Consider the following 67761-nt stretch of genomic DNA (forward strand, 5'->3'; position numbering starts at 1 on the left):
AAGAATGATAAACAGTAGCCCGCAAAATCATTTTTTAAAACTAAAATACCTCATAAGGACTTAAGGCCCTAAGTAATCAACTCAGAAGAGAAAATACTCTTCGTCTTCGACTTAGTATTTTGCCTGTAATTCGAATGAAGTTTCAAGATTGGTTATCATACAAGCTTCCATTATCTTATCTTCACATGTTGCACTATATTCCAGGTTTTGTCTGGTTATTACTTACATATTAATGCGCCAATGCATTCAATTAATATAATCATCAATTTTCCAATTAATTATATTATTATTGCTTGGACTGAAAGACACTGCCACAAATAATCAAAGCTGAAATTTATGGAAATTCTGTGCATATAGAGATATTTTGATGACTGCTGGTTACTGATGGTTCGTTTTTCACTTTTATATTATTGGACCCTGAACACAAATTTGAAAACTGGGCTAACAAAATGGGATAGAGAGGGAATGGCACAAAAACAAACACAGAATCAACAACCACTGATCATGCTCATACTCATTTATTCTGCCCTACACGTAGTATTTTTCTAGGAAGATAAAACCCGAGACAATATTACAACCACAAATCAGACTCATTTATTTAGTCCTATACCACTTAACTTCATAAACAAACCACGAGTATTTGCACAAGACATGATACAGAGCAAATTAAGCAGATTGAGATTGGAGCCAGTCTGGTATAGGTTGAAGAAAAATAGGGACTTTCTTCTTCACTGTGAGCCCATACGTCTCACTCATATCAATGTCACACACGGGTGAACCATCTTGAGGCAGATTCCAATCAAACCAGTGAAGAAGATTGGCCAGCATGTACTCAACTGAAGCAAGTCCGAATGCCATACCAGGACATATCCTTTTCCCAGAACCAAATGGGATGAATTCAAAGTCTTGTCCTTTGAAATCCATCTGATTCTTCTCAAATCTCTCTGGGATGAAATCTTCAGGATTTTCCCATATTTCTGGGTCCCTTTGGATTGCCCATATGTTCACAAATATCAGTGTTTTGGAAGGAATATCATAGCCTCCTAGTTTTGCATCACAGACTGTTTGTCGAGGGACCAAGAAAGGAGCCGATGGGTGTAATCTCAGAGCTTCTTTGATGACAAGTTTCAAGTACTTCATTTCGTTCACGTCACTTTCGTCCACTTTTGATTTGGAACCCACCACTTTTCTCACCTCTTGTTGCGCCTTCTTCATGATTCTTGGATTTCTCCACAGCTCTGCTAAAATCCACTCCAGCGTCGTTGATGTAGTCTCGTTCCCTCCTAAAAACATGTCCTGAAATTACATAAACAACCAAATGCAAAAAATTAATTCATCAGTTAAACTTATCTTCATGTTCATTAGCAGCTTCAAACACCTATATATATGTATATTAAATAACTTGACAGAAAATGGCTAAAAGAGATAAGCCTTAATGCCTTGTAACACTAAGCTCAGATATTTTGAGAGGGATCGATGAGAAAGAGACCGTTAGGATGGCTTTGAGGTCATTTTGGGCGGGCTCGAATTCAAGCTTATCGCTCCGTTGAAGTTGAAGAAGAATATCCACAAAGTCTTTCTTTTCATCGTCCTTCTTTATCACCTTCTTATGATCCTCAGTCACCTCATCAAAGAACCCATCCATGGCTTTAAACGTGTCTTTAAGCTCATGAATTTTCCCAGTGAGAACATCAACCCAACCCAACCAAGGAAAGAAATCTCCCACTACCAACTCTGCAAGATGAATCATCTCCTTCCTCGCAAGCGTCCCAAATCTCCCACTGCTCTCTGATATATCATACTTCTGTCCAATTATGCATCTGCATATTATGTTGTTGGTGGTGGCAGATATGAGGTCACTTATGTTCACAGAGCAATTAGTATCACTCGAAGAAGCTCTTCGTATCTCCTTCACCATTTCTGCAACTTCTTCTTCTCTTATGAACTGGAAAGATCGAACCCTTTTCAGGCTCAGCAGTTCAAGCACGCAAATCTTCCTTTTCTGTCTCCAGCTTTCGCCATAGGTGGCATAGGCGATATCTTTACATCCATAGAGTAAGGTTCTGGCAGATATGCTTTGAAACCTGCTGGCAAAAACTGCGTCTTGGTTCTTCATCAGTTCTCTGGCCAAATCTGCAGAAGAGACCAGTAAAGCAGGAATCCGACCGAGCTGTAACCACAAGAGAGGACCGTGTTTCAGAGAGAGGTCTCTGAAAGAACGATAAGGAAGAGTGCCTAACTGATGAATATGGCCGATAATTGGCAATTTCGGTGGAGATGGAGGCAGATTGGGTTTCTTTTTTGTTGGTCTTGTAAGTTTAATTAACACGAACAAGAAGGCGACGAAGCCTAGGAGATACAAGTTAAAAGTGGCATTCAGAAAAGCCATTGGTGATTATTCTAAGCATATATTGAGGGGTTTTGATGATGCTAATTTTGCAGAAGGATGAACGGGACAAGGGGTAAGTGAAGAATGCAGAATGCAAGTTCATGTATAAAAGATATATATTTATATGTGTGTGTGTATGTATGTATGCATATAGACACACACGTGGATAGAGACATATGCACGCATCTGTGTATATATTCAAGTCATTATCCATGTGGAGAAAAATCCAGGGCACCAAAATCGTGCAAATATCTCTAAAGTTTCTGTTCAAAATTGTGAGGAAAATATTAATTTTTTGGATAAATATAAAAATGAATATAGTATTATGATCTTTACAACACAATCGGAGACATGAATATGTTTGTATGGGAAAAAAAACAATGTGCGTCACATTTTATTTAGGTTTTCGCACGTCATATCACAAGAACAAACAGAAACGCCAACATATTACTACATAGGAAGCAAGTAGGGTTTTGGTTGAAGACAGAGTGGCATTGTCCTTCATTGCATGTGGAAGTTCAAATGGCTGAATTGAACTCGTCTTTGATGGCCGCAAGTGGAAGAAGGATTGTTTCAGCGAGACAACTTGGTGCCAAAACGGAGTACGAAGGTCCGATGCGATCCTGTTTTTGTAGTGCAAAGATGGAAGTTGCAGATAATAGTGTGAAGAAGAAAATGAAAATGCTTCTACTTGCTATTCTGGCAGTCTGATTTCAAGTTCATGTGAAGTTGCAGCTCAATAATTTTCTTGTAGTCTAATATCAAGAAAATTGAATGATGATGAACAAATTATTGCCGCATTTAATTTGCTTTTGATTTCTTTAGCCCAAAAACTCATAAATTACAAATCCATTCTCATCTCACAACTGATGGATTAGGACAAACTTCACCTCCACGCCAGCAAATTCTATCTATTTGTCTATTTCTTCGACCAACAATCTTCGCAAATTGGGAATAAGAAAACCTGATTTTCTCCTCTAATCTATTCTGTTTTTTTCCTTGCTAAAGACCATTCAGCCAATATACCCAGATTAAAAAAAATTTCTTTAACAAAATTAAAAAAGAAATAACTGTCATAATATTGACGAGATTTGAGAAGAAAGAGATGGGGGACGGTGTGGGTTGTTCAGCTTTGTTAATGGGGGGAGATATCTGGTTTATTACATGGCAAAAGTCAACAAATCACCAAGCCTGTCCGTCAATTTCTTTGACGGATGCTTGCAATCAGTTAACTTTAGACAAAATTGTACTATATTAAAAAGCTTTGCGATAAAATTGCATCATAAATAAGTTTAGAATGCTGTATGCACCTAAGAAAATAGATTAGGATGTTCGTTGCATCTTTATTATTTTTTTTTCCCAACGTAAACGTGGTTGCTTATAAATGGATCAGGATTCTCTCCACCCCATTATTTATCATGTCATTGCACAAACACACACACATATATATATTTTTACAGCTCATCATGTCACTATTGAAGGAGGCTCATCGATGTGAATAGAAATTAAAAAAATGGAGAATCAATATAAATATATATATGTATACATTTTGGCTGTGCTTTTTATTAAAGCGGGTTCATTTTGACGCCGCCACCCTGACTCTGTGGCTCAATGCTCGGCGGCTGATGCTCACCCGCCATCACAAAAAGCCAAACCTCAATCTCAGACGTTGGCGTCCTCAGCCACTAAACTCACAGACAGCAACATAAAGTCATAAACAGGGATGCTAGTTCTGCCCCGCGTTCAGTTCCTGACTTTCTGGTCTTTAGTCCCACCACGTGATCAAAAAGTCGATTCCTCCTGTCCACATTGTGCTTTGACCTAAGCGTGTTTATTTGGGTGTGTGTACAAATTTATATAATCGCGAGAGCATAAGATAGATGCTTATTAATGTCAGTTGTTCCATTGTTTTGCACTTCATCAATCAATGAAGGCAGGTTACATTTGAAACGAAGTGTGTTGTTCAAACGGTCGCGTCCCGTCTCAGCGGCTCGCGCATGTCATGGACCAATATATTTACTTGTCCTGCATTTGATTTTTCTAACTTTATGTATTCTTCTTGTCCCATTTGTAATATATTTTTAATATGTTTCATGAAAATTAAAAAAATTTAAGCACCTACAAAAATATATCTAATTGATAAAGAGTTCATTTATAATCTATAACGTCTCTCGCTAATGATATAATTATCTTTATAAGTACAAAAGATAAAAAAAATCCAGAGACAATATAGAAATTCGAATAAGCACACATACATAGGAACAGAACAAATAATTTAATACTATCTCTCTTTCAAGATCGGCAACTACACGCTAGTGTTTATGATGAAGTATTAAATTATTACACGCTTCGTCTCTTGTTATAAAAAAACAACTAATAAAATCATGCTATCCAAAATGTTAGTTAAATTTAGTTAAAATAAATAAACATATAAGATATATACATATTTTTTTAATTATACTCTTATTTATAAAAAAAAAAGTACATAAAAAATAATAAGTTAACATTTATTACAAATAGATAATAAGCAACATATATTTAATCAGGATAACAGTAAAAAGACAGGTTTAAAATTTCAGATAAAAAGAATTTATTTGTTACATTTAAGGATATCACTACAAAAAAAGAGAATATTGCTTATAAAAAGAGATGAGTAGTTTGAACCCATCAATGCTTGCAAATATGTTAAGAATAATAAAGAAAAAAAATACAGCCAACATTAAACAAAAGTGAAGATGGCGATCAATTTGCCTGGGTTTTCGCTGCGCATGGCTTATATGGAGATTCTCTTAATATTCATACTTTATGCTAATTCTGAATGAATCCAAATTACTTGTCGGCTCATCAATTTGATTCGAGATCAATTATAATACGGCTAATCATCTGACTTTAAAAGGGTGATTACTCCAATGACGTCCCGTATCCGTTCATAAGTGCATGTGAATGAGACGCGTCCCAATTTCCAACCCTGGGGCCCCCAAAGATTCTTTCTTTTTATTTTTTATTTTTGGAAAAACTGCAAAACATTATCTAATTATTTTAATCAATGAATAGAAATATTACGAATGATGAGCAGACCTGAACTATTTTAATTTGTAGGAGTTTCTCCCATGCATATCGGCAGCTCTTCTAATCAAAATGCACAGTCGCACAAGAATCAAGTGTCGAATTTTTTGTGATTTGAAATTAATTGTATGTACTATACTACAAATATAAAACCAAGCTGAAATACATTTACATAAAAATAAATTTTGTACATAATTTTATTTCGTCTTTTTTAGTCAACACAGGTTTTATCAGCACAAAATAATTCTTGCGCCGTCACAACACAAATAATAATAGTACAATGAGTAAAGAGCCTAGCTAGTTTTAGAGGATCAACCTAGATCAATAATTATTCTCATTGATCGATCATTATCTAGACGCAAAGAGATACTGACATTGACAGACAGTCGAGGACGCTTTTTTTTTTTTTTAAAGAAAAAATTGCAATAAGTTCCCTAAAATATCAAATTATTCTTAAGTCTTAGAAGGCCTTATTGTAATAAATTGTATTTGTTTAATGACCAAATTGTCTTTATTTTTAAAAAAAATTTACATTTACAACTGAAAGAGCAGTCGTTGACAATTTAAGGTGTAAAGATTAACAACTATTGCGGCAGGTATTCACAGTTCATGCGTTACATTTTGTGATGTGTTGAGAAAATATATTGTCAATACTTGTCACGATAGTTGTTAATCCTTACATCTTAAGTTTTTAATGATTGTTTTTTAGTTGTTAATACAAACTTAAAAAAAAAACAATTTAGTAATTAAACAAATAAAATTTATTACAATAAGATCTTTAGGAATTAGGAATTTAAGAATAATTTGATTATTTTAAGAGATCTTTTTGTATTTAATTCCTCTTAAATGGGACTTTATTGCAATTATCCCCTTTTTAAATAGGGAATCACATTATTCACATAAATAAACACAGGTTTTATCAACACAAAAAATAATAATAATAGTACAATGAGCAGCGGAGTCAATGTTGGGTGTAGCACAGGGGATAGTCTCACAATGTTGAATCCTTATTAACTCATATTTAGTAACCAATAATACTTTTAAAAAGATTGAAAAAAAAAACAAAAAGTCCAGAGTGAAAAGACTAGCTAATCAATACTCCTCTGGTCCTATTTGTAAGTCACTTCTAACATGTTTCACACAGACTAAGAAAAACCTTAAACTTCATTAACTCTAATTTAAAATTCAAAAATTTTCTGATTTTATCCCTATTTAATATATATTATGTCTCATATAAACAAAGTCAATATAATAATAAATGAAAGGTAAAATTGTACTTTCATACAAAAAATTTCTGTTAGCATCCTATAAATAGGATAAAAAATTATCTTTTTTTTTTGTCTTATAAATAGAACCAGAAAAGTGTATAATAACACACTCTTCCACTAAGAGAGTGTTTCGATTGAATTAAAACTATAATTTTAAAAGTACTAGTTCTCTCTTCTTCTTAAAGCCTCACTTATAATGTCTTTCTTTTATCGCTAGAAATTCCAAGTATGCTCTGCACTTGCCTGAGGTCCTAACGTGGCCCGTTAATGAGTTGAGAATGAGTGACTTGGTAATCACTAAGACTTTGATACCATTATCTTAATGTTCCTGTTAGTCTTGGAGTCTATAGATGACTTGATGATGGAGAGTTGCGGCGATGAGTGCTGTCAAACCTCCACCAATAGGTCACAGGTCCCTCCACAGACAGAAGTCTTTGAAGACTAGCTTTCTACTTCGGACCGTGATCATCATCATCATCATGGTGATGATGGACATCATCTCCTTCTTACCCTAGAGAATCTGAACAGTAAGGTTTTCCCAGAAGGCATCATGAACATATCCCCTAGCCATGAGCCTATCTATAAAGACCTTTTCTTCCCATAAACTGAATGAGTCCCAGAAGAGTTCCTGCATTATCAACTCTGGCTGCTGCTATCTTCTAGTAATCACTGAGACTAAAGATTCCTGACAGGGGGCTATGAATCCTCCAGACTGATGCCAGTGATGACTTGACAGCTCCCCAAAAGTCATCATTAGTATCAGTCTGGAGGATTCGTAGCCCCCTGTCAGGAGAGCCTCTGGTCAGCACTTATACCATAGTTCCTGAAAATCACTTTTATATGATCCTAAACACCCAAGCCATGCTGAGTATCCGGCTTATGATTGGCTCCTCTCATAAGTAGTGTTCACAAGCATTATTAACAAAATATTAATCTCTTCGGCAAGGAACCTCTCCATTATGCAGCCTCTCCATTTAGACTTCATTGATCCAATTCTGAATGAATCCAAATTACTTGTCGGCTCATCAATTTGATTCGAGATCAATTATAATACGGCTAATCATCTGACTTTAAAAGGGTGATTACTCCAATGACGTCCCGTATCCGTTCACAAGTGCATGTGAATGAGACGCGTCCCAATTCCCAACCCTGGGGCCCCTAAAGATTCTTTCTTTTTATTTTTTACTTTTGGAAAAATAGCAAAACATTATCTAATTATTTTAAGGGAAAATTGTAAAAAAAATCCTTCGAATATAAGAAATTTTAGATTGGGTCCTGGAATTTCGAAAATGACAGAAAGGGTCACTGACCCAATCTATCATTTGTGAAATTAAAACAAATTAACAATTTTGCCCCTGGCTAAGCAAAAGTGAGTAGTTATTCTCTAAACAAATATAGGTAACGCTTATACTATTCTAGTGATTACAAGATTAGTTGTAGTTAATAATAAGGTACCTGACTATGAAAAAGTGAGTAGTTATTCTCTACACGAATCTAGGTAATGCTTACATTGTTTTAGTAATTACAAAATTAGTTGCAGTTAATAACAAAGCACCTGTCTATGAAAAAGTCAGTAGTTATTCGCTACACGAATTTAGATAACGCCTAAACCCTTATAGTGATTCTTAAATCATTATAGTGAATGAATACAAATGAGGGCAAAGTTGTCAATTCCTCTTGATTTTACAAATGATAAATTGAGTCACTGATCCTTTTTGTCATTTTCGAAATTCCAGGACCTAATCTAGAATTTTCTATATTCTAAAGACTTTTTTTGAAATTTTTTCTTATTTTAATCAATGAATAGAAATATTACGAATGATGAGCAGACCTGAACTATTTTAATTTGTAGGAGTTTCTCCCATGCATATCGGCAGCTCTTCTAATCAAAATGCACAGTCGCACAAGAATCAAGTGTCGAATTTTTTGTGATTTGAAATTAATTGTATGTACTATACTACAAATATAAAACCAAGCTGAAATACATTTACATAAAAATAAATTTTGTACATAATTTTATTTCGTCTTTTTTAGTCAACACAGGTTTTATCAGCACAAAATAATTCTTGCGCCGTCACAACACAAATAATAATAGTACAATGAGCAAAGAGCCTAGCTAGTTTTAGAGGATCAACCTAAATCAATAATTATTCTCATTGATCGATCATTATCTAGAAGCAAAGAGATACTCACATTGACAGACAGTCAAGGACGCATTTTTTTTATTAAAAAAATTGCAATAAGATCCATAAAATATCAATTTATTCTTAAGTCTCTGAAGGCCTTATTGTAATAAATTGTATTTGTTTAATGACTAAATTGTCTTTATTTTTAAAAAATTTACATTTACAACTGAAAGAGTAGTCGTTGACAACTTAAGATGTAAAAATTAACAACTATCGCGGTAGGTATTGACAATTCATGCGTTACATTTTGTAATTTGTTGAGAAAATATGTTGTTAATACTTGTCACGATAGTTGTTAATCCTTACATATTAAATTGTTAATGATTTTTTTTCAGTTGTCAATACAAATTTTAAAAAAAGGCAATTTAATAATTAAACAAATAAAATTTATTACAATAAGGTCTTTAGGAACTTAAGAATAATTTGATGATTTTAAAAGATCTTTTTGTATTTAATTCCTCTTAAGTGGGACTTTATTGCAGTTATCCCTTTTTTTAATAGGGAATCGCTTTATTAACATAAATAAACACAGGTTTTATCAACACAAAAAATAATAATAAAAGTACAATGAGTAGCGGAGTAGGTGTTGGGTGTAGCACAGGGGATACTCTCACAATGTTGAATCCTTATTAACTTGTACTATTTCCTGTCCTTAATATAAGATCTTGTTTGATTTTTACTTTAGTCCGAAATATAAGGCTCCAATCCACTTTATCTTTTATATTTATATATTTTTTTCCAAAGTAACCCTTGTCAATACATTTGATTAACAAGGATATTTTAGGAAAGACAACACCTATTTAGGACAAATAACTAACTCAACTTACTTCCTTAATCTCCTCAAATTAGTCAACTAGTTCTTATAATTAGGACCAGAGGTAGTATTTAGTAACCAATAATACTTTTAAAAAAATTGAAAAAAAACAAAAAGTCCAGAGTAAAAAGACTGACTAATCAATACTCCTCTGATTCCATTTGTAAGTCACTTCCAACATATTTCATACAGACTAAGAAAAACCTTAAACTTCATTAATTTTAATTTAAAATTAAAAATTTTTCTAATTTTATCCCTATTTACTATGTATTATGTCTCATATAAACAAAGTCAATATAATAATAAATGAAAGGTAAAATTGTATTTCTATACAAAAAATTTCTATTAATACCCTATAAATAAGATAAAAAAATTGTCTTTTCTCTTTGCCTTATAAATAAGATCAGAAAAGTATATAATAACACACTCTTCCACTAAGAGAGTGTTTGGATTGAATTAAAACTAGGATTTTAAAAATACTTTTACTTTACACGAAGTAAATATGTAAAGAATTTTGATTCGTTTTACGAAAAAATCTTTTTAAAATCACTTTTATATGATCCTAAACACCCCAAGCCATGCTGAGTATCCGGCTTATGATTGGCTCCTCTCATAAGTAGTGTTCACAAGCATTATTAACAAAATATTAATCTCTTCGGCAAGGAACCTCTCCATTATGCAGCCTCTCCATTTAGCCTCCATTTAAAAAAAAACGTTGCGTTCAACAACCAGGCACTTGAGCGATAATGAAACACACTAAAAGATGCAACCTCCTGTGGCAATAAGATATTCCCTCTTTGATCACCAACTAAAGGTAACTATGCAGGCATTACTATGGTTGCAAGAAACATCGAAGACAGTTCACTTTGAAAATTAAATGTCCTATTTAGAATGCTGTAGATAAAGCAACAGAGATAGAGGGGGTCTAATTTGTGAAGGAAAGGAACACATTAAAGCATTTTAAAGGGTAAGAAATAAAATAAGTGGGCATGGAAAAATGGAACATTTCCCTCTCTCTTCTCTCTACGACGAGCCAGATCTGGGCGATGGTGGGTGACAGTGAACAAGGCCATGGGTGGTGAAGACTTAGAAGAGCATAACAGGTGAAGAGAATCATAGAAGAGCATAATGGATAAAGAGAATCATGGTAGGGAATCACGAATTATCACCAACAACAATGAGATGTGTGAAAGAAGAGAGCACCGCCATGGAAGAATAAGGAACTGAAGGGACTGAAACGATAAACGCTCAATTGGATTGGAAAAGACTGTAAATTCTTTTTTTGAAAAAAAAAATTGCAAAACGACACCATTTTATCTAAGTGGAGGCTAAATGGAAAGGCTGCGTAATAGAGAGGTTATGCGCCGTAATCCCTTGCGTAGCTTTAGCGGCATTTTTAAAGCAATAAATGCATTCGGCCCATGACACACTACTACAAAAAATACATTTAACGGCGGTTAAAATAAGCTTTTTACGGCGGTTTTGAGACCGACGTCTATGCCATCGACGTAAAATGTAGAGGATTTCACGGCGGTTATATAAATAACCGCCGTGAAAATTTTTTATTCCTTTAAGCTACGTTTCATCCTACTGATCAGGAGGGAATGGGAGAACAAAGCCTCAAAGGAAATCTCTCGCCAGTTAAAAGCATTTTGATGGAGTAAATATAGATTCTTTCCTGCCTTCATAGCGTCACTTAGCTTTACCTTCAGCCACCAGATCGAAGCAACTAAGATCTAATAAAGGTAAAATCAAAGACTCAGATCTGATAAAATCAAAAACTCAGATCTGCTAAAAATCAGATCTCTTTAAACTCAGATTAAGCATCTTATTTTTAACTAAAGAAAATAATCATATCAAACCACAAAAACTGCAAAATCCACAGAAAGAATGGAGGTGAAAAACTCACAAATAAGAATGAAGAGGATGAGGCGATGGTGACGGCAACAGCAACAGCGACAGTGATGGAAGAACATGGCGGAAATGACAGAGGCAATGGATAAACTCCAACAAATATAGGAGGAGGGAGAAAATCGAGTGAGGGTGTGGTATGGGGGACTATGAGCTCTGACTCTGAAAAGTGAAAACTATCGCACGATGGATTTTAAAATTCTAATAGACTTTTAACGACGGTTTTTTAAATAACCGCTTTTAAAAGTCCGCCTACAATTACAGAAATGCTACCGTCATATTTTTTACAACGTTTTTGCTAATAACCGCCGTAAATTAGTGTCGTGAATACTCTTTTTTGTAGTAGTGACAGAACATCTTCCCTTTTCATACGACTCTGATTTCAAGCTCATTTCCCGCTGCGTACACGGTCTCTACTTTCCATATGGTTTTGATCTGAAAGTTGAAATAAAAGATCATGAAAAGAATTACTTCCAAAATATGAGAATACTTGTTCTTAGGAAAAAATAAAAAATAAAAAGCCATGAGCTGCATGAGGAATGCAAAGGGGAAGAGGAAAAGACAAAACATTGACGTACGAAACAGACAAAAACAGTGTATATATCAAAGCCACGACGCACCTCATTGAACCAATTCGACGTTCCGACTTGAACAAATGAATAAATGAGTATTGAGTCTATGACTGATCTAATTTAGCCAACCCATTAGCATACTTATTCGTTTTATGATAAACATGACGACCAACCAATTGGCAACGACATCTCATTTTATTTAACTAAAATGCCCTCGTCTATTTGATACTATTTTCCCAAGCAAGACTTACTCCACCTACAGTTATTTTTATAAATAAAAACTAAAATGATTTAAAATTATTAGTAAAAACAACTATTGCTTCATGGAAATTATAAAGTATTTCAGTTATTTGGAAATAAAATATAAGCTTCAGAGATTATTAAAAAAAAAAGATAAAGTAACTGTAATGATCACCCCCGATAAACACAGTAGAACATGAAAATTGTGCAAGATTTATTCAGATTAATGAAAATTATTAGAAAATTCATACGCAGATGTTCATATGTATATATTCATAGGAATGTATATGGGTCAGAAAGTTCCATATGCATCCCCCCCCCAACCCATAGGCCATGCTTATACCCAATATTTTTTCATAACCCCAATTGACGCCTCTGGCCCATTACCCATAATTTGCCTCGTAGCCCAAGCTCACCTTAAAATAAAACCCATTATAACAGTAACTTTAATGATTGGTTGAGATAATAACCGGCTTCATCTCCGTAAAAGGAAGAATATAAGTTTGAATATTGGGAAGTATTATTTGTTGGGAGAATTTTAACTTTAACACTCATGCTTGATAGAAATTAGCCTAAAATCTAAAGTGACTCGAGGAAACTCCAAATTAAAAAAAAAAAAAGCAGTAACTTTATTGATAAATAACTAAGAGTTAATATAATTTTTGATCTCTCAAGTTTGTCCTCATTTTTGGTTTTGGTTCTTCAAGTTTCAAATTATAAGTTTTGGTTCCTCTAGGGGCAAAATGGTCCAAATTTTTATTAGATTATAAGGACTAATGTTTTAAATAAAAAGAAACTTGAAGGACGAAAACTTATAGTTTGAAACTTGAGGAATTAAAATCAAAATAAAAGTAAATTTTAAGGATCAAAGTTTGTATTATTCCAATAGCTAAACATCTGTACAAGTATCCCACATCCAACTTTCACTACAATTCAATCATAAACCAAATCAAACATTTCTGGTGTAGTGGAAGAGCACAATCCAAACACAGAAACTTAGTAGCAAACTTTATTCAGAATAACTTGAAACCACGAATCCAAAACACCAATCACGAGCTTTGTTATCAAAATTAAGTTGCTATAAGGCATGGTGCGGTATTGGTTGGACAAAAATTGGTAGTTTCTTAACGACGGTAAGCCCAAATGTCTCTTTCATGTCCATGTCTTGATCAGCAAATTTACCAGATTCAGGAAGCTTCCAATCGAACCAACACAAAAGATTAGCTAACACGTACCCAAGTGATGCAAGCCCAAATGAAATTCCTGGGCATCCCCTCCTTCCAATACCAAAAGGAACAAATTCAAAGTCTTGACCTTTGAACTGTTGTGTATATGAGTGGGTGTGTCAAAAATAAAGTCCCATATTGCCCAAGAGAGAGGGAGCTCAAGTGTATAAATACTATCACACATTATTTGGTATTGCCCAAGAGAGGAGAAGGAGGGTTTTGCGTACACAACAACAGCCCACCAGGAGGGAAACACAGTTGAAAACTGGCGATTCCCCCCTGTGCGCGAATCAGAACAGTACCGGGCACTTTTTGTAAATCACTTTTGCAAAATTAAATTATGAAATGGTATTAAGAGAGCTTATCAGAAAATCCTTATTTTGACCATTTATTTTTGTAACAGCCGAAGGTTACTGAACGTTGGGAGTTTTCAAACCGTGATTTATCCTCCATTAATCCTTAAACCGTTTTCCATGGATTAATGACTGGTAACGTCTGGAAATTATCTCTTAAACGTACCAACATTCATAACCAAAGGAATAAACAGCGTTTATGGCTATAACGTTTGAAACTGAAATTTTATTACCGTGATCATGGTGCCCAATGTTCAAAAATCTGTGGCCTATATAAAGGAGGTCGAGGCAGAGTGTTCGGTGCACCGCTTGAGTTATTGAGCTCTCTCCCCTCCTCTGCTCTTATGCTCCCTTCTCCTCTTCTCTGTTTGATGGGTTATTGTTAGTTTCTGCTGTTCTGTCACCCTGTTTTCTGCAGGAAGGATTCGTTTAATCGTGAAGAGTGTCGCACTCACGTTTACCTACGGTGGCAAAATAACTCTTAAGGACAGTGTCTACTGGCACGACCCGGACCTAGCTGATACACACCTCCAGTTTCCTCTACAATCTTGAGAGTTACTATGGAGTCCCGTAATGATGCTGCTGCTGGGAACACTGACCCTACTGTCAACGTTGCCCATGCTTCTGTCTTCACTGCAGTGCCACTACCCAAGCCATTCCCAGATGTCTACAAGATTGATGTATTCGATGGAAAGTACTTTAGACGGTGGCAGGAATGTGTGTACACTGTCCTTGACATGCATGGAGTTGCCGCTGCTCTTACCCAGCCTGAACCCCCCACTAATGCTGACCAGGCCCAGAAGCATGCTTGGGAAAATGCCAACAAGGTTTGCCGACATACACTCATTAGCACTTTATCTAATGACTTGTTCGATGTCTACTATGTATACAAGGAGGCACATAAAACATGGGAGTCACTGATCGTGAAGTACACTGCTGAGGATGCTGGAAAGCAAAAGTTCGTGGTTGGGAACTTTTACAAATGGGAGATGGATGAAGAGAAGGATATAAAACTTCAAATCAATGAATACCATAAGCTACTGGAAGAGCTCCGAGCTGAGAAGATAAATTTACCAGATGAGTTCGTGGCCGGGGTCCTGATTGAGAAGCTACCAAACTCATGGAATGACTATAAGCAACAACTGAAGCATAAGCAGAAGCAACTTTCACTATCAGACATAATCACGCATATCATCATTAAGGACACAAACCGGAAGGCAATCCAAACAGCTAGAGGAAAGGAGTTGGCAACAAAGGCAAATTTGGTAGAAGCAAAGCTGCAGGACAAGAGGTACAACACTAAACCTAGAAATAAAAACTTTGATTACAAGCCTAATGATTCTAACCCCAAATTCAAGAAGAACGAAGATTGCTTTGTGTGTGGAAAGCCAGGTCACCACGCAGCTCAGTGCAGGAAAGGGCTGGTAAAAACAATAACCGTAAAGGTAGAAATCCTCCTAAGCCAAACGTAAATTTGGTGGAAGGAGATGACGATGAGATTATTGCTGTTGTCTTACAAGTCCTTGTGATCTTTGATGTGAGGAAGTGGGTGGTAGACTCAGGTGCTACCAAGCACATCTGTGCGAATAAGGACATGTTCACCTCCTTTGAAGAAGGAGAAGACCATATTTATCTGGCCGATTCTCGAACCACAAAAGTTCTGGGAAAAGGAAAAGTTGTCCTGAAACTCAAGTCTGGAAAGACCTTAGCACTGAATGAAGTTCTGTACGTGCTTGATGTTAGAGCTAACTTGATTTTTGTGGCTCTGTTAGGGAAAGCTGGGGTTAAGGTGTCATTCTAATCTGACAAGATCGCAATGACAAAGAATAATGTTCTTGTTGGGAAAGGCTATTGTAATCAAGGATTGTTTGTACTGAACATTGCTGAAATGAATGGAAATGCTTCTTCTACTTACTTGCCTGTGTTCTATGTTGATTCTTTTGATATGTGGCATGCTAGATTAGGACACATAAGTAAACCTTATATAAAAAGGCTTTATCATCTAGGACTAATATCAAGGATTAAAAATAATATTCTTAATAAATGTGAAGTGTGTGCAGAAACAAAACAAACTAAAAAATCACATTTTCCTACTCAAAGAGAAACCGAGTTGTTATCCTTAGTACACATTGATCTAGGTGATTTGAAACAAACTGAGACTAGAGGTGGTAAAAGATATTATGTAACTTTTATTGATGATTTTTCAAGGTATACAAAATTATATTTGTTAAGAAATAAAGACGAGGCTTTTGAAAAATTCTTGTCATATAAAGCTAAGGTAGAAAATCAATTAGACAGAAAAATTAAACGAGTTAGATCTGATAGAGGAGGAGAATTTTTACAATTAAATGAATTTTGTGAAAAAGAAGGAATTATTCATGAGGTAACTCCTCCATATTCCCCAGAATCTAATGGTGTTGCGGAAAGAAAAAATAGAACACTAAAAGAGATTATGAATGCTTTACTTGTAAGCTCTGCTGCACCATATAACCTTTGGGGAGAAGCCATTTTGTCTGCCTGTTTTCTACAAAAAAGAATACACCATAGGAAAACAAACAAAACTCCTTATGAATTATGGAAAGGCTTTGCACCTAGTCTTAATTACTTAAAAGTGTGGGGGTGCCTTGCAAAAGTGTTATTACCTGACCCTAAAAAGAGAAAAAATAGGTTCTAGAACTGCTGATTGTTTATTTATCGGGTATGCTCAGCAAAGTACCGCCTACCATTTTATGGTTTTAAAAGGTGATATTTTGGGTCAAAATACTATTATTGAAACTAAAGATGTAGAATTTTTGGAACATATTTTTCCTTTGAAAGCTGAGCGTATCCCTAGAATTGTTGAAAATTCTTTTGAGCAAAACTCAAATGAAAACGTAGTAGAAAGTTTATGGAGAAGTAAAAGGCAAAGAAAGGAAACCTCCTTTGGAGATGATTTCTACACTTATTAAGTACAAGATGAACCTAGAAATTTCCATGAAGCGACCTCTTCTCCAGACGCACCTTTTTGGAAAGAAGCAATTCAGGCTGAAATTGATTCTTTAAAACAAAATAAAACTTGGGTCTTAGTTGACTTGCCTCCAGGAGAAAAAGCAATTGGCTGTAAATGGGTTTTTTGGAAAAAAATATTTTCCTGATGGTTCTATCGATAAGTACAAAGCGAGGCTAGTAGCCAAAGGTTTTACACAAAAAGAAAACATTGATTACTTTGATACTTTTTCCCCAGTGACAAGAATTTCTTCTATAAGAATTCTTATTACTCTGGTTTCAATTTATAAACTCTATTCATCAAATGGATGTTAAAACAGCTTTTCTAAATGGTGATTTAGAAAAAGAGATTTACATGGTACAACCTGAAGGGTGCGTTGCTCCTGGGCAAGAAAACAAAGTATGTAAACTTGTGAAATCTTTGTATGGCCTAAAACAAGCACCTAAATAGTGGTATGAAAAATTAGATCAAGTCTTAACTAATGGCGGTTTCACTACTAACGAGGTAGAAAGGTGTGTTTATACCAAACTTATGAATAATGACTGTGTGATTATCTGCTTATATGTGGATGACATGCTAATCTTTGGTACTTGTCTAGATGTTGTGTTTGAAACTAAATGTTTTCTTGCTTCTAATTTTGATATGAAAGACCTGGGTGAAGCAAAAGTTATTTTGGGTGTTAAGATAACAAAAACTTAAAATGGCATTTTATTATCTCAAGAGCACTATGTTGAAAAAATTCTTAGACAATTTGGATGTGATGATGATCCGTTGAGTACTCCTTATGATTCTAGTGTGAGTTTGTTTAAAAATAAAGGAGAACCAGTTGCTCAATCTAAATATGCACAGATTATTGGGAGTCTGTTACATTTAGCAAACTTCACCAGGCCAGACATAGCATATGCTGTGTGTAGATTGAGCAGGTATACTCATTGTCCTAGCAATGAACACTGGGTGGCCTTAGTAAGAGTATTGAGATACTTAAAAGGTACATAAGTTATGGTATTCTCTATAGTGGATTTCCCACTGTATTAGAAAGATACAATGATACTAACTGGATCTCAGATTCAGAGGAGACCAAATCCACTAGTGGTTATATATTCACTTTTGGCGATGGTGCAATATCATGGAGGTCAGCCAAACAAACCATTCTATCTAAATCCTCGAGGGATTCAGAGCTAATCGCTATGGAGTTGGCTGGTACAGTGGCTGAGTGGTTGAAAAACTTCTTGGCTAATATCCCATTGGGAGAAAAACCACCACTATCAGTGTCTTTGCATTGCGATAACCAAGCCGCAATAGCTATAGTGAAAAACAAAACCTTCAATGGTAAAAGCAGATACATACGATTGAGACATAGTATTCTAAGGTAGCTGCTCAAAGATGGAGTAGTCTCAATCGATTTTGTGAGATCAGAAGTGAATCTGGCAGATCCATTTACGAAACCCCTGGGGAAGAAACAGATTATCAAAACATCGAGGGGAATGGGACTTAAGCCAACATGAAATTAACAACGATGGAAACCCAACCTTTGTGATTGGAGACCCCATGAAGAAGGTTCATATGGGAAAAACAAGTCGTCTGTTAGTTCTGTTAGCACTATTGTAAATTCATAGTCCCTTCCTATGATGTGAGAAAGTGCTAGAATGCATTTATTGGCGAGGCTGAGTGAAAACTCTTAATGATTTCATAATCCTACGGGATGGTGTGCTAATTGCAGGTACACTTGATGAAATCACCTCTACGAATGTGGAGTGGGGCCGCTCCCATGAGATCATGGCGAAATCTCTAGAGCATTCGTTAAGAACCGGGCACGCGCATGACCATCATAACGCACAAAATCGCCGTAAATAGTAGAAATTGCGGGGGTATAATCTGACTCTTGATACCTCTAGCGCATACCCAGAGCTGTTGGTTCATAGAAGCAGGATTCACTAACATCTCTATGTGCTAAGTATTATTGGTCTATATCTGGTTCATAGTCCGAAAGACATTAGACTCGAAATGGTTATATCCATGTGTAACTTAGTTGTACATGTTCCCTTTTGACACATGTGGGGGATTGTTGTGTATATGAGTAGGTGTGTCAAAAGTAAAGTCCCACATTGCCCAAGAGAGAGAGAGCTTAAGTGTATAAATACTATCACACATTATTGGGCTAGTGAATGGGCTAGAGGAGAAGGAGGGTCTCGTGCACACAACAATAGCCCACTAGGAGGGAAACGCAGGTGAAAACTGGCGATTCCCCCCCTGCGCGCGAATTAGAACAGTACCGGGCACCTTTTGTAAATCACTTTTGCAAAATTAAATTATGAAATGGTATTAAGAGAGCTTATCAGAAAATCCTTGTTTTGACCATTTATTTTTGTAATAACCGAAGGTTACTGAACATTGGGAGTTTTCAAACCGTGATTTATCCTCCATTAATCCTTAAACCGTTTTCCATGGATTAATGACTAGTAACGTCTAGAATTTATCTCTTAAACATACCAACGTTCATAACCGAAGGAATAAATAGCGTTTATGGCTATAACATCTGAAACTGAAATTTTATTACCGTGATCATGGTGCCCAACGTTCAAAAATCTGTGGCCTATATAAAGGAGGTCGAGGCAGAGTGTTCGGTGCACCCCTTGAGTTATCGAGCTCTCTCCCCTCCTCTAATCTTTTGCTCCCTTCTCCTCTTCTCTGTTTGCTGGGTTATTGTTAGTTTTTGCTGTTCTGTCACCCTGTTTTCTGCAGGAAGGGTTCGTTTAATCCTGGGGAGTGCCGCACTCACGTTTACCTACGGTGGCGGAATAACTTTTAAGGACAATGTCTACCGGGACAACTCGGACCTAGTTGATACACACCTCCAGTTTTCTTTACATGAGCTCGATTTGGTTGTTCTCAAATCTCTCCGGTTCAAACTCGTCTGGTCTTTCCCAGAATTCAGGATCTCTCTGAATTCCCGATGCATTCACAAATACAGTTGTTTTTGGAGGAATATAGTACCCTCCCAACGTCACACCCGAAGCTGTCTCTCTTGGAACCGAAAGTGCGACGGGAGAGTTTCTTTGAGTACACATTCCAAGTACTTATTTGTTTCACATCATTTTCTTCCACTTTTGACTTATTCCCCATCACTCTTCTCACCTCTTGCTGTGCTTTCTTCATTGCCCTTGGATTCTTCATGAGCTCTGCAAAGGCCCATTCCAGAGCTGTTGAAGTAGTGTCACTTCCTCCAACGAACAAATCCTGATTCAATTGTTAAATCAAAACATGTTTATGCTGTTCTGTAAACTAGCGTGAGAGGTTAACACACGTACACACAACACAAAGGTCGAGAATTTAATTAAGGGAAACAGAGAGAGATACGATTATCATGGCTTTGAGGTCAGATTGGGTAAGCTGGAAGTCCAGCAGATCATCTTGTTGAAGTTGGTGGAGAATATCAACAAAGTCTTTCTTTTCTGACTTGTGATCTTCATCTGATTCACTCCTTCCAGCCACTTTATGTTGAGCGAGCACATCATCGAAGAAAGCATCTAATTCTCTAAACGTAGCATTCAGCTTTGGAATCAATCCAGTAACAACATCCATCCATCACAACGAGGGGAAGAAGTTTCCGAAGCTGAAAGCTGCCATTTGAACCATCACTTTCCTCGCTACTTCCCCAAAGCTGCTTTTACCATCTGCTGCATCAAACTTCTGTCCAAGAAGACATCTGCTCACAATATTGTTTGAAGTTGCAATAATCATCTGAGACATATTCACGGACAAACTATCATTAAGCTGACCACATGCTTGACGAATCTTAGCCACCAAGTTCGCAGCTTCCTCCTCTCTGATGTACTGAAAGGATTGAACTCTTTTAAGGCTGAGAAGCTCAAGAAACACAGATTTTCCTCTTGAGCCCCCACTCTTCACCATAGGGTAAGAAACCCACATCTTTGCATCCATAGAGAAGTATTTTTGCAGCAGTGGTTTGAGGCCGATCGGAGAAAACGACGTCGTGGGATTTTGCTATTTCTCTGGCGAAGTGCGCGGAAGAAACCACCAGAGTTGGAGTTTGACCGAATCGAAGCAACATGAGAGGGCCATACTTGTTGGAGAGAGCTGTGAGGGAACGGTGAGGCAGAGTACCAAGCTGATGAAGATTGCCTATAAATGGCAATTTAGGTGGGGATGGAGGAAGATTGGGCTCATTTCTTGTGGTTCTATGTAGTTTGATAAGCACAGGGATGAGGATGATGAAGCAGAAGAGAGAGACGTACAAGGTTGGGTTTAGCTCAAATGGCAAATGTTTGAGAAGCGCCTGGAGTATCATCGTTCTTGTTCTTCCTTCGATGGCGTGGTAATGAAGGGAAAGGCCTATTTAACAAGCTTAGATAAACTGGAGAGCTTTTGACCCCCCCAAAAAAAAAAATGTAGAGGTAAGGCGATGGTGGGGGTGGGTGTGCGCGTTAGTATATGTTGTATACATGCTTTATTTTATTCTATTTCCGTCCGAAAGTGAAGATGGAGGAGTGCATAACAAATTAGAACTGGAACTAAAAGCAGAGCTAGCTATGTCTTGCAACTTGTTATTATTAATTATTTCCCTCTTATTAGTTTCAAACTTTCAACTTCAAGAAGAGTTGTACAAGTTTTAATTTAGGTTTGTTTTAATATTTAATACTGTCTCTATTCCTTAATATAAAAACTAGTTGACTAATTTGAGTAGATTAAAAAAACTATTTAAGTTACTTATTTGTAATAAATAGATGTTCTCTTTCCTAAAATATCATTGTTAATCAATTGTATTGGCTAAAACTACCATTATAATAAGGACCATCTTAAAAACAAATGAATAAATATGAGACAAAATATATGAGGATCAAAATAAAAGTCAAATGACCCATTATATTACGGATTGGAGGTAGTATGCTCTTTTAAATTTATTCTTAATTATTTATTCTCTCTCATATGCTACTTATACTCTTATTATGTTTTCTTATATATTCTCTTTCATTATTTTTTTTCTATTTGTTATAAAAACATATTTAAAAATAAAAGTATATTTTTTTATTTAGTAATTAGTAATTTAACTTTTTTTTGTTATATGAAAATTAGTTGTCTGAAATTTATAATAAAAACGAGAGCGAGTATTATTTATTAAAAAAATGGTTGCTTATAAATGCTACTCTACTATTCATCATGTCACAATCGAAGTCGGCTCGTTAATGTGAATAGAAATTAAAAAATGGAGAATCTCCGCTGAATGAGTTTCAATACTCTACTATTCATCACTACAGTAAAATCTAAACCATTTAAAATTAATTTTAATGGTCTAAATTTAAATTTTTCAACTAATAATTTTTGAATAAAAAATTTACTTTTAAAAAACTTATAATTAAGATATTATATTTATTTTTGAATTATGTATCTATTAAAAAATATTTTTTAAATAATAAAAATATTAAATATTAAATTTTAGCCGTTCATATTAAATTTAAATAATTGAGATTTGGTGAGTATTATAATATTAGTCTTGAATCTCCACATAATTAAAATATTATATTATATTATTATTTTTTGGCTGTGCTTTCTATTAAAGTGCGTACAATGGGTCCATTTTTAGCATGCCCGCTCTGACTCTGGGACTCAATGCTCGGTGTCTGATACTCATCCCAAACCTCAATCTCAGCCGTTGATGTCCTGAACCATGGCCATGATAATAACTTAAACCCACAAACTGCATGATGGAAATGGAAAAGGAGAGAATTATAATAGGGTCTCAAGTAAAAAAAGATAATTAAGAAAAGGTTCTAATAATAACAATCTACGTAACTTGTAATCACAAATTCACAAGTTTCATAATAAAAAATAATAATTTTTAAGGCTTGTTTTGTAATTATTTTTCTTCTTTATGACCTTATTGTATTTCTCCTATAAAAAAAAAGGACGGAGAGGAATGATTGAAGATTTTATAATATTTACAAATTATCAAAAAAATTAATAAATTAATGCTGTGATTTAAAGATTAAATATAGAGATTGTCAACTATTATGTCCTATAGTGCTATTTTATTTTAATTATGTATTATACCGTTTTTAATTATCAATTGAATAATATTAGATATTGAGTTTTTTTTAATTCTCTTTCTATTTATCTTGTTTCTCTTTCTTTTTCTTGCTATCTTTCTCCCTTCTTTCTCTCCTTTCCTCTCCCCCATCTTCATTGTTACTGTGTTTGTTATTAAAATTAGATCTGCTTCTAGGATAAAATTTTTTTTCCTTTTCGCGGGGACTAAGAGATTGGATTTAATCCTAAGAAGAATAGAATGTCTTATATCAATCAAAAGTTGGACTCTATCTAAACTGCTTATTTGGAAATAATACCTGCCCTAAGTTCAACGAGGCAAATGCATTAAAAGGGGAACAGCAAAAAGAGGGATGCTAGTTCTGCCCCTTTCTAGCTGACTTTCTAGTCTTTAGAAATTGTTCCTACCACGTGATCAAAAACTCAATTCCTCCTATCCACGATGCGCTACTGCTTTGACCTAGGCGGGTTTTTGTACTATTTCTAGTCCTAATTATAAAATCCTGTTTATAATTTATAAACGAGGTCTTATAATTAAAACTGGAGGTAGTATGTCTCGTCTGAATTGGCTAAAACGGCATGAAAACTTATTCAAGACGAGACTGGACAAAAACTTATTTGAAATCACATTCTATCCGAAACATAGTAATATGATGTAATGTAAGACATCTATATACGCATATACATTTTTTAATTTAAAATTTTTATTTGTGGGTGTATGTATATATATATATATTTTATAAGTCGACTTGGGTCTCAAGAGCTTATTAGAATCATAACACACATTCACGTTTAGAGGTACTTATAAATCACCCATAAGTAAAATTTGGACTCATAACTTTATGATGACTCTTCACTAACTAAACTAACTTTTATTAGTTATATATTTACACACACGGTCACGTCTTGCCTCAACGGCAGCGTGTGCCGTGTGTGTCATGGACCAATATATTTATTTGTTTTGTATTTGATTTTTTTAATGTTATATATTCTTCTTATTCCATTTATAAGATATTTTTAATATGTTTCATTAAAATTAAAAAAAATTTAAACACCTACGAAAATTTGTCCAGTTGATAAAGATAAAGAGTTTACTTCATAACCTGTAAATAACTCTATAAATATAAAAGATAAAAAACAAATCTGAGGACAAGATAGAAATTGGAATAAGGACAAATACATAGGAACAGACCAAATAGTTTAATATTATTTTTTAATTGAAAACCGGTAATTACGCACGAGAGTTAATGATGAATCATTAATTATTAAATTATTACTCCCTCCTTTTTTCATTATGAAAAATAACTGCTGATGTTCAAAATATTAATTAAATTTAATTAAAAATAATAAACTTGTAAGATATATGTTTTTATAACTATATTTTTTTTTGGTTGAGAAATAATGAGTGGACATTTATTACAAATGGATAGTAAGTATCATATATTTAATTAGAGTAAAAGTGAAATACAAGTTTAAAATTTTTTACAAAGAGTATTTGTTTTTTATATTTAAAAACATCATTATGAAAGAGAATATTTCATATAAAAAGGCATGGATTAGTCTGAACCCATCAATACTTGCAAATATATTAAGAATAATACAGCCAATATTGTTGGGGAAAAAAAATACGGCCAATATTAAATGCGGCGATCAATTTGTCTGGGTTTTCGCTTGTCGCACTCGCATGCAGCATATATGGGGATTCTCTCAATATTCATATTTTTTTTGCTAATTTTGAATGAATCCACATTACTTGGGGGCTCATCGATTTGATCAATTATAATACGGCCAACCATCTGCCTTTAAAAAAAGTCATTGGTTCAATGATGTCCCGTGTCCGTTCATAGGTGCATGCGAATGAGACGCGTCCCAATTTCGAACCCCGTGGCACTGCAGAGGCCACCAAAGATGATTTCTTTTTAACTTTTGTTGTTGTTGAAAAACTACAAAAGATTATCTAATCATTTTAATACTCCCTCCGTTCCATTTTATAAGATACAATTAACTAAATCACATTATTAAAAAAATTAGTTAAAATTAGTTAGGTGCTATAAATATATAAAGAGTGTAACATTTTTGCCAACAATACCCTCATTTATGTGGAAGAGAGATAATGTGTGGGAGAGAGGATGAATAAGAATTAAATACAATTATATGAGTAATATGAGTAATTAAATAGGGATAAAATAGGACATCAACACACAAAATTTGAGACAATCTATAAGTATCTCTTATAATAAGGAACATGATATATTTTATAATTATCTCTTATAATAAAGAACAGAGGAAGTCCCATTTTACTCTGTAGGAATTTCTTTCATGCATGTCGGCAGCTCTTCTAATCAAAATGCAGGCTCTGTGTGGTTTGAAATTAATTATATATCGTACACTAAAAATATGCAACCAAGCTAAAATACATTTACATAAAAAATCAACTTTATACATAATTTTATTTCGTCATTTTTAGTCAACACACTCCACACGAATAGCTAATTATAGAAGATCAACCTAAATCAATAATTAGTCTCATTCAGCGATCATTATCTGTAACCAAAGAGATCCTGACACTGACATGGGCATAAGCACCCGTTTCTTTATAGGGCATCGCATTATTGATATAAATTAACACATATTTCTAAAAAAAGAAAAAATTCTGGCCTGATGCCAAGAGTTAGTTTAATGCAAATAATAAAATAAGATAGAATAGTTTAAATGATATTTACAAATCAATATTAATATAGCTGGGTAGATTAATTAATGGGTTAATAGCAGTCCCTAAAAGTTAATTTCGTCTTGATTTTAGCCTATAAAATTTGAAATAGGTGGTTTTGATCTTTGAAATTTAATTTGATTTTGATTTTGATTCCTAAAATTTCAAGCAAGTAATTTTGATTCTTGAAATAAGAATATAAACAAAAATTAAATTAAATTTTAGGGCCCAATATCACTAGTTTTAAATTTCAAGAAGCAAAACCAAAATTTAATCAAATTTTAGAAAATAAAACTATAGATTTTAAATTTTAGGAACTAAAATCAAAATAAGATCAAATTTTATAAGACTAAATATGATGTTAACCCTTAATTAATATATTTTTCCCATTTTCATTTTGTGTGTGGTTTAATTTATTTTTGAATGATATGATATTTGTATTTTAATTTAGTTCATTTTAGAATTTTATTTTGGAATGTTATTTAAAATTTTTAAAATATCTTAAAAATAATCCTTCAAGTCTTCAACTTCGTTTAATGGTTCATATCAATCATGTCCCCATGTTTACGTTCAGCAGTCACAGAAAAGAAGACAAAGATAAATGCACAGGGCAAGAACGAAAGCAGGGGTAAAAATATCTGTCGCTTCCATATTTCTGATTGATTACAGAGATGGATAAGACTGAACCAGAAAAAGACACGCGTACAGCGAAAAATGCTCACGAATTCTCCCTCTTCTTACTTTTAAATTGGGTTTAGGTGCTTTTTTATCCTCACGGTTTTCATTTGAAGATTTTGCCGAAGCAATATTGTCTTACTTGTTGGTAAGGTTTATTTTGACTGTTATTTAGTTGATCTAATTATATTAAGATGGCATTGACACGTAAAATATAGTGCCACGTAATATTCCATCAGTAATATGCCACATCAACGTCATCATCTTCACTCCTTCGTCACCCCGGCACTCCCAGCCACCTCTTTCTGAAACCTTCCCTTCACTCCTCCTTCATCATGACTCATAACACTCATAATATTTTTTTTATGTAAGATTCGAAACTCACAACTATGTATTTAAAAAAAAAATACTTAAGTGATGTGTTTGCTGCGTACCATGATAAAATGCATTACCAGTTGAAGCATCAAGTTTTCTCATTTAAAATAAGATACTACTTGCAATCTTTAATATAAAAGCTAGTTTGATACTACCTCCAGTCCTAATTATAAGAGCCAGTTGACTAATTTGAGGAGATTAAGAAAATAAGTTGAGTTAGTTATTAGTTCTAAATAGGTGTTGTTTTTCCTAAAATATCCTTGCTAATCAAGTGTATTGACTAGAACTATAATTATTAGAAGGACTATCTTAGAAAAATTTGAGTAAATATAAGAGACAAAGTGAATTGGAGTCTTATATTTATAACCAAAATAAAAGTAAAACATGGTCTTATATTAAGAACTGGATGTAGTACTAAATATAAGATCCCAATTCATTTTGTCTTTAATATTTATCTATTTTTGCTCTCAAGTAATCCTTATAATAGTTGTATGTGTTAAGGAGTTACTATTAATTTGTAATTTAGATACACATGATTAATAAGGATAATGTTAGGAAGATAAACAACTAACTTAATTTTCTTAATTTTTCTGAATTGATCAATTTATTAGGTCTTATATTAAGTATATAAGGTATTATTAGAATTTTATTGGAGCTCCATAAATCTTATCCCAAGAGAGCAAAAGGTTGGAGGACCCATCACCAAGGCACTTGGGAATACATATAAGCCCCACCAACACACCCAAACTTTCCATGACCATCCATTTCCAATATAGAAAATGAATAAGCAAACCTTCTCAGACCGTAAATGTGAAGTGGGCATAGTCACTAACCAAAATCATCTTTTGCCATCAATCAATTTTACCAAAAATGTTGATGACCTTCTCAACATCAACAACTAATAGTTGCTTACACTATTCCGGTCTTAAATATAAGACTTATTTTGTAGTGTAAATTACACTACAAAATGATTATCATATTTAAGATCGGAGGGAGTACTTAGGAATTCACGTTGCTAATGGGAGTTGGCGAATTCAATCCTACATGTAACATTTGGGGGGGGGGAAAAAGTTGCTCTTTCATGCCACAACCGCCAATTCCATCTGGTCCTTCAATTTTATAATGATATAATCAATCTGAGAATGATGGGCGTTTTGATCGAACTCAACCACCAATCAATCCGCAACCCTTTTTTTTTTTGTAAGGGTAATCAATCTACTACTTTTTTTGTTTTTTAAGTTGAAACAAGGGCATCCCAAATCATATTAAACTTAAGATTAATTTCTTTCGAATCTAAAGTGGTTAAAAAATAGCTCTCACAATAAACACGTTTCTCGATATTTAAATTTGTATGCATCTTTTTATGAGGATAAGGCCCCGCCTCTTCAACCAAGGTCAATCCACTACTTTTTAATTATTCAACAACAGTACAACTGCAGAATCACAGTCTCAATGTCGCACAACCAAACTCCAACCATACATATCTTGTCTATTTTACAGCGCAACAAAAAACACACTCAAACATAATGGAGCATTCGTCAAGCTTTTAACCAGGACACACACACACGATGGTTTCTGATTTAACAACAGGGAATTGGTTTGTGATAACTCTTCTGATAAGTGTGCTTCTGAAGATTTGAACTTATGTTCTTTTTTTACAGGCGAGGCTGCTGCCATCTCAGCCAACAATTGTTGGTTCAATCTACTATTATTTTCGGTTCTAAATATAAGAGCTAGAAAACTAATTTGAGAAGATTAAGAAAATAAATTAAGTTAGTTGTTTGTAATAATAGTATTGTCTTTTATAAAATATCCTTATTAATTAAGTATATTAGTTAGAACTACCATTATTAGAAGTACTACTTTAAGAAAAAGTATATAAATATGAGACACAAAGTTAACTGAGGTCTTATATTTAGGATTAAAATAAAAACCATATATTAACTATAGGAGGTAGTACTTTTTAATTATTCAACAACAGTACAATCGCAGGATCACAGTCTCAACGTCGCACAACCAAATTCCAGACATACCTTGTCTATTTTACAGCGTAACAAAAAACACACTCAAACATAATGGAGCATTCATCAAGCTTTTAACCAGGATATATATATATATATATATATATATATAAAGATGGTTTCTGAATTAACAGTAGGGTATTGGTTTGAGATAAAGTGGCACTTTTTTGCTGACAGTTAGCCCAAATGTCTCCTCCATATCTATGTGTTGAGCAGTGGCACCATTCACAGTAGGAAGCTTCCAGTCAAAGCAGTACAAGAGATTAGCGAGCATGGATTCCACAGCAGCAACCCCAAACATCATTCCAGGACAACCTCTTCTTCCTGAACCAAAGGGTATGAAATGGAAGTCTTGTCCTTTGAATTCAACGTCGTTCTTCTCAAATCTCTCAGGAATGAACTCTTCAGGTCTTTCCCAGAACTCAGCATCTCTTTGAATTGCCCATGCATTTATGTACACTATAGTTTGAGCTGGAATAGTGTACCCTCTGACTTTCAATCTTGATCTTGTTAATCGAGGAGGAATCATAGCCGTTGGTGGATGCAATCTCAGAACTTCTTTGACCACATGTTTCAAGTAATTCATTTGATTTATGTCTTCATCTTCTACCTTTGACTTGTTCCCCACTACGCGCCTTACCTCTTCCTGGGCTTTCTGCATTTTCGTTGGATTCATCATCAGCTCCGCCATGGCCCACTCCATTGCTGCTGAACTTGTGTCGCTCCCTCCCACGAACATATCCTATATGTATACAGTATCAGAAATATTTAATTCATCAATATCCCTTGACAGTAATTGAAACTTGTTTTAATTTGGATAGATATTAGAAGAAGAAGAACAACAAGACGAATATTAAATGTAGGAAAGAATCCTATCCATGTGTGATTAAGATTCCCATGATGCAAGATTAGAAAAAACTTGGCTTACACCACACATAATGTTAATTACTAGCTTTCTAAATTTAATTTGCGGCAGAGTGCCGAAAGCCTAAAAATTTCTCACTTATCAAAACTTAAGCTTATACCTGGGAGGATTAAAGAGTGTGTGTGTGTGTTTGAGTGAGAGAGAGAGAGAGAGAGAGACCATTAGGATAGATTTGATGTCGTTTTCGGAGAAACTATGGTCAACAATGCCATCGTCCCGGAATTGAAGGAGAATATCAAGCAAGCTTTTCCCATTGGAGGATTGGTCATTGCTTCTCTTCTTCATCATAGTCTTGCGTTCTTCAATGACGCTTTCAAAGAAATCGTCTAACTCTCCAAAGATGGCCTTCAACCTCGGAAGGAGGCCAGTGACAGAATCAACCCAACGAAATGAAGGGAAATAATCTCCCACACTGAAGGCCATCAGGTTGATCATCACTTTCCTCACTAGCTCTCCAATCCTTGTGTTCGCATCCGTGTTGAACTTATCCCCAAGAACACACTTACACACGATATCATTCGATGTAGCAATCAGCAACTCGCTCAAATTTACAGAATCTGCACCGCTCGAACACAAATCACGTATCTTATTCGCCAAATCCCCAGATTCTTCTTCTCTGACACTCTTGAAGGATTGAACGCTTCTCAGATTAAGAAGTTCGTTGACACAGACTTTCTTCTTCTGTCTCCAATTTTCACTACCGTAGCTCCCAAAGCCAACGTCAGTACATCCATAGAGCAAGATCTTAGGACAGATACCTTGGGGTCGGTCTGCGATGGTAAGGTCATAGGTTTTCATAAATTCGCGGGCCAATTGTGCGGAAGAAACCACCACAGCTGGAGCCTGACCCAAATGTAAGAACATTAGAGGTCCGTATTTTTTGGAGAGGGTTCGAAAAGAGCGATGCGGTAATAAGCCTAGCTGATGAAGATTTCCGATGATGGGTAGCTTCGGTGGGGATGGAGGCAGATTCAGATTGGACTTGGATTTACTTGTTCTAGTTCTGAGATTGAACAAAAACAGGACAAGGATGACGAGGCATGGAAAATATAAGAGCGGGGCGTTTAACTCCAAGGGAAAGTAGTGTTTGACGAGGGAGAAGAGAGCCATGGTGATTTCTCTCACAACTTTTAGTGTTGGGAAGTCGACGATAGTGATATTTATGGAGGGATGGGTATTAGTGTATTGAGTATTTAAGTTTCATCACGTGATCGCAAGTTTTCAAATTTCATTGCACAGGTTTTCAAATATTCTTTTTGCATGATTTTTAAGTTTTGACCAGTTATTTAAGTTAATGATATTTAAAATTCAAAAGGCAATACACTAGATAATTTCTCATAATTAAGATTTAAAAAAAGCACTTGTAACTAAATTTATTAGATAATACCCATCTAACTTATTTATTTTGTATAACACAAAATTACGTGATAATCTAAACATCCCTAAAACCTTCCCATCAGGACAGCGTCTTGATTTAATTTGGGTGAGTTCTTACTAAAATCGGTCATGGATTATTCGATTCTTCTAGAGGCCAACCATATCCTCTCATATCATATCATATCCGCCTCGCTTGTTGGAGTGTGTGGCTAGTAATATTAAGATTATATTTCTCTGATAAAAAAAAGAAAAAAGATTATATTAATCTTTTAATTAGTTCCTTTAATTTTTCTGGTTGTAATGTCATTATTAGTACCGATGGAGGCGTTTTGTTTGTATTAGTATGCTATTACGTAATGCATTCCATTAACAAAATAATATAGAGATTAGTTAAAAAATTGCCAAAATAACCAAAATTGTCAAGTGTCAACTCATCATGTGATTATGCCAAAATATCCAAAATTGTCAAGCTGATCATGTGATCTTGCTCCCTTGATATATTTTTTGGAAGGTAAAATAAATTTAGGTAAGCTGAATCTTAAGGGCTCATCAGAGACGGGACATACTTTCAGGTTTAAAAAACACTTATAAAGATACTTATATATTACCTACGAACAAGATTATCACATCAGGATTCAAACTTATGACATTGTGAATTGTGAATTATGAACTAATTTCTTACCAAGCGAAAAAAACTTTTTCTTTTCTTTCTTGACCTGATTGTTGGCTTCTCACTTAACCTCTATGTTGGCTTACTTAACTTGATAATAGATCTTGATCAAAAAGAATTAGAACAGATTGAGAGTCAGTTTCAATACTCATATTGCAGTTATTAAACCATGATACTTATCATCATGGTGACATCTGTATCATTTAGATACAATTTTAATAATTTAAATTTAAAATTTTCAGCCAATAATTTGTTTAAATTTTTTTTTTTGAAAAACTAATATAGCACTCGCTTGAACAGGTAGATCGGGGAAACTGCATATGACCTTCCGCGGCATGCGTGAATGTGGTAGCTCGGAAAAGTCATTGCCTATGACTTTGGGTGCGTTCCGCTTGCCATCTCCCCGATGGAATAGATAGCTCCTGCAATGTGTTAAAAAATTATTTTCATTTTAGATTATTTACGCTAATTTTTAAAAAAAATAATATTACTATTTTATTACATTTTAAATGAAAGAGTATGTATAATCAAGTTGACATTTTTATGTGGTTTTCATTCAGACATGATGCATGTCAGGACAAGATTGACACTAGTGGAATTAACCCAAATCTTATCCAAAATCTTTGGGTGGTTTGACTCACTGTATTTTATTTGATGAAATTAGCGGGCAGACTCTTTCACACTTAACTTGCTAAACGGTTCAGTCAGTGTTTCAATATGCCAATACAGAATTTTAATATTAATAAAAATATGTAAAAAGAAAAAAAGACAGAAAAATGACATTTGAATATTAAAATTATCATTTGGGCACTTAAATAATGAACATTTTCTTTTGAGCATATATGAACAAATTGGAATTTTAAAATTTGCTAAAAAGATCAAATTGTTCTTTATTCTTTTTGAAATAAAAAAACCATCAAGCACTCTCACTAACTAGCTGGTAGCCAGAGCTCCAGTCTTGATGGCGACCGTCGAACTTCAGGTGAGTCACCGACTGTCGCGCTAGGCCAACGACCGATCACCTGTAACTATTTTCTTTTTTGGATGCTTTCAAATCTAGTAACATGATTAATGAGTTCTTTAAAACTACTGACAAGTTTATTATAACAGTTAATAATAAGTTTTCTAAAAAATTTAAAAAGTAGTATTTTTACAATTACAATAATGTAGTTAACAAGTCATGTAACTATAAACAACTCTTATAACGCCATTAATCATGTGATCAAAGAGCTTTTTATATTTTGAGAGATTAGTTCTATGCCATAAATAGGAAATTTTTGAAGTCTTGTTAATACTATTAATAAGTTTGGTATAACAATTAACAAGAGGTTTTGCAGAAAATTCAAAAAATTACGTTTTTACAACTTCAATAATAAGGTTAACAAGTCATATAACAATATTAACAACTCTTATAATACTATTAATAAAATTTTCCTATAAAGCTTGATATTTTTAATATTAGCTCCCTAGGAAGATTGTATAGCAAAATTTTTCCCATTTATTAGACATTCATTATGGTTATGGTTATGAGAGTTGTTAATATCATTATATGATTTATTATGAGAGTTATTAATAGTGTTATAAGAGTTATTAATATAGTTATATGACTTGTTAAATACGTTACTAAAGTTGTAAAAATACTACTTTTTGAATTTTTTTGAAAAACTCATTATTAACTATTATACCGAACTTGTTAATAAGAATATCTTAATCATGTTAATGGACTTGAAAAAATCCCTAACAAAATAGTTGTCAGCCGCCAAAGCTTTGGCAATCGGTTATCGTCCGACAACCAGGCTTAGGAGAGATTGGCAGCCCACCTAAACTCTGCTGGCCTCCGTAGCCAGTGAAAGTGCTTGATGATTTTTTTTTAATTAAATGACAATTCAGTCTTTTAAAGCATACTTCAAAATCTCAATTTGGTCATATATGCTCAAAGAAAAATTTTTATTATTTAATTGACCAGATGGGGATTTTAATATTTAAGTGTCATTTTTCTGTCATTTTTTTTTTTAGAATGTAAGAAAATCGGACCCCAAAAAATAGTATAATTCACACAAAAAATAACATAACTATTTAGCGGTAATTTTTCATTTCATTTGAGAACCACCAGCTACGTACCTACGGCTCTTCACGGTCAATTTCATGGTAAAATTCTAACACACTGAGATCTAACGAATTATAACTTTTAATGTTGATGTATTTATAAAATACTAAAAAATTATTAATACCTTTATAAAATATCAATAGTATAGAGAGGATCATACAGTTTATAGCTTATAAATTATACAAATAAATATGATAATTCTTTTCAGTTTCATGCATTATTTTCATATTTTTAATTTTTCCTGCATGTTTTTAATCATGCAACCGCGCGAGTTCCTTTGTTTTTATTCCTTTCAATACTTGTCTATTGAAATGCAAGAAAGATAAGTATAATGTTTTTTTAACTAACCGCTTGATTTGGTTATCATTTCTCTCGTATTGAAAGATCGAGGGAAAAATATTTAGTTATGATTATATATAAAATTTATATTTCAGTTTGTCTTTATTCTTTTTTTTTTTAATAGAAACTGTATATCTATTAATCACAAAAGAACAAAGTCAAGGTTATGAACAGAAAAAGAAGGCTTCTTTCATCAACATCCATCTCACATTAAGAAAGATGAAATGTGATTAAAGATACAATAATTCCCTTCTATCCTATGTGATAACTTGACAAAGTGATCAGCTACAGAATTATTTTCTCTGAGTGTAGTTAATTGTCACCTGCAGATTCCTGAAAAAAAAGTAATCTAGCTTCATCAACGTCTTTGAAGGGGTGTGTAGGATCACAACCCTTCTGTAAAAAATTAATAACCTCAATACGATAAGAGTAGACAAAAATATTCTTATAGTTTCTATATCAGTATTTGTATTTTTTTTAAATATCTTTTTGTATATTATATTATTGTCTATTTTTAAAAATACAATATTATTGAAATCATTAAACTGTCTGCCATGTGCGCGGAGGAATATCAATGGCTCAAGAAGGCTGACATAAAGGGTACCTAATCTAGGCAGTTGGATGGCCCCGTTAGTAGAGCCGGTAATATGGGCCAACCCATTAGTTATGGGTTGGCCCGTGTCAGGCTCAAGGATTGACAGGCCAGTCTTAAAAAGACTAACTTTTGGTGGGTTGATATTTTTCCAATCCAGCCCGTCAGGATGGGTTGGCGAGTTAGGCCCACCAACCGGCCACCTTTTTTCTTTTCTTTTTTTTTTTTAAAATTTTTTGGGTGCCTTTTGTTGTCTTTTAATAAAATTTATTCTAATTCTTAAACATCTAAAATAAAATATGCATATAGAAATTATTATAAATAAAATATGAAATCTAAAGTTCCAAACATTTCAAAATACTAGTATAAGCATATATACATGATATATCATCCTAAATGATTAAACATACATCCCAAATTAAAACATAAAAAATCTAAATTAATAATAATACAAACACAATGTTACAAATCACTATCAAGTGCTCAACCATGAGCTACCATTTAATGTTGATATAGTTTGAAAAATGATATGAAGATGTGAAATTATTTGGTTAAGCTTCATAAGTAAAATCACCTTCTTTTTGCTTAGCTAACTTTGTCACAAGTAAAATTCATAATACAAAGTATAAAAAAATTATTTATGGTAATTTTAAATAATAAGAATGAGATACGGGACCAAGGGAGTAAACATAATTATATTTGAGGGAGGAAAAAATTTTAAAAAATAAAAATAAAAATAAAATAAAATGAGTCGGTCTGCCAACCTTGCGGGTTAGCCCGCCACGGGTTCAGTCTTGGCGGTTATAGGCTTAAAAGATCCATTTTAAAATGAACTTGATTTTCATCAACTCAACCCCCACTTCTTGGCAGGTTGGTAGGTTGAGCCCATGGACTCAACCCTTATTACCAGCTCTACCTATTAGATCAAAATTCTGACGGCCTAAAAATTTGAAAGATGCCAACATTTTTTGACATAATTTTTATTTGTTAAAAAATATAAAAATATTAAACTGTACTATCATTTTATAATTTAATAAAAAATTTTACAAATGCATATAAAATATCACCCGGGTGATTATTTGTTATTTATAAGAGGAAATTGTGGTTCTTTATTTTTGTCAATTATATCCTTTTTAGTGTTTCATTTTTAATTCTACTATAGTAAAAATGAAGAGAGAAGGAATGAGTGAGAGAAAGTATACTATTATTTTTCTACACATATGTCTCTTTAATAACAATAAAAATAAAATTTTTTTAATCTATTTAATGCTCTTTTTAGTATACAAGAAACTCTTATAAATAATAAATATTCGAGTGGTATAAAGAGCCCGCCCTCTTTAGAGGTGGGTAAGAACCCAACAACCTAATTTTGCTGATAAGATTTGGACCAAAAAATGTTATTTTAAAACTTTTTAAATACTTATGTCCTAAAAAAGAATTTTAATACTTGTATATTCATAGTTTCAATCTTGTTTAATTAAAAAATTTTAATTTCATAATTTTAAGTTTTTTAACACATTTATTTAAAGTTGTGTATCTATTAATTTTTTTTAGCAAAATACACAAGTTTTTGTTTGCAATGCCGCACTGCCTCCTATCCTATGCATTGCTTTTATCTATAATTTAATTAATCTCATGCATGGATTACCTTCGACTAAGGTAACTTTTTAATATGTTATCCATATTCTTAATTTCAAACGCTTAATCTTAACCATCAGCTGACCATATAAATGCAATGCTTGATTCAATTATTGAACCTTGGGTTGTCCATAATGAAATTGAATATGTCAATAATGATTTCAAGGTGGGAAGCGAGTCAACTAAGTTGACTCGCCAAATTAATATTGTAAGAATATATTTGTTTGTGTGTGTGTATAGATTACTTAATTTAAAGCACAGACTCATTCACAAGCGACAACGCACTCTAACCAATAGAATCAACGAATCAGGTAAATAACTAGAGGAACATCTAATCTAGTTTCATGCGTAAATAACAAAAATTTTAGATCATATATATCTTAAGAATCCAATGCCATACGCCATAATTCATGAGTGTAATTTTTCTTTCATTCTATGTAACATAGCTTCTGCTGTGTGCAAATGACTTTCACATTAATGATTGTTGTACATCATTAATGATATATTGCACGTGGTAGAAGAAAAATTGGATTCACAGATTATAGTTATACTCACTTAAATTAATTTAGGCCATTTTAGCCAATTAAGTTTTCAAACAGAGACTTTTAACCAAATTTCCCAATAAAATACATGAGCAATGTCTATAATATGGCTAGAAACCATGTGACTAGATGCCTGTTAATTATTCATTGAACAAAATTATTATGAGATGTGGAAGAAAATGCTGAAAGTGGTTATAAAATAAAAAATAATAAAAATACATTATTGGTCATATTCTGATATTAACATATTTTATTGTATCAATTTGTATGAAACTTTAAATACACACAGATATATATATATATATACACACACACATATTAAGAGAGAATGTTATTCTAATTTTAACCCTGTGCGTGTTTTTGTGTGTGTACGTGTGAACTGTTTTGGGATTTCATAGTTAGGATAATTCCTTATTCTTTTCTATTTAGGTTAACACCATCCCATTTTATTGTTGTAATTAGTTGTGGGGGTTAATTTGCATTCATTAGAGTTATTGGGCTATCCTATTAACATGAATAGATTGATTTACTTGCATTCGTTCAGATTATTAACTTTTTTCTTGCTTAATTCTTCTTAACTTTTTCTCTCTAAACTCTAGTCACCAATCATTATTATGCGATATATATATAGAGAGAGAGAGTGAGTCAGCAGCTGAGTTTGATTCCTTCCCGTCACCACGTGCACACTATTAGCTAACATTAGCTTCCTCCTCACGAGAAATTCTTGGGTGCTCTAGCAGCACCAGCTTATTTGTGTTGAGAATGCTACAACTCAGACATTTCTAATCCCACATGTCAGCCAACTATTTTGGGAAAATTGCAATAAAAGATCCTTGAATTAACAAAATGATGAAATGGGTACTTAAATAAGTTTAATTGCTTGGAAGAACCGGATCTTAAATTGCAATTAACAAATCATGCCTAAAAGACTAAAATACCCCTATGTTATTGAAAACCATTTATGGAGGCAAACATAAAATAATTCATGGCAAGAGCAAGAAGAGAAGGAAGGGACGATGTGTTTTGTAGCTTCTAAGCCTAGGAATCAAGTGGGTAATGTTTCTAACTACACTCTCCTTCTATTCTTCCATCTGAGACTGAGCAATGTGATATTGTTCTTCAATTTTGTGAGTTCCATTGTCAATTACCGGGTGTTATAGTTTGGGAAGGAGTGAGAGGTGAAGTTGATGATGGAAGATGTTAGTTGGAGGAGGTTGTGGTTAGTTTAAGGTATATTTTTGTTCTTCTAATCTGATTGTTCATGTATGATATATGTGGGTTTGGTTACGATGGAGAGGGGTTATGATGTGAGGAATGGCAAAGTGTGAGAGGGAAAATGGAAAGAGATAATAGTTGTTGATTTGAGTATGAAGTTTCAGGGGCTATAGTGAAGGGAGTGAATTAGAATGTTATCATTTTGAATGCTAAAGTTATAAAATTCTAATGTCAACCTGGTAATGAAGAGGCTGTTAGTTTAAATTTTCATATGTAAATGATTGAGCTAATGGAATAAAATTATATTAAATTCAAACATGATTTTCCTATCTTTTGCTGGTCACTTCATAGTATTTTTCAAACCTAATTTTCTATCAATCTTTCAAATTCAAATGGCTAATTGCAGAAACCGGTTGCTGTCAAAGCACCCCTGATTTTTTATTGTTTGATTTACTATTATTGTAATTTTGCCTAATAGTGTTGTAACCGCAAACTTGTTATTATGATGACAGCAAGATGACATGAAGATCTGGAAATGTTAGTCTTTTGTTTACAGGTAGAACAATGTTAACGTTTTGTATTTATTAGTTCTAAATGGTAACAAGGTAGATCTATTGAATGTTCTAAAGTTAATAAGAAACCCATTGTCTTGTAATTTTGCTTATTAAACTTGCTATTTGGCTTACTTCTCTTGTTATTTGGCTTACCACTTTTGTCGTTTGGTAATGAAATATTGTTAGGACCCATAAATTGTTGCTGACTTATCCAAGGAAATGTGTCAGAGAAAATCAAGAGATTATGAGTTGATTCTATTTTGAATTGTTTTGAATTATTTTCTGTTGCTTTCAGTTGAGAAATAAGTGGCATTATCCACTCAAGTAGGATTAGATTTTATCCTTCTATTTTCATTAATTTGCAAACTTTGTTTAATTGCTTTATCTATTTAATTCAGCTATAAATAGGCCATTGGCCACATGAATAGATCATCAAATATTACACAGTATTTTTCCTAAGTTGGAGATTCTCCATTGGTTTATTAGTGAGTGTTATGAGATTCTTATGACATTTTCTAGTATAAACTTTCCTCTTTTCTCTGTAGATCTTTTACTTTGGATTCGAGTCTTTAAAAAAATGGAAATAATATCAACTTTTCATGAAACTTAATTTCATGAGAAACTCAATGACAGAATTGTTATTTCACTTGTCGCTCTTATCATTTAGCTTACTACTTTTGTTATTTTGCAGTGAAATGTGAAAATAATGACAACTTTATGGTTACATTTTCCTGGGAAATTAATCTTCTTCTCCGTATATTTTTAATTTTAATGCAAATTTTTATATGAGAATAATATCTATACCTTGTCAAGAATAGTAATTGCCAAGTTGTTCATATAGGGAAATTGAGGTTGTTTTTTCCAGTTTCCAAACGCCACCCAAGTGATATTATATTATCCCATTATATATCAATATAATCAGCCTGAGAATGAGACATTCGTCCACTTCAATCACTAACCAATACACAACTTTTTTATTGAACAATCACTACAAGTACCATCTCACAGTCTCCCGGACGCAAACTTCCACTTCATATATACTTACAAACAGATATATGGTATATATATTTTACATCATTTCTAAATATTAGCACAATCTTCCATGACAAGTCATAACATGAAAACACACTCAAAATGGTCATCTCATTCATATATATGGTTCTGAATTATTTAATAGTGGGGTATTGGTTGAAGATACAGAGGTACTTTTTTACTCACAACTAGCCCGAACGTCTCCTCCATATCCATGTGTTGAACAGTGACGCCATTTACAGTAGGCAGCTTCCAGTCAAACCAGTACAAGAGATTAGCGAGCATGGATTCCACAGCAGCAACCCCAAATATCATTCCAGGACATCCTCTTCTTCCTGAACCAAACGGTATGAAATGGAAGTTTTTCCCTTTGAATTCAACATCGTTCTGCTCAAATCTCTCAGGAATGAACTCTTCAGGTCTTTCCCAGAAATCAGAATCTCTTTGAATTGCCCATGCGTTTATGTACAGCGTTGTTTTAGCTGGAATATTGTACCCTCCGAGATTCACACTTGATCTGGATAATCGAGGAGGAATGAGAGTCGCTGCTGGATGCAATCTCAGAATTTCTTTCGCCACACATTTCAAGTAATTCATTTGATTTATGTCTTCGTCTTCGATCTTTGAATTGTTCCCCACTACGCGTCTTACCTCTTCCTGGGCTTTCTGCATTTTCGTGGGATTCATCACCAGCTCCGCCATGGCCCACTCCATTGTTGCTGAACTTGAGTCGCTTCCTCCCACAAACATATCCTACAATATATATATATATATATATATATATATATCAAGAATTTTTAATCTATCACAACGAATCATTCGTTCCGTTAATACACAACCCCAGGATTTGAATACCTGGAGAATCATCCAAAGGGGCTTTGACTTGGAATAGAATATCAGAATAAAACAAGAAGAGACAGAAAGAGAGAGACCAACCATTAGGATGGATTTGAGATCGTTTTGGGAGAAACTATCGCCCAGCATGCCGTCGTCTAGGAGTTGAAGGAGAATATCGAGCAAGTTTTTCCTCATGGAGAATTGGTCATCCCTTGTCTTCTTCATCATGCTCCTGTGTTCTTCAATGACGCTTTCAAAGAAATCATCTAACTCTCTAAAGATGGCCTTTAACCTCGGTACCAGACCAGTGAGAACATCAACCCATCGAAATGAAGGGAAATAATCTCCCACACTGAAAGCCAAAAGGTTGATCATCACCTTTCTCGCTAGCTCTCCGATCCTCGTATTTGCCTCAGTGTTAAACTGATCCCCAAGAGCACACTTAGACACGATATTATTTGATGAAGCAATAAGCAAGTCAGTCAAATTCACAGAACCCGCACCTGTCGAGCACAAAGCACGGATCTTATTCACTAACTCCCGAGCTTCTTCTTCTCTGACGTTCTTGAAGGATTGAACCCTTCTCAGGCTAAGAAATTCATTGACACAGATTTTCTTCTTCTGTCTCCACTTTTCATCGTAGTTCCCAAAGCCAATGTCATTACATCCATAGAGTAAGAGCGTAGGACCAATACCCTGAGGTCGATCAGCGAAGGCAAGGTCATGGGTTTTCATAATTTCGGAGGCCAATTCTGCGGAAGAAACCACCACAGTTGGAATCTGACCCAACTGTAAAAACATAATAGGTCCATATTTTTCGGAGAGAGTTCGAAAAGAACGGTGTGGAAGGGAGCCCATCTGATGAAGATTTCCGATTATGGGTAGTTTTGGTGGCGACGGAATCCGATTCAGATTCAACTTGGATTTACTTGTTCTAGTTCTGAGAGTGAACAAAAACAGGACGGTGACGATGAAGCATGAAAGTGCTAAGAGCAGGGAGCTTAGCTCCAAGGGAAAGTAGTGCCTGACAGTTGAAAGTAGAGCCATTTGATTTCTCTCAACCTTTTGGTACTGAAAAGCAGGACAAGCCAAGCCCTTCCAAAAAAGAAGGAAAAAAAGTCTGCAAATATTTTTCTTTTAATTTTTTAACAGATTAAAAATACAACAATATTTCTCATGGGTACCGATGGTTTCCCTTTAAACTTTTAAAGTTAAGCAAATAGAATTTGCTTAAATAACTCTTCTGAGACAAATCTATGAGATGATTAACAAAATAAAGTAACATAAAGAATTAATGTTTTTTTTTTTGAGAGAAGAGAAATGATAATTACTGGAGTTGAGTCTGCCATTATATGCTAAGTTATTTTAATTGATATTTTTCTAATTAAAATATAAATTAAATCAAGAATTTAATTAGGATTAATACAATCTTTGACCTCTCAAATTTGCGCTCATCTTGGTTTCAGTCCCTTAAATTTCAAACTATAAGTGTTGGTCCTTAAATGGGTAAAATGGTCCAAATTTTTATTGAATTATGGGGACCAATATTTTAAATGAAAAGAAACTTGAGGAACCAAAACCTATACTTTGAAATTTGAGGGACTAAAATCAAAATGAGTGTAAACTTGAAGGACTAAAATTTATATTAATTAACCCATTTAATTATTAACTGATATTATATTTATTGCGATATCGTTAATTTCTTTTATTCCTTGACATTTGAAATATGTTACGAAAAGACTTCTGAAAATATGTGAAATTACACCATCCTAATATATATTGTGACTTCAAAGTTAAAACTATACATAAGAGTGTCTTTTTAGCCCTAATTTTTGAGTTCTTCGGTTTTCTCTGTTTTTTCTTTTCTCTCTCTCTAGCCCTAGGTGGTGCTATTTGTTGTGCACCCTGATTAAAGTTTAGCAGTTTAGACCCTACTTAAACTTCAATTATTTGCCCGGTAGAGTTTTGATAATTCAAATTGGAACCGACCCGGTTCAGACGCTCTATCCCCTCTTCTCTATTTTATTTTCTGAGGAGAATAGTTTTGTCTCATCAGTTTCAGGTTTTGTAACAACAGTTAGAACTTTACATTCTAATGCGACAAAAGAAAATTATACTGCATTCAAAATAGACATAGTTTGGGAAGTTTGGTGCCTAACTAAAAAATAGGACAAGCTCTTGACGATTTATGAGTAATTTTATTTATTATAGATTTTATATTTTATATTAACAATAATTATATTGATAACCACTGTTGATATTATTATTAATTTTTAATTGCCAACTGACATCATCACGATACAATATAAAAGATATTACAAGAGAGCTACCATTCACATAATTCATTCCGGCCAACAACATAATGTCATATTTATAAGCTTAGAAAAATTGGAATGATTAAAATTGACCCTTACAATGACATCAAGAATCCAATGCTAATCTGCTCATAAGATTTTTCGTACATGTATATTACAAACTTTGATCCATTTAATTATTCGGCAGAGCACATCATGGGTGACGATTTTAAGTTTTTAACTCGACGAAGTTATTTATCTCTAGCTTTAGTAACTTTTCTATTAAATATTTGAAAAAATTATTGGTCAAAAGTCCTTAATTAAAAACTTAGTATAAAGATACCCATGAACTCAGCTGGGTGCAACTCATCTTTAACCATGAGCAATGTCGTTTTCCATATGGTCGGAGATTAAGATCCATACAATTAAAAAAAAAAAAAAAGATAAGGTGCTTAAATATTTCAGAAGTATTCATGAAGTAGCACCCAATATCTAAAAGTTTATTTTAGTTCTTATATGCTTTGATAAGTTTATTTTTGTAACAAAAATATTCTAACCGTTATCCGCTGTTAAGTTTAACCGTTAAATTATATAGTTTGACCATTATTTAATGGTCAAACTTTATAACAGATAATAGTTCAGGGCCAAAATGCTATTAAAATTTCCAGAACATATAAGAACCAAAAAAAACTTTCATGTGTTGGGTGCTCTTTCATGTATATTTCCAGAATATTTAAGCACTTTATCCCACTTAAAAAAGGTGCCCCAAAAAAAGGGTTGCTGATGAATCTTTAAACAACGTTGAAAAGTACCTAATTTGCATAGTTAATTTTTTAATTAGGGACTTTCAATGAATTCTCCACTAGGTAATATTTAGGATATGATAATAAATAATATCTGAAATATAAAAAACTAGAGTTCGAGGACGCACTAGACTTTGACCTTTGAAATCTTATGTTACCCGTAGAAACGGTTACTGTCATGAAACTATTCGTCTTACAAAAAACTTGCGCACTGAGATAACGTGTGTAGAAAAAGTGAGATGAGAACTGTCTAAATTGGGGGTGGGGGTTAAGAACTTGTTTTATTATATTTAAGGGATAATAATGATAAACAGTAGTCCGCAAAATCATTTTTTAAAACTAAAATACCTCATAAGGACTTAAGGCCCTAAGTAATCAACTCAGAAAGAAAAAATTACTCTTCGTCTTCGACTTAGTATTTTGCCTGTAATTCGAATGAAGTTTCAAGATTCGTTATCATACAAGCTTCCATTATCTTATCTTCTTCACATGGTGCACTATATGTGGTTGTCATGAGAAGCTATTTGTTGATGATATTCCAGGTTTTGTCTGGTTATTACTTACGTATTAATGCGCCAATGCATTCAATTAATATAATCATCAATTTTCCAATTAATTATATCATTATTGCTTGGACTGAAAGACACTCCCACAAATAATCAAAGCTGAAATTTATGGAAATTCTGTGCATATAGAGATATTTTGATGACTGCTGGTTACTGATGGTTCGTTTTTCACTTTTATATTATTGGACCCTGAACACAAATTTGAAAACTGGGCTAACAAAATGGGATAGAGAGGGAATGGCACAAAAACAAACACAGAATCAACAACCACTGATCATGCTCGTACTCATTTATTCTGCCCTGCACGTAGTATTTTTCTAGGAAGATAAAACCTGATACAATATTACATCCACAAATCAGACTCATTTATTTAGTCCTATACCACTTAACTTCATAAACAAATCACAAGTATTTGCACAAGACATGATAGAGAGCAAATTAAGCAGATTGAGATTGGAGCGAGAGCGGTATAGGTTGAAGACAAATAGGGACTTTCTTCTTCACTGTGAGCCCATACGTCTCACTCATATCAATGTCACACTCGGGTGAACCATCTTTAGGCAGATTCCAATCAAACCAGTGAAGAAGATTGGCCAGCAGGAACTCAACTGAAGCAAGTCCAAAGGCCACACCAGGACATGTCCTTTTCCCAGAACCAAATGGGATGAATTCAAAGTCTTGTCCTTTGAAATCCATCTGATTCTTCTCAAATCTCTCTGGGATGAAATCTTCAGGATTTTCCCATATTTCTGGGTCCCTTTGGATTGCCCATATGTTCACAAATATCAGTGTTTTGGAAGGAATATCATAGCCTCCTAGTTTTGCATCACAGACCGTTTCTCGAGGGATCAAGAAAGGAGCCGGTGGGTGTAATCTCAGAGCTTCTTTGATGACAAGTTTCAAGTACTTCATTTCGTTTATGTCACTTTCGTCCACTTTTGATTTGGAACCCACCACTTTTCTCACCTCTTGTTGCGCCTTCTTCATGATTCTTGGATTTCTCCACAGCTCTGTTAAAATCCACTCCAGCGTCGTCGATGTAGTCTCGTTCCCTCCTAAAAACATGTCCTGAAATTACATAAACATCCAAATGCAAAAATTAATTCATCAGTTAAACTTATCTTCATGTTCATTAGTAGCTTCAAACACCATATATATATGTATATTAAATAACTTGACAGAAAATGGCTAAAAGAGATAAGCCTTAATGCCTTATTAACACTAAGCTCAGATATTTTGAGAGGGATCGATGAGAAAGAGACCGTTAGGATGGCTTTGAGGTCATTTTGGGTGGGTTCGAATTCAAGCTTATCGCTCCGTTGAAGTTGAAGAAGAATATCCACAAAGTCTTTCTTCTCATCGTCCTTCTTTATCACCTTCTTATGATCCTCGGTCACCTCATCAAAGAACCCATCCATGGCTTTAAACGTGTCTTTAAGCTCTTGAATTTTCCCAGTGAGAACATCAAGCCAACCCAACCAAGGAAAGAAATCTCCCACCATCAACTCTGCAAGATGAATCATCTCCTTCCTCGCAAGCGTCCCAAATCTCCCACTGCTCTCTGATATATCATACTTCTGTCCAATTATGCATCTGAATATTATGTTGTTGGTGGTGGCAGATATGAGGTCACTTATGTTCACAGAGCAATTAGTATCACTCAAACAAGCTCTTCGTATCTCCTTCACCATTTCTGCAACTTCTTCTTCTCTTATGACCCGGAAAGATCGAACCCTTTTCAGGCTCAGAAGTTCAAGCACGCAAATCTTCCTTTTCTGTCTCCAGCTTTCGCCATAGGTGGCATAGGCGATATCTTTACATCCATAGAGTAAGGTTCTGGCAGATATGCTTTGAAACCTGCCAGAAAAAACTGCGTCTTGGTTCTTCATCAGTTCTCTGGCCAAATCTGCAGAAGAGACCAGTAAAGCAGGAATCCGACCGAGCTGTAACCACAAGAGAGGACCGTGTTTCAGAGAGAGGTCTCTGAAAGAACGATAAGGAAGAGTGCCTAACTGATGAATATGGCCGATAATTGGCAATTTCGGCGGAGATGGAGGCAGATTGGGTTTCTTTTTTGTTGGTCTTGTAAGTTTAATCAACACGAACAAGAAGGCGACGAAGCCCAGGAGATACAAGTTAAAAGTGGCATTCAGAAAAGCCATTGGTGATTATTCTAAGTATATATTGAGGGGTTTTGATGATGCTAATTTTGCAGAAGGATGAACGGCACAAGGCTTAAGGGAAGAATGCAGAACGCTAGTTCTGTGTATATATTCAAGTCATTATCCATGTGGAGAAAAATCTAGGGCACCAGGATGGTACAAATATCTCTAAAGTTTTTGTTCAAAATTATGATGAAAATATTAATTTTTTGAATAAATATAAAAATGAATGTAATATTATAATCTTTACAACACAATCGGAGACATAAATATGTTTGTATGGAAAAAAACATAATATTTCATTTATTTTTTATGTACCTTTGAAATAAAATCAAATATAAAAAAATCAAATATTTCGGACCGCTGATTTTTTTTCAAATGAAAAATTTATCCCAGAGAAATGGCACACCGAGTCGTTTCCTCCAACCACTACAAGAGACCAAGAATTAAAAAAGAGACAAGAAAATTACAGCTGGCGATCATATCAATGTAGAAATAGCTGCCAATAATTGCTTGAATGATCATATGCTAGAAAAATTAATCAAGTCAATAATAATATTAACGTTGAGGGTTTTTTTTTTTCCTCTTCTTCACAAATTTCACATTAAAACCAAGAATAGTATAAACCTTCTTTGTTGGCCAAAAAAAAAAGTATAAACCATCTTGTATCATTCCTCGCACAACATATGGGGCCCATTGCCCAAAAAAAAAGGTTAACAATATAGAGTGAAAATGATTAATACGCAAATACTTGTATTTTCTGAACCTATTTTTTAATGTACAAAGGAAAGATAAAGACAACGTTAAAAGAAAACAACAAAATTTTTCTGCATCTAATTTTGCGGTGTGAATATCTCATCAAATACACACAAAAAAGTAATAATAATAATTCTTGACCAAAACTAGATATTTGTAGTGGTTTTCAGAGGAAAAATGCAAGACTTAAAAAGGAAGTGAAGTCCTATCATATTGCATCGACGTTACTGTCTAACATTAATTATGGATAAACGTCCAAAAAAGATATTTGTGTGGTCATGAAAGACACGTAACTGATCATGCTTCCGAATTCGCAAGGGGGTGTTAATATGTTCCATCAAATATTACAGAGATAGCCTAGACTCAACAAGGAACACTGCAGCAACGTCCAATATATAATAATGCCAAATATTAGAAATAAGAAAAAGCAAAAATTAAATGAAAGAAGAGAAAGCAAGTAGTACGCACGGGGATAACTAATGCCTGCTTAAAAGCAAGAAAGGTAAGAAGAGGACAGGAAAATGAGTTCATACATATGGAAACAAGATGGCGACGAGCGGTGGCATTTGGCTTGTGTCGGTGTTAAATATATACTAGTTCACGTTCTTAATACAAAAACTAATTAACTAATTTGAGTAGATCATAAAAATTTGTTAATTAGTTTTTTTGGGGTAATAAATAGCTTAGATGTTCTCTTATCTAAAATACCGTTGTTAATCAAGTGTCATTTGATTAAACATTTAATATGTGTAACTATTATGAGAATTATAAAAAACAAATAAATATGAGAAATAAAGTATATTAAAATCTTATATTTAAAACTAATTAAAAGTCAAACTGATCCTTATATTAAGCAAAAGAAGTAGAGTGTACGTGTGCGTCCGTCTTTGGAGGCTGATATATCTGTAACGTGTCAACTTGCAAATCAACCGTTCTGTTGCAACAACACAACATTTTTCGGTGCTGCCAATGGTAGCTTAAGGATATACACACACGCACATGCATACACATACACTTGCGTGTGTTTCATTATCTGATTCCAATTTCATGCTCATCTTAATGAATATAAACACGTGTCGTTTCATTTCCTTCCTATATACATAATTGAGTATATGGATCAGGATCTCTGTTATAAGAAACAAATTTGCAATTACCTCTTACTTTACTGCCGTACAAAATGGCTGGGAATGAGACTGGGAAGACAACTCATCTTCTTTTGACCAAAAGAAGTGAAGAACAAAGGAAGGAAGAAAGCGATATAAGGAGGCAGAAATTTTTACTGATGGCTTGCTGGATGGATGGATGTCAGAAGAATTTTTTTTTTTAAAAAAATAATTATAGTGTTTGAAGTATAAAGACAATAATTATTATAGCATTTTAGAATTTCATCTATGCGTAAAACTCACTTGATCATCAACACTGCCTTTACTATTACTCAGTCATTATGTTGACTCATTTCTCTTCATTAATTAAACAAGACCCCATCCAAATAACACAAAAGATGAAATTTTCAATTTAAACACAAACCTCAAATTAAACAATGTGCGTCAGATTTTATTTAGGTTTTCGCACATCATATCACAAGAACAAACAGAAACACCAACATATTACTACATAGGAAGCAAGTAGGGTTTTGGTTGAAGACAGAGTGGCATTGTCTTTTTGACGACGAGCCCAAATGTCTCGCCCATATCCACATCACACGCGGAAGAACGCAGCTTCCAGTCAAACCAGTAAAGAAGATTGGCGAGTTCGTAATCAATGGAAGCCAGCCCAAAGGCCATCCTTGGACATATCCTTCTTCCTGAACCAAATGGGATATACTCAAAGTCTTGTACTTTGAGATCAATCTCCCTCTGTTCAAATCTCTCTGGAACGAACTCTTCAGGACTTTCCCAGACTCGAGGGTCCCCCTGAATTGCCCACGTATTCACAAACACCATTGTCTTGGGAGGAACTGTTGGAGATTTGATTCAAAACGTGCTGGAGGAGATCTCGGAAGTAAATCCCACAAATCTCTAAAACAGACTCAACGTCTTGCAAGAGTGGGCCACTGGAAGTTAGGAAGTGATATGCTAAAATCTCAGACTCCACAATCTGCAGGAAAATGGGATAATGGGTAGCTGAAACTTAGGAATGGATTTGATTTTTTTATTTCTGTTAATTTATTTTTCAGAAAAGTTAGTTTTTTTTGTCTTTAAATTCCAATGTAATCAGTATTTTTCTTATGCAATAGAAACAGCAGAAACGAAATTACCTCTGCACCTTCTCGTGTTCCCTCTTTGCTCCGTATATTTTACTGTTCCTCACTCTTAAACCAGCAAATTGGTATCAGAGCAATTCCGGTCAGACTTGGATGAGATGGCAGCTAACAACAACAACTCAGTGAATGCTTCCCAGCCCTCCATTCCCATCTTCAAAGGCAAAAACTATGAGTTTTGGAGCATCAAAATGAAAACACTCTTCAAGTCTCAAGAGCTATGGGACTTGGTAGAGAATGGCTACAGTGAGATTGATGAGGAAGCCAGACTAAAGGAGAATAAGAAAAAAGATTCGAAGGCATTGTTCTTCATCCAGCAAGCAGTGGATGACTCGATTTTCTCTAAAATTGCTGCAGCCTCAACAGCAAAGGAGGCTTGGGCAATTCTTCGAACATCCTTCCATGGCTCATCAACAGTTGTTCGGGTCAAGTTGCAGACCTTACATCGTGAGTTCCAGACTCTGCAAATGAACAATATAGAATCAGTGCAGGAATATATGACCAAAGTGGCAGCAATGGTCAATCAGATAAGATCATTTGGAGATGAGTTGCCAGAAAAAATGGTGGTGACTCAGGTATTAAGATCATTACCTCCTAAATTTGACCATGTTGTTGCAGCAATTGAGGAGTCTAAGGATCTGTCAACTTATTCATTTGATGAGTTGATGGGTTCACTACAATCACATGAGGCAAGAATCAATAAAAAGGAGGCTAAGAATGAAGAAAAGGCATTTCAAGCCAAAGGAGAAAGTCCAAAGGAGAATGAAAAAGGTACTGGTCGTGGAAGAGGCAGAGGAGGTAGAGGAGGCAGAGGTAGAAACTCCAATAATCGTGGTAGAGGAGGTGGCAGATCTGGCTACAACAATAGAAGCAACATTCAGTGCCATAATTGCAAAAAATATGGGCACGTGAAAGCTGATTGCTGGTTCAATGACAAGCAAGCAAGTTTTGCTAAGGTAACTGATGATAAATCAAAATTATTCATGGCGTACACTGACCCAACTGTAGAAAAAGGTGAAGTCTGGTTTGTGGACAGCGGCTGTTCAAACCATATGACTGGGAGCAAAGCCATCTTCAAACAACTTGATGAAACTCAAAAGAAGATAGTGAAACTTGGAGATGATACAGAAATGAAGGTTGAAGGAAAAGGGACAGTAGCCATTGAATATGCTCCAGGTAAAACTAAATACATAGAAAATGTTCAACTTGCATCTAACTTGGCACATAACCTGTTGAGCATAGGTCAGATAATGGAGAGTGGCTTCTCCGTTTTATTTGACAATCGAGAATGCGTCATTAGACATAAGGAGTCAAATCAAGTGGTTGCAAGGATACCGATGACCAGAAATAGAATGTTCTCATTTGATATCAAGGCTATGCAGCAGTATGCCTTCTTGGTTGGTGAGAAAGATGAGTCCAAGCTGTGGCACTTGCGCTATGGACACTTAAATATCAATGGGTTGCAACTGTTGGAGAAGAAAGGTATGGTTTATGGCTTACCAAAAATTATTGAACTTGGCATATGTGAAGGATGTATATATGGGAAGCAAAGAAAAAAATCCTTTCCTATCAGAAAAGCATGGAGAGCTAATGAAAGTCTTGAACTTGTACATGCTGATTTGTGTGGTCCTATGAATACAGAATCATTAGGTGGCAGCTTCTACTTTCTTCTTTTTACTGACGATTTTAGCAGGATGAGCTGGGTGTACTTCCTAAAAGCCAAATCAGAAACATTTGAGAATTTTAGGAAGTTCAAAGCCATGGTTGAGAAGCAAAGTGGAGCAAGCATTAAAGTTCTGCGCACAGACAGAGGTGGAGAATTTCTCTCAAATGAATTCATCCACTTTTGTGAAGAGAATGGGATACAACGTGAACTGACAGCACCATACACACCAGAACAGAATGGTGTAGCAGAACGCAAGAACAGAACGGTGGTGGAAATGGCAAGAAGCTTACTGAAAGGGAAAGGAATGCCAGATTCTTATTGGGCAGAGGCTGTAGCAACGGCAGTTTATTTGTTAAATCTCTCCCCAACAAAAGCAGTGCAAGATTGTACCCCATATGAAGCATGGAAAGGGAGAAAGCCCACTGTAAGCCATTTAAGAGTGTTTGGTTGTATTGCTTATGTCTTAGTTAATTCTCAACATCGCCAAAAGCTTGATGAAAAGTCTCATAAATGCATTTTTTATTGGCTATTGTTCTGAGTCTAAGGCATATAAGATGCATGATCCTCTTGATGGAAAGATAATTGTTAGCAGAAACGTATTATTTAATGAAGATGCAAGCTGGAATTGGGGTGAAAATGATACAAACAGCAGTGCAAGTCCACTACGGATGCCATTAATTGAGGAGACAACCACAACCTCAATTAATCCATCAACTCCAATCATTTCAGCTAGTAGCAGTCCAGCAACACCATCAAGAGGCAGCACAAGCTCAGCTAGTGAATCATCAAATGAGACACCCCCAAGGAGATTTAGATCATTAAGAGAGATCTATGAAAATGATGAATTTGTCATGCTAGCTTCAGATCCTATTGCTTATCAAGAGGCAGCAAAAGAAGAAGTGTGGATGAAGGCCATGAAAGAGGAACTTGCAGCCATAGAAAAGAACTCAACATGGGAGCTGACAAATTTACCAAAAGGTAAAAATGTGATTGGGCTAAAATGGGTCTTTAAAACAAAGCTTAATGCCGATGGAAGCATTCAAAAGTACAAAGCTCGATTGGTGGCAAAGGGATACTCTCAACAACAAGGAGTTGACTTTGAAGAGACATTCTCTCCTGTTGCAAGGTTTGAAACAGTGAGACTTCTCCTAGCACTAGCAGCCCAACACAAATGGACGGTGTACCAACTAGATGTGAAATCTGCATTCTTGAATGGAGACCTCGAAGAGGAGGTTTATGTTGCACAACCTGAAGGTTTTGAGATTCAAGGAAAGGAGGAGAAAGTCTATAAGTTGAACAAGGCACTCTATGGCTTAAAACAAGCTCCCCGGGCATGGTACAGCAAGATTGATTCTTACTTTCAACAGAATGGATTTGAAAAAAGTGAGAATGAGCCTACTCTCTACATAAAGAAGCAAGGTACTGACTTTATGATTGTTTGCCTATATGTAGATGACATAATTTATATGGGCTCTAATCTGTCCTTATTAGAAGAATTTAAAGGCTACATGATGAACATGTTTGAGATGACAGATTTAGGCTTCTTACATTATTTTCTGGGCCTAGAGATTGTGCAAGACAAAGCTGGAATTTTTGTTTGTCAAAAGAAATATGCAACAGAGTTGCTGAGAAGGTTTAATATGCTTAATTGCACTGTAAAAGCTACTCCAATGAATCTAAAACAAAAGTTGCAGCAAGAAGATGGAGCTGAAAAAGTGAACCAAAAGCTGTACAGAAGCTTGGTTGGTGGTTTAATGTACTTAACACACACAAGACCGGATATATCTTTTTCGGTAGGTGTTGTGTCAAGGTTCATGTGCAATCCATCAAAGGAGCATTATGGTGTGGCAAAACGAATTCTGAGATATATTGCTAGAACAGTAGGCTATGGAATCTGGTATACTCCTATAACTCATTTTAAGTTGACTGGATTTAGTGACAGTGATTGGGCAAGCTCTTTAGATGACAGGAAGAGCACATCTGGAAATATTTTTAACTTGGGTTCAGGAGCAATAACATGGATGTCAAAAAAACAAGCCACTGTAGCTCTATCAACAGCAGAGGCAGAGTATATATCAGCAACTACCGTAGCAAGTCAATGCGTTTGGCTCAAGAAAATGTTAGATGATTTGCAGCAAAAGCAAGAAGAAGGAACTGAGTTGTTTTGTGACAACAAATCAGCTATAGCAATGACAAAAAATCCAGTGTTTCATGGAAGAACCAAGCACATAGATCTGAGGTTTCATTACATTCGTGAGTTGGTTGCAAAAGGCGAATTAATTATGAAATATTGCAGCACTGAAGTTCAATTTTCAGATATCCTCACTAAAGCTCCACCAACTCAGAGACACGTGTATCTTAGAAACTTACTTGGAGTCAGCGATTTTGAATCAAGGGGGAGTGTTGGAGATTTGATTCAAAACGTGTTGGAGGAGATCTCGGAAGTAACTCCCACAAATCTCTGAAACAGACTCAACGTCTTGCAAGAGTGGGCCACTGGAAGTTAGGAAGTGATATGCTAAAATCTCGGACTCCACAATCTGCAGGAAAATGGGATAATGGGTAGCTGAAACTTAGGAATGGATTTGATTTTTTTATTTCTGTTAATTTATTTTTCAGAAAAGTCAGTTTTTTTTTGTCTTTAAATTCCAATGTAATCAGTATTTTTCTTATGCAATAGAAACAGCAAAACGAAATTACCTCTGCACCTTCTCGTGTTCCCTCTTTGCTCCGTATATTTTACTGTTCCTCACTCTTAAACCAGCAGGAACATCATATCCTCCTACCTCTTCATGTTTATTTGTTCTGCGAGGGGTCAATAAAGGAAGGGGTGGGTGTAATCTTAGGGTTTCTTTGATGACACATTTCAAGAATTGCATTTTGTTAATATCATATTCCTCTCTTTTTTATTTGCTTCCCACCACTGTTCTTATTTCTTTCTGCACTTTTTCCATGGTAAATGGATGACTCGTCAGTTCCGACATTGCCTACTCCATAGTTGTTGAAGTTGTGTCATTTCCTGCTAAGAACATATCCTGAAATTTATAATTAAACGCCCCACTTAGAGTCTCAGTCTTTTTTTATGTTAGACGAGTTTCTTCCATTAGTTAGAAATTTTTATATAAATTATTAGGGTATTCAGTGAAAAAAATTATCACTCTAGATAGGACATGTTATTTTATATGAGACATGCTAAAAGTCCTTCTAATGGGGAGCCAGGGGAGTACTAATTAAGTCCATATAAATTCTCAACTACTTTGCAAAAGTAATAACTTGATCTTACCATTAGGATAGCTTTGAAGCTATCCTGATCCAACTCAAAGTCAAGTTGATGACCAGTTTGGAGAAGAATATCGACGAAGTCTTTCCTCTCATCATCATCATCCTTCTTCGCTTCCTTGTGCTCTGCGATCACCTCATCGAAGAAACGATCCAGTTCTGCGAAACTTCCCTTAGGATGTGTTTGGTATGAGGGATTTGGGTGGGAGGGGAGGGAAGGAGAGGGATTTCAATCATTTCTCTTTATTTGGCAACACACAAATTTTAGTAAAAATTTTCTCTCCCCTCCCCTTCTCAACCTCTCCTCCAAAATTAGGAGGATTTGGAGGGAAAGGACAATATTTTGTCATGTTGTGACCATTATATCCATATTTTGTCATGTTGTGACTATTATGCCCATATTTTAAATAAAATAAGAGCAAAATTATCCATATTAAAATATTTTTTCCTCCCCTCCCCTCTTTTTTTATAAATCCAAACAAGATAATATTAAAATCCTTCCACTCTCCTCTCTCCTTCCCTCCATTAAAATCCCTCCCCTCCCCTTCCTCTCATTGAGCCAAACATACCCTTAAACTCCCTCACTTTCCCTGTCACATAATAAACCGAGCTCAACAAAGGAAACAAGTCTCCCAAACTTATATCCCCAAGAGAATAATCTCTCTCCTTGCCAAATTCCCGAGCCTACTGCTCTCTTTTGTTTCAAATTTGTGTCCGATAATACACCTGCAAATTATGTTGTTAGAGGCTGCACTTAGCATCTCACTCATGATCACGCAGCAACTTCCATTGCTTCTCCAGTAGGTTTCTCTTATGTTACTGATCAAATCTTGGATTTCATCATCCCCTATGAACTGAAACGATCGAACCATCTTCAAGCTCAAGAGTTGAAGCGCACACAGTTTCCTCTTCTGTCTCCAGTTTTCACCGTAGTCTGAGGCGAATATGTCCTTGCATCCATAGAATATAATTCTGGCAGCCGCGCCTTGACCTCTGTTTGCGAAATCTATGTCGTGGGTTTTCAGGACTTGTTTGGCTAAATCTGCAGAAGACACGACCAGGGTTGGAATTTGACCCATTTGCAGCAGAAGGAGAGGGGTCACGGAAGGATCGGTGGAGAAGAGGACCCAGCCGATGAAGATGGCCTATAATAGGAAGTTTTGCAGGAGATGGAGGCAGATTGGAGTATTGCTTTCCTCTTGATAGCTTGAAAGCTAACACAAGGGTGATGAAGCAGCAGAGAGACAAGTAGAGGCTTTGATTTGCTTCATCGGAAAAATGTTGCTTAAGAAATGGTTGAAAAGCCATGATGAAGCTTCGCGAGTCCTTGCACTGATTGAATACAGGTGTGTGTGTACATATACATACACACATACATACAGACCTATATATATAAGCATGCAGAAGTTGTATTAACAATTGTGTGCTTCATTTTCCAATGAATAATGTGGGGGCTCTTGAGTTTCCCTAAAGAGCGACGTTAAAGGAATTGCCCCTTCACAATGGAAGAAGGATCAACTCCAACTCGATGCTGCATAAGCTTTTGGATCCATCCGCATATATTTTCTTCTTGTTAACTCCTGGTTGGTTTTAGGCTTTTAACCCTTTATACGTTGAGGTGGGTTATTCATGTATGACAAGGGTGAACATGATAATCTCATAATTTCCGACATTCTTTCTTTAAGAACATAAAATTTGGAAAGAAACATTTGTTTTTCCCACCGACGACGAGTCAATTTTTTTAACTTTATTTTGTTATAAGATATCAAAACTCATTTTAAATTCCTATTAGTGCCCTAGGTTTTTTAGGTCCTATACTCGGTCCTTGCTTGCAGCCTTCTTTTCTCTTAAAATTCAATTCAATTTCTTTGTTTAAATTCAAATCGAATTTCTTAAAAAACTAATTATTTAATATCTCATTTAAAATTGTCACAATATCATTTAGTATGTGAGCCTCATACTCATCTGTTAGCCCTGAACAAACGAGTATGAGGCCCCATACTCATCTGTTTTGGCCTAACAGACAAGTATGAGGCCATGTACTTGTCTAGTTTAGCTTAACGAATGAGTATAAGATACTTTTTTTTCTCTGTTCTCAATTTCAGATAAAAATAAAAGATGAAAATAGATCTTTTTTATAGTAGTGATTATTAATACCTTTATAAAAGATCAATAGTACAGAGATGATCATACAGTTTATAGCTTATAGATGATACATATAAATATGATAATTCTTTTCAGCTTCATGCATTATTTTCATTTTTGTAAATTTTCCTGCATATTTTTAATCATGCAACCACGCAAATTCCTTTGTTTTTATTCCTCTCAATACTTCTCTATTGAAATGCAAGAAAGACAAGTATAATGTGTTTTTACTAACCTCTTGATTTGGTTATCATTTCTCTCTTGTATTGAACGATCGAGGGAAAAATATTTAGTTATGATTATATATAAAATTTATATTTCATTTTGTGTTTTTTTTTTAAATAGAAACTGTATATTCATTAATCATTAAAAAAACAAAGTCAAAGTTAAAAACAGAAAAAATGGCTTCTTTTATCAACATCCATATCACATTGAGAAAGCTGGAATGTGATCAAAGATGTAATAATTCTCTTTCATCCTATGTGATAACTTGGTAAGGTGATCAACAATAGAATTATTTTCCCTGTGAGTATAGTTAACCGTCTCCTGCTGATTGTTACAAAAAAAGTAATCTAGCTTCATCAACAAAGTTTCTAAAAAGGTGTGCAGGATCAAAAAAAATTAATAACCTCAATATGATCAGAGCAGACAAAAACAGTCCTATAATTTCTACACCAGCGCATTGTCTTTATTTTTTTTTTCAAATATCTTTTTGTATATTATATTATTGTCTATTTTTAAAAATAAATATTGTTGAAATTATACAACTGTTTGCCATGTGTGCGGAGGAATATCAGTGGCTCAAGAAGGCTGACATAAAGGGCACCCAATCTAGGCAGTAGGATGGGCACCGTCAAATAAAAACTTTGACGGCCTAAAAATTTGAAAGATGCCAACATTTCTTTGACGTAATTTTATTTTTAAAAAAGTAAAAATATTAAATTGTACTATCATTTTTATTATTATAAAATATTATAATATTTCTTATTTTATTTATAATTTAGTAAAAAAAAATCATTTACAAATGCATATAAAATATCACTCTAGTCATTAGTATTTGTTATTTATAAGAGGGAATTTTGGTTCTGTCATTTGCACTTTTTTAATGTGTCATTTTCAATTATGTTATAATAAAGGTGAAGAGAGGGAGAATGAGTGAGAAAAAATATACTATCACTTATCACATTTTTTTCCTACATATATATCTCTTTAATAACAGTAAAAATAAAATTTTTTATCTATTTAATACTCTTTTTGGTATATAAAAAAAATCTTACAAATAATAAATAATAAATATTAGAGTGACTCAAAAACCTAATATAGAGCTAATTTACTGAGAAGATTTGGACCAGAAAAAGCCTCTATAACAGAAATGTTATTTTAAAACTTTTCAAATACTTGTATCCTAAAAAAGAATTTTAATACTTGTATTTTCAAAGTTTCAACCTTGTTTAATTAAAAATTGTTAATTTCATAATTTCAAGTTTTTTTTAACACATTTACTTAAAATTATGTATCTAGCAATTTTTTTTAGCAAAATACACAAGTTTTTGTTTGCTGTGCTGCACTGCCTCCTATCCTATGCATTGCTTTTATCTATTCTTAATTATATTTCAACCACCTACCCTCTTTTCATCCATAATTAATCTCATGCATGGATTACCTTCGATTAAGGTAACTTTTTGATATGTTATCTATATTCTTAATTTCAAAAGCTTAATCTTAACCGTCAGCTGACCATATAAATGCAATGCTTGATTCGATTACTGAACCTTGGGTTGTCCATAATGAAATTGGATATGTCAATAATGATTTCAAGCTGGGAAGCGAGTCAACTAAGTCGACTCACCAAATTAATATTGTAAGAATGTATTTGTCTGTGTGTGTATGGATTAATTAATCTAAAGCACAGACTCATTCCCGAGCGACAAAACGCTCTAACCCAACAGAATCAACGAATCAGGTAAATAACTAGAGGCACATCTAATCTAGTTTCCTACGTAAATAACAAAAATTTTAGATCATATATATCTTAAGAATCCAATGCCGTACGCAAAATCCTGCAAAGGACTATATATAATATTAATTAAAATTAGTTATTTCTTATACAATATCGAAGTTACTTTTAATAAAAATTATTAGTTAGGGGAGTTTGGTTTATTAGAGCGGAAGTCTTATATTTAATTAGAAATACCGGGTGGAAAAATTAATGATTTAAATAAAACATGTAATATAATGAAATATGATGGAAGTCATTGTGATAAGAACATGAAGAGTAGTAATTTGTCATGTTGTCAAGACTATTATTGCAAGAAAAATAATTTCTTGCCATAATGATTGAAATACTGGTATTTTGTCATCATCATTCAAATAAATAGGGAGATTTGGTAAAAAAATCTCTTATTTAAAAACTTAATTGGCTAAATGGACCTCAATTCAAGCATATGCACCTACAATTCATGAGTGTAACTTTTTTTCATTATGTGCAACATATCTTCTGTTGTGTGCAAATCACTTTCGTATTAACGATTATTGCACATCATTAATGATATGTTGCACGTAGTCAAAAAAGGTTGTACTCACGAATTATAGTTATACTCACTTAAATTTAGATCATTTTAGCCTATTAAGTTTTCAAATAGAGACTTTTAACCAAATTTTTTAATAAAATATATGAGCAATTCTATAATATGGCTAGAAACCATGTGAATAAATGCCTATTAATTATTCATTGAACAAAATTATTATGAGATGTGGAAGAAAATGCTGAAAGTGGTTATGAAATAAAAATAAAAATAAAAATACATTATTGGTCATATTATGATATCAACATATTTTATTGTATCAATTTGTATGAAACTATATATATATTACAGAAAATTACAATAAGGTCCCACCTAAGGAAAATAAATACAAAAATGTTTCTTGAAATTATCAAATTAATCTAAAGTTTCAAGGGACCTCATTGCAATAATTTTTTTGTTTAATTATCGAATTGCTTTTATTTTTTATTTTAAATTTGTATTAACAACTAAAAAAATAGTCGTTGACAACTTAAAGTGTAAGGTATAACAACTATCACGGTAGATATTTACAACACATTTTCTCAGCATATAACAAAATGTAATGTATGAGTTATTAATACCTGCCACGATAGTTGTTAATCCTTACACTTTAAGTTGTCAACGACTACTCTTTTAGTTGTCAATGTAAATTTAAAAAAATAAGCGTAATTTGGTAATTAAACAAATGAATTCTCTTGCAATTGGTTTCCTTGAGACTTCAGAATAATTTGATGATTTCAAGGGAATTTTTTGTATTTAATTCTCTTTGGTGGGACTTTGTTACAATTTTCCCTATATATTAAGATAGAATGTTATTCTAACTTTACCCCTGTGTGTGTACGTGTGAACTGTTTTGGGATTTCATAGTTAGGATAATTCCTTATTATTTTCTAGTTAGGTTAACTCCATCCCGTTTTATTGTTGTCATTAGTTGTGAGGGTTAATTTGCATTCATCAGAGTTATTGGGCTATCCTATTTAACATGGATAGATTGATTTACGTGCATTCATTCGGATTATTAGCTTTTCTCTAGCTTGATTCTTCTTAACTTTTTCTCTCTAAATTCTAGTCATCAATCATTATGCGATGTACATTATACATATACATATCAATATATATATATATATTTCTATATACAGAGTCAGCAGCTGAGTTTGATTCCTTGTCGTCACCGCGTGTACACTGTTAGCTGAGAAATTCTTGCATAAACCTACTGTGCGACCTCATTTATATGCTGACTAATAAAATTTTGACGTCTCAAGTATTTTTTTTATCCCATGTGTCATCTCACATATCATTTCCTCTCTTTCTATTATTTTAATTAGTTTTTAGAAATACATTGTTTTTTATGCTCTCCTAATTAATCTGTCTCTCATCTGCAAAATCTTATTAAAAACTTTCCCTGTCACAATTACCGCGACCTACAGTAGCTCCATCTCTCTACCCCCATCAACCTACTTTCTCTCTCTCTTCATCTCCTCTTCACCCCACTTCAATCGATCTCCTCCAACAGCCACTGTGCCATCTTCAACCTTACCACCGTTCGCACTAAATCTTTCTTCAGGACTTGCATCTTGTTCTTCTACCTCGTGTTTGAACTCATTCAAGCACTGCACATTCAAGCCCGTGAATACAAAAGGTGCAAAACAAGACCCCCACCATAGCGGCGATTGAGGGCCTCAGTTTTGGTGGGACGCCGAGGACGGCATCACCAGCACGGCGGATTGCACAACGACGCATAGCAGGAATATCGAAAAAAATCAGTTGAACTTGTGTAAGCGAGCTAAAATAGAATCGAATGATTTGAATCATCCGGGTTTAGAGGAAGAGAAGGGAGTAGAATTATTAATTATTAACAATAATAATTTATTATGAAAGGAAAACAAAAGAAGAAGGGAGTCCATTGGGAGGGGAAGAGACAGAGAGCAGCATGGCAAAGGAAGAGAAATGGGAGGAGCAGTGGTAATTGTGAGAGGGAGAGGGAAAGTTTTTGAAAATTTTTTGCAGATTAGAAAGAGAGTAGGAGAGAATAAAGAAGCACCTATTTCTAAAAAATAATTAAAATAATAGAAAAAGGGTAAGTGACATGTGGGCTGACACATGGGATAAAAAATATTTGAGATGTCAAAATTTTATTGGTTAGGCCATAAATGAGGTGGCATACTGGGTTTATGCAAGAATTTCTCAACATTAGCTTCCTCCTCACATTATACATATGCTGAGTTGGACAGGACCCGAAGTCAACATATAAAATGGCATGCACATACGTTATAACTTATAACCATCGATTAATCAAAAATTAATCTTCCTTAATTATAACAACCACTTTCTTGGGAAATTAATCTTCTTCTCCGTATATTTTTAATTTTAATGCAAATTTTTATATGAGAATAATATCTATACCTTGTGAAGAATAGTAATTGCCAAGTTGTTCATATAGGAAAATTGAGGTTGCTCTTTCCAGTTTCCAAACACCAACCAAGTGATATTATCTTATCCCATTATATATCAATATAATCAGCCTGAGAATGAGACATTCGTACCCATTTCAATCACTTACCAATACACAACTTTTTTATTGAACAATCAGTACAAGTAGCATCTCACAGTCTCCCGGACGCAAACTTCAACTTCATATATACTTACAAACAGATATATGGTGTATATATTTTACATCATTTCTAAATATTAGCACAATCTTTGATGACCACTCATAACATAAAAACACACTCAAAATGCTCATCTCGTTCATATATATGGTTCTGAATTAATTAATAGTGGGGTATTGGTTGAAGATGCAGAGGTACTTTTTTACTCACAAATAGCCCGAACGTCTCCTCCATATCCATGTGTTGAACAGTGACGCCATTTACAGCAGGCAGCTTCCAGTCAAACCAGTACAAGAGATTAGCGAGCATGGATTCCACAGCAGCAACCCCAAATATCATTCCAGGACATCCTCTTCTTCCTGAACCAAACGGTATGAAATGGAAGTTTTTCCCTTTGAATTCAACATCGTTCTTCTCAAATCTCTCAGGAATGAATTCTTCAGGTCTTTCCCAGAACTCAGAATCTCTTTGAATTGCCCATGCGTTTATGTACGGCGTTGTTTTAGCTGGAATATTGTACTGTAATGAATGGGCTTAGCATTAAGAAAGATTTGGGCCATGAGAATAGGACTATTGGGCCATATGCTTATTTGAATGGGCCCAAGAGAGGTGGAATAGGTTAAGATGAAAGTGTATATAGATGGAGGGCGAAAGACTGCTGGGTGTGAAGAATTTTGCTGAAGAATCTACTCTCTCAAGCGTCTGCTTCTTCCCCTCTGCTTCTCTCTGAGTTATTTTCTACTGTCATTTCTTTTTCTGCTACTGTTTTCTTTTGTCATTGCTTCGTCTCTAGTTCATTGTCATGTACCCCAGTATATACATATATAAATATCTACCTCGAGTGGCAGTTAGTCTTTGAATCTGATTTTGAGCCCTACGAATATACTGTTTTTGCTGTCTCTTTGTAAGGGTTCATAACATGTACCCTCCGAGAATCACACTTGATCTGGATAATCGAGGAGGAATGAGAGTCACAGCTGGGTGCAATCTTAGAATTTCCTTGACCACACATTTCAAGTAATTCATTTGATTTATGTCTTCGTCTTCGATCTTTGACTTGTTCCCCACTACGCTTCTTACCTCTTCCTGGGCTTTCTGCATTTTCGTTGGATTCATCACCAGCTCCGCCATGGCCCACTCCATCGTTGCTGAACTTGAGTCGCTTCCTCCCACAAACATATCCTAAAATATGTATATTAAGAATTTTTAATCTAGAACAATAAATCATTTGTTCCGTTAATACACAACCCCAGGATTTGAATACCTGGAGAATCATCGAAAGGGGTTTTGAGTTGGAATAGAATATCATAATAAAACAGGAAGATACAGAAGGAGAGAAACCAACCATTAGGATGGATTTGAGGTCGTTCTGGGAGAAACTATTGCCAAGCATGCCGTCGTCTAGGAGTTGAAGGAGAATATCGAGCAAGTTTTTCTTTTGGGAGAATTGGTCATCGCTTGTCTTCTTCATCATGCTCCTGCGTTTTTCGATGACGCTTTCAAAGAAGTCATCTAGCTCTCTGAAGATGGCCATCAACCTCCGAACTAGACCAGTGAGAACATCAACCCATCGAAGTGAAGGGAAATAATCTCCCACACTGAAAGCCAAAAGGTTGATCATCACCTTTCTCGCTAGCTCTCCGATCCTCGTATTCGCCTCAGTGTTAAACTGATCCCCAAGAGCACACTTAGACACGATGTTATTTGATGAAGAAATAAGCAACTCAATCAAATTCACAGAACCCGCACCATTCGAGCACAAATCACGGATCTTACTCACTAACTCCTGAGCTTCTTCTTCTCTGACGTTCTTGAAGGATTGAACCCTTCTCAGGCTAAAAAATTCGTTGACACATATTTTCCTCTTCTGTCTCCAATTTTCATCGTGGTTCCCAAAGCCAATGTCGTTACATCCATAAAGTAAGAGCGTAGGACCAATACCCTGAGGTCGATCAGCGAGGGCAAGGTCATGGGTTTTCATAATTTCGGAGGCCAATTCTGCCGAAGAAACCACCGCAGTTGGAATCTGACCCAATTGTAAAAACATAATAGGTCCGTATTTTTTGGAGAGTTTGAAAAGAACGGTGTGGAAGGGAGCCGATCTGATGAAGATTTCCGATTATGGGTAGTTTTGGTGGCGACGGAATCCAATTCAGATTCGACTTGGATTTACTTGTTCTAGTTCTGAGAGTGAACAAAAACAGGTCAGTGATGATGAAGCATGAAAGAACCAAGAGCGGGGAGCTTAGCTCCGAGGTAAAGTAGTGTCTGACAGGTGAGAGCAGAGCCATTTGATTTCTTTCAACCTTTTGTTGCTGAAAAGGAAGACAAGCTAAGCCCTTCTAAAAAAAAAAAAAGGAGAAAAAAGTCTACAAATATTTTTCTTTTAATTTTTTAACAGATTAAAAATACAACAATATTTATCATGGGTACCGATGGTTTCCCTTTAAATTTTTAAAGTTAAGCAAATAGAATTTGCTTAAATAACTCTTCTAAGACAAATCTATGAGATGATTAACAAAATAAAGTAACATAAAGATTTTTTTTTTTTTTGAGAGAAGAGACATGACAATTACTGGGCTTGAGTCTGCCCTTATGTGGTGAGTTATTTTAATTGAGATATTTCTCGTTAAAATATAAATTAAATCAAGAATTTAATTAGGATTAATATAATCTTTGACCCCTCAAATTTGCTCTCATTTTGGTTTTGGTTCGTCACATTTCAAACCATAAGTTTTGATCCCTGCAGGGGTAAAATAGTCCAAATTTTTATTAAATTATAGGGATTAATATTTTAAATAAAAAAATTGAGCAACCAAAACCTATAGTTTGAAATTTGAGGGACTAAAATCAAAATGAGTATAAACTTGAATGACTAAAAATTATATTAACTCATTTAATTATTAACTGATATTATATTTATTGTGATATCGTTAATTTCTTTTATTCCTTGACATTTGAAATATGTTACGAAAAGACTTCTGAAAATATGTGAAATTACACCCTCCTAATATATATTGTGACTTGAAAGTTAAAACTATACATAAGAATGTCTTTTTGGCCCTAATTTTTGAGTTCCTCGGTTTTCTCTGTTCTCTCTCTCTCTCTCTCTAGCCCCGGGTGGTGCTATTTGTTGTGCACCTGATTAAAGTTTAGCAGTTTAAACCCTACCTAAACTTCAAATATTTGACCCGTAGAGTTTTGATCATTCAAATTGGAACCGGCCTGGTGTAACGATCTAAATTGTAATATCTCAGCACAATTGAATAACAAGTATGTATTTAAGATTCAATCTAGTTTGTAACAATTACAGGCATCTGAAAATACATTGAAAGAACACTGTAAAATGAATTAAAAGGGAAATAGAGGGACAAGACACAAGGAAGAGGGAAGAAGAAGAAGAAGAGAGAGTCACAGAGAAAAGATTCCCGAAGAATGGGACTAGAGAAAAGATCATCCAAATCATCCACACCCCATTCTCATTTCACCTCTCCCTTAATATAGTGTAACCACCTCTACACTACTCACTCCCACATTTGCAACGTCCTCATGATAAACACATTCCCTTTTCCATTTTCTTGACACGTGGCCTTTCTTATGAATATCCTCATATTGAGTTGTTACATTTCCTCCCCTTAAAAATGACCTTGTCCTCAAGGTCGCATGATATTATGCTATGGGTGCAAAGTAAAAAGAGAATGATATCCAATATAAAAGTTACAGCATTGCACCATGATTGAGAGAAAATCTTAGCAATTGTCAGAGGAATCACTTGCGGGATGTCATGCGGCAAAGCTTCGATAATGGCAATAAAAGATGCAAGGATCAGGAACTCGAATAACTCCAGCCCATGGAGGGGCATTCTTGACAAGTTATACTAAGTGAGTCCTATCTCCAAGTTGAAACTCCTTGTATTTAAGAACCAATGCCCTTGCGGGAAAATTGAATCAATAGTGACGGCACTTGCTTCAATGATCTCAAACCAAGAAGACACATCTTTTTTTCTTTCAGTCATCTGGTCAAGCACCTTATACTCATACTTAATAGTACTATGGGTTATACAATACCCAACACATAAAGTAAATGCACACTTATTTATCAATTTTATTGAAGGAGAAGCACCAGGAAAACTACTATTCCAGCATGAAAATCGATCATATACACCAGCTTCCTTTGAAGACCAATTACCCTTAGCATCTCTAGGATCAAACCCCAAAATATAAAATAGTAACAGCATTGCAATACCAGCAGATGGGAAAAAAATTTTGGAGTAATAAAAGGATGAACAGTTTGCATGCATCTTGGAACAATTATGATAGCAATCATCAATGGTGAGTCGCCAATCAGAGTGTATAACATAGACAGTGAAGGCATAGAGCGACAAGACCTGAACCGTCATGTTACTGCCAAAGCTAAAATTGCAGTTGTCACCAAATTTATGAGCCAAGAGCTTTAATAGGTAGCCACTAACATCTAGGAAAGGTGCAGAGAAGCTATTAAGAATCTGTCGCATGACCTCTAATATGTCCCGAATCAAATAAGGCTTAGAAATATTAAGTGCAATACCAGGATCAAAACCAATCCCCAAACAGTGCTCTGATTGTGTGTCGACCCGTGATAATCAAAGAGGATGAAAACAATGGAGAAAAGGATCTTATTATGAGTCCAAATCGTGAATTCCATGGCTATAAAAGACATGCGACTAAAGAAATCAGCGAGCCCACCAGTTAAGGTTTGAAGGTTGATGAAAAAATCAAGCTCCAAAATCCCATTATATTCTTGGATGTTAGACGTCTTTGATCCATGGATGAAAAACGAATCCCGCCCTTGACCTCTAACAACAAATTCCCGACGGAGACGGCCTAGTGACATTGCGGCGAGGAGGTCATCGATTACCGCAGCAAGTTCTGGCAACCCTTCAAGAGACTGGCCGATTTTCCCCATCCATAGACGATTGGAGCATTGGATTCCAACAATAAAAAATAACCTGTATTGGGCTTCATCTTCATGGGCTACGTTAACACAAATATTAAGTAATAATAGCTTTAAGAAATACTGAACCCATGACATGAGAGGTCCAACCTTTTGTTCGATTGTGAAGGCTGGGAAGCCTTGCGGAATAGAGTGGAAAGCCAGCTGAGGCTCTACTATTGAAGCATAGGATCTTATTCCAGGATCGAACACACAAGTGAGACTCAAGCCATTAATCAAAATAGTGTATGAAGCTTCTGTCGCGAGAATGAGGATCGGGGGAACAAGCTCCCTGAATAGATTGTGCTTCCGTTTGGATGCCACGCCATATTCCAAAAGATTATTGGAATTCTCCAAAGAGTCTATATCAGAGATCTCTATACTGAAATCGGTCAAGTGTGAATCAGCAATGGGATATGCATCAAGTCCGACTCCACTATTTGGATCTAGTTCCATATCGTTCCTCATCAGATCAGCTCCATTTGTAATTTTCATGTCGTTACTTTCTTTTCCATTAGTAGCTAATGGCAGATCATTGGCTCCAGATGTTAGGGTGTCAATACCGGTCGGCGTGGCATTCACCAAAGTTGTCCCAGTTAATGAACAAGTATAAGACAATGGTGAGTCATATTGTTGGAGAGCCCTTTGAAGCTCAACTTGTACCGTATCCAGTTCGGTTCCACCAAACTTTTTGGTTAATTCAACAACCTTCTGCGCAAGAATCAGCAACGATGCCTCCAAGCGATCAAATCGAGCATCCATGCGATCCAACTGAGGTCCCATCGTCGCACCCAACTTTTGGATTGAAGTTTCCAGCTCATCAAGTTCAGCATCGGTAAAATCATCGGCCACAGGTAGGAGTCTCTCAACGAAATCACCATTTGTAACGATCTAAATCGTAATATCTCAGCACAACGGAATAACAAGTATGTATTTAAGATTCAATCTAATTTGTAACAATTACAGGCATCTGAAAATACATTGAAAGAACACTGTAAAATGA

The 67761-nt window shown here is 34.7% G+C and overlaps 5 protein-coding genes and 2 pseudogenes across 5 annotated transcripts; all 7 read right to left on the reverse strand.

The window, feature by feature from the left end:
• Positions 1-466: 466 nt before the first annotated feature.
• On the reverse strand, positions 467-2425 carry LOC114723167 (cytochrome P450 71A1-like). The gene is made up of 2 exons (XM_028909325.1): positions 1490-2425; positions 467-1296 (listed from the first exon to the last, which is right to left on the reverse strand). The coding sequence occupies exons 1-2, from the start codon at positions 2387-2389 to the stop codon at positions 667-669; spliced, it is 1530 nt and encodes a 509-aa protein (XP_028765158.1). The 5' UTR covers positions 2390-2425; the 3' UTR covers positions 467-666.
• A 10873-nt stretch (positions 2426-13298) lies between these two features.
• Positions 13299-21320, reverse strand: LOC114723133 (cytochrome P450 71A1-like; annotated as a pseudogene).
• Positions 21321-28774: 7454 nt separating this feature from the next.
• LOC114723168 (cytochrome P450 71A1-like) lies at positions 28775-30890 on the reverse strand. The gene is made up of 2 exons (XM_028909326.1): positions 29940-30890; positions 28775-29597 (listed from the first exon to the last, which is right to left on the reverse strand). The coding sequence occupies exons 1-2, from the start codon at positions 30888-30890 to the stop codon at positions 28983-28985; spliced, it is 1566 nt and encodes a 521-aa protein (XP_028765159.1). The 3' UTR covers positions 28775-28982.
• Positions 30891-39789: 8899 nt separating this feature from the next.
• Positions 39790-41733, reverse strand: LOC114723164 (cytochrome P450 71A1-like). The gene is made up of 2 exons (XM_028909322.1): positions 40783-41733; positions 39790-40599 (listed from the first exon to the last, which is right to left on the reverse strand). Exons 1-2 carry the CDS (start codon positions 41728-41730, stop codon positions 39985-39987), a joined length of 1563 nt encoding a protein of 520 aa, XP_028765155.1. The 5' UTR covers positions 41731-41733; the 3' UTR covers positions 39790-39984.
• A 2851-nt stretch (positions 41734-44584) lies between these two features.
• On the reverse strand, positions 44585-46604 carry LOC114723166 (cytochrome P450 71A1). The gene is made up of 2 exons (XM_028909324.1): positions 45609-46604; positions 44585-45414 (listed from the first exon to the last, which is right to left on the reverse strand). The coding sequence occupies exons 1-2, from the start codon at positions 46506-46508 to the stop codon at positions 44785-44787; spliced, it is 1530 nt and encodes a 509-aa protein (XP_028765157.1). The 5' UTR covers positions 46509-46604; the 3' UTR covers positions 44585-44784.
• Positions 46605-54177: 7573 nt separating this feature from the next.
• LOC114723134 (cytochrome P450 71A1-like) lies at positions 54178-55548 on the reverse strand. Its single transcript, XM_028909287.1, has 3 exons — positions 55236-55548; positions 54474-54595; positions 54178-54225 (listed from the first exon to the last, which is right to left on the reverse strand). The coding sequence occupies exons 1-3, from the start codon at positions 55546-55548 to the stop codon at positions 54178-54180; spliced, it is 483 nt and encodes a 160-aa protein (XP_028765120.1).
• Positions 55549-61724: 6176 nt separating this feature from the next.
• Positions 61725-64078, reverse strand: LOC114723136 (cytochrome P450 71A1-like; annotated as a pseudogene).
• Positions 64079-67761: the final 3683 nt, after the last annotated feature.

This window comes from Neltuma alba, unplaced genomic scaffold (genome assembly GCF_004799145.2).
Source record: "Neltuma alba isolate B1F8T4 unplaced genomic scaffold, ASM479914v2 tig00012124_pilon, whole genome shotgun sequence".
Lineage (NCBI taxonomy): Eukaryota > Viridiplantae > Streptophyta > Magnoliopsida > Fabales > Fabaceae > Neltuma > Neltuma alba.

What these genes read in the sequence shown, in the direction of transcription:
- LOC114723167 (XM_028909325.1), bottom strand. Translation starts at nt 2,389, where the DNA reads ATGGCTTTTCTGAATGCCACTTTTAACTTGTATCTCCTAGGCTTCGTC. An exon ending in ACCTCAAAGCCATCCTAACG is followed by an intron (nt 1,297 to 1,489) that starts GTCTCTTTCTCA and finishes ATGTAATTTCAG; the next exon opens with GACATGTTTTTAGGAGGGAA.
- LOC114723168 (XM_028909326.1), bottom strand. Translation starts at nt 30,890, where the DNA reads ATGGCTCTCTTCTCCCTCGTCAAACACTACTTTCCCTTGGAGTTAAAC. An exon ending in ACATCAAATCTATCCTAATG is followed by an intron (nt 29,598 to 29,939) that starts GTCTCTCTCTCT and finishes GTATACATATAG; the next exon opens with GATATGTTCGTGGGAGGGAG.
- LOC114723164 (XM_028909322.1), bottom strand. Translation starts at nt 41,730, where the DNA reads ATGGCTCTACTTTCAACTGTCAGGCACTACTTTCCCTTGGAGCTAAGC. An exon ending in ATCTCAAATCCATCCTAATG is followed by an intron (nt 40,600 to 40,782) that starts GTTGGTCTCTCT and finishes TATATATTGTAG; the next exon opens with GATATGTTTGTGGGAGGAAG.
- LOC114723166 (XM_028909324.1), bottom strand. Translation starts at nt 46,508, where the DNA reads ATGGCTTTTCTGAATGCCACTTTTAACTTGTATCTCCTGGGCTTCGTC. An exon ending in ACCTCAAAGCCATCCTAACG is followed by an intron (nt 45,415 to 45,608) that starts GTCTCTTTCTCA and finishes ATGTAATTTCAG; the next exon opens with GACATGTTTTTAGGAGGGAA.
- LOC114723134 (XM_028909287.1), bottom strand. Translation starts at nt 55,548, where the DNA reads ATGGGTCAAATTCCAACCCTGGTCGTGTCTTCTGCAGATTTAGCCAAA. An exon ending in AAGTTGCTGCGTGATCATGA is followed by an intron (nt 54,596 to 55,235) that starts GTGAGATGCTAA and finishes AGGTGATCGCAG; the next exon opens with AGCACAAGGAAGCGAAGAAG. An exon ending in GCTTCAAAGCTATCCTAATG is followed by an intron (nt 54,226 to 54,473) that starts GTAAGATCAAGT and finishes TATAAATTTCAG; the next exon opens with GATATGTTCTTAGCAGGAAA.